Below are 70,327 nucleotides of genomic sequence, written 5' to 3' on the forward strand. Positions count from 1 at the left end.
AGTAGATCAGAATGTCATCGATGAATACTACCACGAACTTATCCAAGTAATCCATGAACACTTTGTTCATAAGATTCATGAAGTACGCTGGGGCATTGGTTAGACCAAATGACATTACTGTGAACTCATACAATCCATAACGTGTGGAAAACGCGGTCTTGGGGGTATCTTCGGTCCTAATTTTCAGTTGGTGGTATCCTGACTGAAGGTCGATCTTTGAAAACACCTTAGCTCCCTTAAGTTGATCGAAGAGATCATCAATCCTTGGTAGTGGGTACTTGTTCTTAATAGTTACTTCGTTCAGTGATCGGTAGTCTACACACATTCTCATGCTACCGTCTTTCTTCTTAACGAATAACACTGGGGCTCCCCACGGTGATGAACTGGGGCGTACAAACCCTTTCTCTTGTAACTCTCGGATTTGCTTCTTAAGCTCCTCTAACTCGTTGACTGGCATCCGATAGGGTCTCTTGGATATGGGAGCAGTGCCAGGTATCAAGTTTTTGATTGAATCTACCCGAGTATTATATTCATATCTTAGGTTAGAAATTTCTATTGCGAGCTAAACATCGGACGGAATCCTAAAATTATCTTATAATATTATACGATTTAATTTAGTCTACGACTAAATGATTAAATATAATATACGTCTAAAATTCCTAGTGATTAAATCCGAATTTCTATCGTGAATCGATTTCTTATAGAGATTACCCAAATATAATTTATAATAGCCTATAAGAATTCATCTAATTAATTATATCTAAATTACTACCGCGAAATGATCATTTGTGGAGATCATTAAAAACAATCTACAATAATCCATATAATTCACCTAATTGTTCAGTTTTTAAATACATTTATGATTATAGCATTATTTTGCAAATACTATATTTTCGTTAATCCTATACTTAAATTCTAATATTTTTAAGTGTCCTAAATTTCCCCTAACTTTTCCTTTCTTTTCTCTCTTTCTCTTTTCTTTTCTTTTCTCTTCTCTCTCTCTTTTCTTTTCTTCTCTCTCTCTTTTCTTTTCTTTTCTCCTTCTCTCTCTTTTTCTTTTCTTTTCTTCTTCTCTCTCCCGGCTCCTCCCTTCCTCCTCTCTTGGCTCTTGCTCCACCGGCGGCGACGGTAATGGACGCGAGGGGGGGGGCGGCTTACCGACGGCGGCGCTAGCGACGGCGGCGACGGCGACGATGGCGACGGCGGCGCAAAGCGCGGCGTGGCGCGGCGGTTTTGTGGCGGTGGCGCGGCGGCTCTAAGGTGGCGGCGCGGCGGTCACGACGACGGCGGCGCGTGGGGAGAGGGAAGGGGAGGAGAGATGGGGTGGCCGGGGTGAAGAAGAGGAGAGGGAAGGGGGCGGCCGGCTTTATAGGGCGCGGGGAGGGGACGAGAGAAGGGAAGAGGGGAGAGGGGGGGCGCGCGGCGCGAGGCGCGGCAGCGGCGCGACGCAGCAGCGGCGGAGGCAACGGGCGACGAGCGGCGCGAGACGGTGATGCGACGTGCGATGGCGACGGCGCGCAGCGGCGACGCAACGGCCGAGCGGCGATAGTGTGCGGCGACGAGACGGGCGCGCGGCGCGGCGACGCGACAGGCGACGGCGATGGCGATGGCGCGTCGATGTTGGCGCGGCGCGGCAGGGGCGGCACGGGGCTCGGGGGCGCGGGGCGGCAGGGGCGGCACGGGGCTCGAGGCGGCGCGAGGCGGCGACGCGACACCGGCGCGGCGCGGCAGCGGCGACACGACGGCGATGGGACGCGCGGGCGCGGGGCGCGAGGCCGACGGCGACGATGGCGACGGCAGCGCGGCGGGCGGGCGACGCGTGGGCGAGCAGCGCGAGCGGCAGGGGAGGGGTTAGGGCTAGGGACGCGATCGAACACCTTCGCCATAATGAACAGTGCATTTTCTTATTATTCCACTTTTAGTTTATTTCCCCTATAAACTTGATTCTATAATTTCTAATCTTTGCATTCATGAATTTTACTCAACATTTGTGTTATTCCAACTAATGGATTCACTTAAAATTAATATTACCCATTTTTATTTTTATATAATTTATTTGAATTTTTACTTAGGTTATTTGAATTTTTAATTAGGGTTAATCTTTGTTCCATCGTACTAAAATTTAATTATTGCTACCGTGGTCGCGACAACATTTCGTTTACTTCCAATCTCACCTCATCCTTATTTTAAGTTATATTCTAGTCATTTATTTTGCTTACTTAATTTTGGGTTTTATTCCTAATCAATTGTTCTTTATTTGCGATCTATGAACTCCGAAATCCGAATCCGATAAAATAGTCGAACAAAATCGGCATGATGCAACTTATTTAAAAAGTTTTTTTGAAAATCCGTATTTTTAGTGTTTTGATTTTATCGGTCGAATTTTAAGGGTGTTACAGATGTACACCTCTGATCAGAGTATAACCTATTCGAATAGCCGCGCCCTCGGTTATGGGCAAGCCTAGCAATGTACCCAAGTTAGTGTTTTAAATTCTTAAAACCTATCTAACAACTAAAATGTGGAATGGTTGGCCTAGGTTGGCTTGGGACGAGCTGGGACCCAGGGTCGGGTTGCCAGTTCGGTCTGAATCATCGTAGGCCTTGGGTTAAGGCAGGTTCGTGTGGGTTCACGGCCTTGTTTAAAAAAAATTGTATAGATCTAGGATCGTGTTTTCTAAAAGTAGCTTTGAGCAACTAAGTGTCTTCTAATGCTGTTTACTGCAAACCCTAACCCCCTATATTATTACTCCATTGTACTCCTTTGCATTTATTCTGCACTCGTGGGTGTGTCTTGTTGAGTACGATGGTTGTACTCAATCTTGCTTAATTTTTCTCAAACCCAGAAGAGGAGCTCCTGGATGATGAAGGTTTTGGTGTCTAGCTCGTGCCTGCCGTCAAGCGCCTGTGGTCGTCGCCCTAGTCTTCCGCTGTTTTTTGTTTGTCTTCATGTGTGCTGGGCCTTCGCCGCCCATGTAATAAATTAACTATTTACGCTTCCGCTTGTTAAACTCTGAATTGTATCAACTTTTGGTGTACCTTGCCTCCTGGGACAAGGAATAATACACGCACGTAAGGAACGCCCGTTGGGTTATTTCCGGTCGTGGCATGTGCCTCCTTGAGTCTTGTGGGCGACTTCATGTTCTCGATTACCTTGATCTTCTCGGGGTTTGCTTCTATTCCTCTGCCAGAAACAAGGAATCCGAGCAGCTTGCCCGACGGTACTCCGAACATGCACTTCTCTGGATTGAGCATGAGGCGATATCGTCGGAGGTTGTCAAACGTTTCCCGCAGATCGTCAATCAATGAGTCACCTGTCTTGGTCTTGACAACGATGTCGTCGACGTATGCCTCGACATTGTTGCCGAGCTGGTCGCTAAGTGCGCCCTGGACCGTGCGCTGGAAAGTATTCCCTGCGGTTATCAGTCCGAACGGCATCTTAACATAGCAAAATACCCCGAACGGCATGATGAATGCTGTCTTCTCTTCATCCTCTTTTGCCTTGCTGATTTGGTGGTAGCCAGAGTAAGCGTCAAGGAAGCTCAACAGCTCACAACCGGCTGTTGAATCCACCAGTTGATCTATTCGAGGGAGAGGAAAGTGATCCTTGGGGCACGCCTTATTGAGGTCGGTGAAGTCGACACACATTCTCCATTTTCCGTTGGCCTTCCGCACCATGACTGGATTGGCTAGCCACTCTGGATGAAGTACTTCTCTGATGAAGCCAGCTTTGAGAAGTTTGTCGAGCTCTTCTCGTATGGCTTGTTTTCGGTCCGGTGCAAATCTTCGCAGTCTTTGTTTTACTGGCTTGGCATCGGGTCGCACCATGAGTTTGTGCTCAATCACCTCCCTGGGGACCCTCGGCATGTCGGACGGCTGCCAAGCGAACACGTCAGCATTATCGCGGAGGAAGGTGATGAGCGCGAGTTCCTATTTCTCGTTTAGTGTCGCCCTGATCTTGACGGTCTTGTCGGGGTTGGCACTCGAGAGTGGAACGATCTTGATGGTGCCGTCCAGTTTCGGCTTCTTGTTTGTCTTGCTCACTTTCTTGGGTGGCTCAGTCGTGGCGGGTGGGCTGGGCGTTTGCTTGACCATGTCGAGGCTCCGCTTGTCGCACTGCACCGCCAGTTTTGCGTTCCCTTAAATAGTGATTGTTCCCTTCGGTCTCGGCATCTTGAGCACTTGATACGCGTAGTGAGATGCGGCCATGAACTTCGCAAGTGCAGTTCTCCCGATGATGGCGTTGTAAGCTATATCGAATTCAGCGACATCAAAGGTGATCTGCTCTGTTCGGAAGTTGTTCGCTTGGCCGAAAGTCACGGGCAGCGTAATCTTGCCCAATGGTCTGGACGATGATTGGGGAGTAATTCCGTGGAAGGGTTGATCGATTGGTGTCAACTCGCTTTGCGGACTTCCCATCGCGTCCAAAGTGCTGGCGAAAAGAAGATTGATTGAGCTGCCACCGTCGATGAGGACTCGTGCTACCTTGATGTTCCGAATAGTGGGTTCGACCACGATCGGGTATCGTCCTGGGATGACGGCGGTCTTGGGGTGGTCTTCTTCCGAGAACTCTATCTTCTTCTCAGACCACTTCATCTTGGGTGCAGCCCCCTGCCATGTCGAACAGACTACACGTTCCACTTTTTTGTATTCTCGCTTTGAGGAGTACGTTGTGGAACCGCCGAAGATGTGTGAAATGTGGAGGTCGGAGTCTGGATACGCTGAATCCGATTCGTGAGGAACTGCCTCCTCGTTCTTCTCGACCACGCATACTCGCTTGCCTTTTTCAAATGCGATGTGCTTCTCGAGCGATTTTTTGAAAACAAGGCAATCTTCCAGAGAATGTCTGTCCGTCTTGTGTATGGGGCACCATGCTTTCTTTGTGTCGCTACTTTGTGGGTCTAGGCGCTTGGGAGGGTTCGCGTATTCTGCTGCGAGAACTTCCGCTTGAGCTTTCCTTTTCCCATTTTTGCGATTTTTCTTCTTGCTTGAGTCAGATGTGTCCGTGGCTGGTTTCTTCTCTCCCCCGGTCTTCGGCTTATCGTTCTTGCGTCTTAGCGCATCATCTGCGTGGGCGCATCGCTCAACAATCTCGAACAATCTCCGAGTGGTTGTGATGCGTCTTGTCGCCAACTCCTGGGTAGTGTAGCGATCTGTGACACCAGATTTGAAGGCGCGAATTACAAAAGCGTCGGTGATTTCGGGGATTGTATTTCTGCACTCGTTGAAGCGCCGAACATATTCCCTCAATGATTCACCCGAGTTCTGTGTCAACGCGTGTAGGTCGTCTTCGATCGCGTGGCGCTTGTATGTTCCTTGGAAATTAGCGACGAACTGTTGCCACAGATCTGCCCACGAAGAGATTGAGTAGGGAGGAAGATGCATGAGCCATGAACATGCAGAACCTTTCAACGCAGTTGGTAGATAATTCGCCAACGCGTTGTCGTCTGCTCCGGCAGCGTAGAGTACTATGGAGTAGACTTGAAGGAACTCCTCTTGGTCGGTGCTCCCATCATACTTTTCTATTGCTCCAGGTCGCAATCTCTCAGGCCATCGGACATCACGTAGGAAACGACCGAAAGCCCTACACCCAGCGTTTGGGGCGGTGGGTTGTCGGCGGTCGTGTGTCCTTCGTGGATGTCTGTCTGATGATGTCACGCCCAGAAATTCACAAGTAATTTCTAAACTAATTTGTGCATTAAAACCCTCGTCCAGGAATCAGCCGAGGTACACAAACTGACAATTTAATATACAGATTCTTCAAAATAACTAAAACAATAAATACTTACATAAGAAGCACTTAGTCCTCACCATGAAAAAAACTGCAGCAGAAAATAAAATCTAGCGAAGCTTCTACTCCACTCCCACAGGCAGCTCAACTGGGATCTAAGCCAAAGGTCTTCTCCTTCTGGATCATTTTCTTCAACTAAGGTTTGATGATTATTACAAGGTGAGTACATGGAATACTCTGCAAGCCACACAGCAAATATGCAAGTGCACATGGATACCAAAGGATGGCGTAATATAGGGTTCATTTGCGAAAGCAGCATTTAGCAAAGAGTTGAGAATTTGTAAAACAGTAGAGTAATTAATCATCAATATTAATCAACACTGAACAGCACACCCGTGCTGCACAGGCCCAACCAAACCTGAACAACCAACCCCAGTCGTACAGATCAAACCTCCAAACCAGGAATTATCCATTCCAAACCAGGAGTCAAATTAATTATCACATTATTATCATTAATGAGTAGTATGGGACTAATCACGAAAAACATTGTTAGACTCACCCATAACCGCAGGCACGGTTATTCGAATAGTTTTACTCTGACCAGAGATGTACCACTGTACCCACAAGACACGATTCCACACATGTTGCCATGCCCTGAAGTACCACCATGGCACTACAAAGGGGGAAATCGTGACAATACCCTTCACACAACACAACTCACCACAGTGCACCATTCCTGGATCATAATCACCCCCTCAATAACCAGAGGCATGGACTCCCCAGCGACCCCCATAGACTTCTCGCCGCCTCACAGTCTGGCACCCCGTAATAAATCATGCTATATAAAAGGTAAAGCCGTTGCCCACGCTGGCTTGTGGTTGGCACGGTTAATGTTTCACAACAGTAGCTCGCGAACCGGTCCTTAATTGACATGAGCACGACCTTCAAAACCATGTGCTCACAACCCACCATTAATCTTATTTTAATTATCAATTAATTATCATGACACGATTGACCATCGTGAGCTACCATTAAATATAACCATAAGTAATAGTGAAACATGATTTATACCATTAATGAGCTAATGTTTCTAAGCATGACTAAGCAAATATAAATAACATCTAGCTGAACCAAACCAATATATAAGGTTCAAGCTAATCAATCTATTACCCATAGGAAAATAAAGTCATCTTCGGCCATAATCAAATAGGAAAGGCTCACCACCCGATGACATTCGAAAATAATGCATAAGTTGAAATAAAACAATAGCTTTAAATGGGTTCAACATGCTCAAAGGGTTGTTTGGGATCTGTGTGACTTGCCTTGCAAACAAGAGTCTTCAATTCGTCTTTAGGAACTTCTCCAACGAATGAACGATCCTCCGAAACAACGGAAAACTAAACCTAGAACGCAAAACGAGAAAAAAAACTAATAAAAACCAAATAAAAAGTACAATTAAAGTTCACAAATAGGTAGAGCTTGAATTTAGATGAATAATGAGACTTGAACGACCTCATTCCGAGTTCGTATGAATTAGATATGAATTTTACAAGATTTAATTCCAATTAAACCTATTAAAGAAAAGACTACTCCAAATTGATTAAACAATTTACAAATGACTTATAGCTGAGAAAAAAGATTAAAACATCCTCCGGAAATAGATTAGATCATATTTGGTAGATGACATATATTAAAAAGGAATAATATGCCATTGAAAAGAAAGAACGGATTTATATCGATTTTGGACGGCTGAGATTAATCTCGACCGAGTCGACCAAGATCGGATGGCTTGGATTGACACACGCAGCGGCACAACAGCGCTTGCGGTGGCACACATATAGCAGCAGCGCGACTAAACAGCGACTAAACAGCGACGCGGCGGCAACAAGGCAGCTAGCGCAGCGGCGACGCTAGGGCAGCAGCTAGCGACACAACAACGGCTGCGCTAGGGTTAGAGCAACAGCGGCGACCGAGGAATTGAAACCTAACCCGAGGGAACACGGATAGAGGTCTCACCGAACCAAAGCGACCGGAGAGGGAGGGTCGACGATGACGATCTGGCGACAACACACGGAAACGATGACGACGCTAGGGCCAAACAACAGATTAGATTAGATTGGATTAAATCCCTAGGGATAAACTACACCGGTAAACGACATGGGAGAGAGGAGAGCTCACCGGAGAAGACGACGGCGAGGGGTGACGGCTAGCGGCAGCGGCGAGCTAGGGCAGCGGCGGCTAGGGTGCTGGAGGAGGCGGCTAAACAGGAGGAGGAGGCTAGGGGCGGCTGAAAACAAAAACAAGAAAAAGATGGGGAGGGGTCGGCTTAAATAGGGGAAGATTGAATAGGATTAGGTGGGGCCAAGGGAGGCCCGGCAGAGGGGGAGAGGGAGGGACTCGGAGGGGAGAGGGCAGGGGAGGCGTGCGCGGCTGCGAGAGAGGAGAGGCGTACGGCTAGGAGAGGCCGAGAGGGGGAGGGGAAAAAGATACGGGAGGAGGGGTTGCCTAGAAAGGAAAGGTGGGAGAAACAGATGCGGTGCCGTTTTGGGAAAGGAAAAGGAAACGGTACCGCCAAGAGAATAAGACTCGGCTCTTCATACAAAACGAAACCGTGGCGGCAAAGAGGTCGGCGGATACAACGAACCGCAGACAGGGAGAGTGAACCGGGAATGATTCACAACCAAAGGAGCAAAAAGAAAGAATTATTAATTACTTTTCCAATTAAATTAATCACTGAATGATCTTTCATTTATTAAAAATACTTCCAATGCTCAAATAATTCTGGAAAAAATCCAGAAAATACTTGGACATTAAAAATATTTAATACAATTTTATCTATATCAACTTAATGTTCAAAATTTTCATAGATTTTATTCACACACTTGCTTTAATCATTAAATAATTTCTAAAAATTCCTTTTTCACAACGTTTTATAATTTAGTGATTTTCAGGGTGTGACAAATCCCCACCCCTTACAGAAATCTCGTCCCGAGATTTGGAACGGCTAGCAAGAAATCTGGGTCGGGTAATCCTTCACTGACCAGTCTGTCAAACTGACATACCATTATCTGACATTCTCTTATGTGCTTCTTCCAAAAGAACATAACGCCTAACCTGATCTTCTCCCATATATTGACAGGTCAATTTTACTGAAAACATTATCCTCTCGACATTTAGAATAGTGGCTGTAAGATCTCAAAGCACAAAAACTTGTGTGAATACGACAGTGTTTGCTCTTTCTCCTTCTCTGAGCACCCTTGACTCTATCAAGTCCATAGAAGCCTCACTTAACACCGGAGTTAAATTAGTTCCCATGATTTCACTTTTCTGAGAAAAATAACATTTAACATTCGACCGAATCCAACCTTTCATAGTAGAACGATTTCCTCCTGTCTTACAAAAACAAGTCTCTTATCCAATAGGTATTAACGAAGTATATGAGCTTCAAAGTACTTTAAATTAATAGCGGATCCTAAAGTATCTTCTTCCATCTGACTTTCATCTTTTGCAGTGAAAAACAATTATTGTTTATATCTCAAATATTCTTGAATTATTTCATGTAACGGTGTCTCCTTAACCTTTCTGATTCTAGTTTCCAATGCAGCTTCTTGTATAGGTTTGTCATCAATCTTGCAGACAGACTGACAAGACATTTATTCCAACATCGATGCAAACCACTTTGCAACAGTATTTTATGGCTTGTGCAGTTCCAAAATACCTTGAATTAAAGAACTCCACACTTGATCTAACTATCCTAGTGATTATTGTTCCATTTCAATTGACTCTTTATTTATCACCTTTTTATGTATCCTTCTCCTTGTTATCATCTTCATACTTCAAATTGACGTAGTAGTGACATTCATTATCATTTTCATACTTCAGATTAATATAGTAATGATATCCATGCTCATATTTATCCCATTGGTGTATGTGTAACTGGTAGAACGACCCATACGCTATCTTACAGAAACTTTGTAGTGATTCGTCAAGTCTCGTACAAATGATGTGTCGACAAGCAAACCATTTGTCGAAACAAATTGTCGGCAATATAAAAAGGGGGTAGCGCACGAGACCTAAAAGTGGATGGATGCGGAGACAAAGGATTTAGACAGGTTCAGGCCCTCTCGATGAGAGGTAATACCCTACTCCTGTTTGGGGATTTGAATCCGCCGGGTGTATATTGATCTGACGATCAGTTTGTGTCATGCCCCCTAGAAGGCCTCCTACCCACCTTATATAGGGTGGGGGGCAGGATTACAAGATAGAAACCTTAACCAATACGGTATCGGTTTCCTAAATCTACTTTACAATATTATCAAACCAGGACTTTAGGCCGTTCCGTAATATAGAAGGAAACATAATACCCGAGTCATGATCTATTACATATTCCATAGATATAAGTTATCCCCTATAGCCAGTCGGATAACCATGCCGTGTGGGTATGGGGTACCCATAATCTCCACAGTAGCCCCTGAGACCTTCACAGTCGAAAAGATAATCTTCTCTCGAACTAGATTACTCTAAAGCTGAGTGCTTCAATCATCTTCGCCATGGTCTCCGAAGTACTTTTACCAAATATGAAGACTGTGGAGGGCTGAAAAATAAAGCCAGGTGCATCGACTAGATGCACCTAATAGGTGTAGCCCCCGACTATGCGGTTAGCTGAATAAACTAAGCATATAGTCAAGGAATAAATAATCCAACCAACCGAGTGGTTTTAATAATTGTAATCAACCAAGTGACTTGATATCAATATATAGCATATGCAGTGTGAATCCCCGAAATAACATGATCCAAGTGATATACCGACTGCTTTGTAAAAATTGATGCGAGCAACCTAAAGTTGACTACATCATTGAAAATTCACATAGCAAAACAGTTACAAAGAAGCTTGTATGTTGTGAATAAAGAAATTTCCAAAGTATTGGGCATACGCCATGTGCACACTGCTTTAACAGATGTGCTTAAGTCCCTAAAAGACACATGGTTTCACCACACCCGAAAACATACGGCATATGTGGTGCAAAATCCGAGTAAATAAACTCATAAAGGATTTACCAACCGCCTGGAAAATGACCACAATATATAATCAGCCTAAGCCATAATATTGGTCAATAAAAATGCACACTTACGTGGAAAAAAGCAATGATATTGTATCCAATCAATTGCTTGATAAACCCAAACAGCACCTTGACTATATAAAAAAGTCAGCGGGACAGCTATAAAAAACTTCACTGTTGGGCACCTTTTAAAATGCATTGTACCAACTCCTAACAAGTTAAGTAACTGCTGTATAAAAGGATTTTAAGGTATTGGGCACATAATCACGCGCACTTTGGCCTAAGCAAAAAAGTGCCTAAGTCCCTAAAAGAACGTGACAGGCCACACCTGAAAATATGGGCTGCAGACATATTAGGTCTAGGCCAAAAAATATGCCTTCGACACCCTTTAAAGGATGACGCATGTAACATGCTCCCGAGTAATAAATCTTCCGGGTGATATAGACCAGGTGTAGCTCATATGAATAGCTTCTGATCTGAGTGATTATCCCTTATGAGATACTCCAAAATATATATAATAATTGAATCCCGACTGGCACAAGTATTCGGTTGATAACCCTTACGGGGAATAATAAATAGTCCAGTCTTTGAGCATAGAAAATAGACCCATGATCATGAATTCATGTTGCATGTATCCGGAACAAGTCCAAATTGAAGGTATGATACTTGTGTTTGAGCTCGTAAGCCCCTGATCATATAGCTTGTCCTTCTGTCGTAGTTACAATGGTCCATTGATGGTAGCTGACGCAGTTGGCATAGAGACAAGACAACCAATATAGATATAATATTGCCCACCAGAGGTGGCAAAAATATTGGTAGTAGTGAAGATAGTGATACCAATCAAAAGTGATGAAGTAGCATAGCCGTGGAGGCGAACAAACCAGTCGGCAATAGTCAGGTCAGCCAGCAATGAATATGAAGGCGCCCAGCGATAAAGTTGTGTAGCCATAGCAGCGAAATAATCAGTCGGTGACAGACGATGCAGCTGGTGAAGAAGATGAAGATGTCCATTAGTGGCGACATAATAAGCCATCCATGAAGGCGAGGATACCGGTCGGTGGTGACGAAAGCAAGCCGACGGTGAAGATGTAGACACGCATCAAAGGCGATGACGAAATCCACCAATCATGAAGATGAAGAAAATAGTCGGCGACGACAAACGCAACCGACAGTAATGATGATAAGCAGCAATCATAGATGATCAAATATAATGACGAAGTTGCCCATCAATAGTAGTAGAGTGGGCTATGTTGAAGAGGCTTGACAGGATGTTGATGAAGATAACGATGTCGGTGATCTAGTCGATAGCAACCGTGAAAGTGAAATAATAAGTCGGCGAAGACATAGTCATCCATTAGCAACAGAGTTGATGTCATGGCCGATGAAGCAGAGGTGCTGGTGATGATGTCAGTGACAATAATCCATCAAATTGGTGTTATAGCTGTTGCAAATGCTTCACTTGGAGGAAAGTAGATGATGTTGTCCAACTCGTCAAAACTGAGCTGATTGGTTGATAACTCTGCTCTAAAGCAAAGACAAAGATAATGACTCCTGGAATTGACTCGTTGGCTGATTAATTGATTGCTTCAGCTTGTCGAATTTTGAGAGTCTTGTATTTGTGTAGCCCCCGACTCTTTGGTTAGTTGGGAAACAACTGAACATAGAGTCGAGAACTGTAACTTCTTGTCGTCGAGTAGTCATTGCTTGAGTGAAGATAAATATTGAAGATTGGAACACCACTTGTTGTAATAAAATAACACGGCATCATATTTGGTGACGTATACCGAGGTGTCGAAACTCTTGTAGTCGTCGTGGTCGGTGAAGTAGCAAAGCTTGCGAAGTAGAGGCAATAGAGTTTGCCAATGCCGAAGATAATAAAAATGAAGTTGCTCCACCAGGTGACAAAGTTGCATAGCCGTGATGAAGTAAACACGAGTCGGCGGCAACAGAAGCAAACCGGTAGTGAAGACGCGCAGTCGTGAAGATAAAAGCACCAGTCGGCGGCGGCGGACGATGATGTCCATCAGTAGTGGTAGCTGTATAAACCAGACGTAGAGGCAAGGGCACTAGTCAGCAACAGACGAGACGACCGGCGATGAAGATGATAAGGCCAATCAACACTGGCGGAATCATGCAACCATGGAGGTGAAGAAACCAGTCGGCATCAAACGTAGGCAGCTTGTGTTGAAGATGCTGACGCCTATTAGCGGTGACGGCGATGTAGCTAGCCGTGAAGAAGATAGCATCAGTTGGCATCATAACAGGCCAGCCGTGCAGACGGTGACACCGGTCATCGGCGGATGAGGCGGCCGGTCGGTGAAGCGGCCAGTCGGTGAAGACATAGACGCCCAACAACGGCGGCATAATAGGCCAGCCGTGCAGGCGGAAACACCAGTCGGCGGCGGATGAGGCGGCCGGTCGGTCAAGACGTAGACGCCCAACAACGGCGGCATAATAGGCCAGCCGTGCAGGCGGAAACACCAGTCGGCGGCGGACGAGACGGCCGGTCGGTGAAGACGTAGACGCCCAACAACGGCGGCATAATAGGCCAGCCGTGCAGGCAGAAACACCAGTCGGCGGCGGACGAGGCGGCCGGTCGGTGATGTTCTGACTGATCCATTCCTGGAGCATAAGAGATAAGCTTAAAGCCATGAATCCCTTTTATGCATATCTGGATCTGGATCCTGCAGAACAAACATATAGGATGAGTAGTATCTGATATAAATATAATACTCGAGAAAAATTCGTATTTTAAAATATTTATAAATATGTATTTCTTCTCTTGTCAATTTTGATTTTCCCGAGCAGATGACTCATTACGTTTAAACACTCTGCCCGACTAGTCATAGCCACCAAGCACCGGGAGTTGGCCTAAGCACTTCCTAAACATGCATATGAGTAACATGAGTTCGTCATTAATAGAACAAAGTTTCACGGATCGGAGTTTACTACTCGGGTACTTTTGCAATTATTAAGAGCAGAAAATAAATTTATCTTATCTCTATGCTTTTGATTTATTCCGAATAATACTTAGCACCTTGCATTACTCAGTCCATCCAACGAGCCCCCGGGTGCTAGGCAACTATCCATCGACAAACCAAACGGAAAGCATAGGAAGATAGAACTCCATAACTCGATAGGTACTTTTGTACTCAGATTATGTTGCAAGCAATCAAGATAAATATTATGAAAATTGTTTAAAAAATATGATATAACATCTGTAGCCCCCGACTCACTAGTCAATGGCGAACCAGTTGATGTAGTGAGGCAGAAGAAAAGGAAAATATAATATAAGAAAAAATGATGACTTAGCTTTGTAATATTCCTCTTGATGATGGCAGAGGTGGCTGATGTGGGAACAAAGTCGTCCATCAAATGGCAATGAAAATGCCAGTCGGCGGCGGCGGAAGCAAACCGGTGGTGTAGATGATGAGGCCCATCAATGGCGGCGGAGTCCGCCAACCGTATAGGCGAGAACACCAGTTGGCGGCGGACGAGGTGGCTGGCGATGAAGACGTAGACGCCCAACAGCGGTGGTGGTGTAACTAACCAACCGGGTAGGCGGAGACACCAGTAGGCGACGACGAAGGCAGCCGGCGGTGAAGGAAGTTGATTGAGATCCCCAAGCGAAGTGAAATCGTGGAGATATGGCGCAGCCTGATGTTGCTGGAAAATGGAGCCCAAAAGAATATGCTTGATCAGGGTGTACATTTATCCTTGATTGCCCGGGAGCTTGTACAGTATACGAAGCCATGTATGTCGGTTGCCAATATGCACGACTCGATGTGTGCATGCACGTTGATTTCTTTCAGGCTAACAGAAACAAGACACGATATGGAGGAGAAATCACGCGCATAATGAATATATGCTCCAATTTCACATAAAACTGCTTCCTTCGTTCTGCATCTGCTGACTGTGCTAAGTCGGAATCAGGCCGAGTAAATAATAGTTGTCGGATCCGACAGCATGGCCATGTGTCTGATGAATGAGTTTGAACCGAAAACTTCGGTGGTGACTGACGCCCTGTTGTAGATCGATTTGATATTTAGCGACGATTGCTCAGATCGGTTGGCTCGTAGGGCACGCTGACTCCGACTTGGATAAATAATAATTGAATCTCGCCGGAAAATTTGATACGAACAAGAAAAGACACCGGCAGCTAGTGATGTAGATTAATACTATCAGTATCACCGAATTGATTGAGCTAGCTGAATGACGATAGCTGCAGCCTTCTTTAAGGAAGCCGATGAGCCGGCGAACACGGCGAGGAGAAATTTGACCTCACGGACAAAGTTGATTGATGATAACAATTCCTTCGATCAACAAAGAGAATGCACTGATCATATTAATCGGGGATAATCTGTTGGTAGCTCCTAACTGTTTGGCTAGATTCCCATGCACGGTCATGCGTGTGTATATCAGATGGTAAAACAGACTTGTACGATTGGTTGTGGAGGTTTCTGGTCTTCCTAATCAAGGAAATAACTCAGCGGTAGCAGAGATTAAGGCACTCTTTATTTAGGCTTAGGCTTATTGGGAGCGTATTCTATATACACAGGCCCTCGCGTGTACACACCATGTACACCAACTAAAAATTATCACAAAAAATTCTAGGAAAATTCATACATGTACTTTCAATAGTATTACATCTACGTGCAAAGTCGCATCTTCAAATTCATTCTACATAGAGAATAACAAAAAAGATAAAATTCTGACAAAATTGCAACCTTAAAACTGTCAGATTTTTTGTTTTTTTTGTTACGGCTAAAATATAATGAATTTGACGTTAAGATTTTAACCTTAGGTGTAACACAATTGAAAGTATGTGTATGATTTTTTCTAGATTTTTTGGTGACATTTTTTAGTTGGTGTGCACGTGTGTACACGTGAGGGCATGTGTGCATAGGATATGTTGCCAGGCTTATTGGCCTAGACTTTTAAGTCAGCTTATTGGCTTATATGATTTACAAGCCACTGGATTTAATGTCCTAAGTTTAGTGGTGGAGTCATACATCTATCTCATATAAGCCAAAAAAGCTTCTCCAACCTAGCTTTTGGCTTAATAGTGTTATAGTGGCTTATGGCTTTAAAAAAGCCAAATGAAAAAGCTGCTTGTTTATTTTGGCTTAGACTTTTCGACTTATAAGTTGGCTTATAAGCCTAAACAAAGAGGGCCTAAATCCATTAAAATTGCCAAGATTAATCCTCCCAGCCTGGAGCGAAGAAGAAGCCGATAACTTCAATTTCTGATGATCAGGGGGACAACTTGACGACTGACGTCCGGTTGTAGATTAGATTGATCGGTGGTTAATCTTCTGGTTGACTGGCTTGATCCAGTCGAAATTTCTGACGATGATGACTCCGGCCGATCTTATTGAGAAGAACTCGGCCAGGGACGAGAGTAGCACCGACGATGCCGGTAAATAATTCCATCACACTTCTCGACGGAAAACTCGACGCCGCCCCTACCTGACGCGCCAACTGTCGAAACAAATTTTTGGCAATATAAAAAGGGGTAGCGCACGAGACCTAAAAGTGGATGGATGCGGAGACAAAGGATTTAGACAGGTTCAGGCCCTCTCGATGAGAGGTAATACCCTACTCCTGTTTGGGGATTTGAATCCGCCGGGTGTATATTGATCTGACGATCAGTTTGTGTCATGCCCCCTAGAGGGCCTCCTGCCCACCTTATATAGGGTGGGGGGCAGGATTACAAGATAGAAACCTTAACCAATACGGTATCGGTTTCCTAAATCTACTTTACAATATTATCAAACCAGGACTTTAGGCCGTTCCGTAATATACAAGGAAACGTAATACCCAAGTTATGATCTGTTACATATTTCATATATATTAGTTATCTCCTATAGCCAGTCGGATAACCATGCCGTGTGGGTATAGGGTACCCATAATCTCCACACCATTCCTGACCTTGCACCATATTAGTAGAGTATAAACCTTCTTTAGTACTTTCAAGCAGTCTCTGGTGCAGGAAACTCCCATTACGACTTTGTATATCCTTGATTGATTATCACTTTGTCTTTATTCTCATTTTCCTGAGTTGCCATAAACATCTGTTTGTCATGAGTATTCCTTTGACCATTGATAAATATTATGGCTCATGTAGCAATTATAAGATTCCTATACAACATCGTAGAATCCATAGTCTCACTTTCTTTGATTACATACTTATTCAACACAATGATGATTCTATTTAACTGAATCCATAACCTTTGGTCCGACTGGCATTCCTTAAAACAACTTTGAATCTCGTATATCTTTGACAAACTGGAATACATGAATAAATTGATTGCTTGGTTCCACATCTTATCCTCTGTCTAATTATTATTGCACCTGTCGGAGCCATATTTTTTTTTCTCATGAAAACACGAACCATTTAACTCTCTTGAACTATTATAGATCATTTGCAATATAGACATTGGCTGGCCTTTCATTCATTTGGATAATAGTAACGTAGTTAACTCGTCCTTTTAGTTATAATCTGACCAAGATGTAATAGAGAATATTATTGTGACTGACATCTTGCATCAATTATTATTACACTTCAAACTTGCTCCAGTTCTCATGGCATTTACTGTAGACATCCAGGGTAGAATCATATGTGCAACCATCTACTGCGAATATCCATCTTACTTGATTGACTATTAATGCTAGAACTTCAACTATCGACCTTTAGAAATTGTCTCACATTGAATAGACCGTCGTGAACACATTTTCCATATATCTCTCTCTAGAACTGTTGATTCTTAACGGCAATTAGCATAGTCTCTCCAAAAATGTCTTGACTCAAAACAATTAACTCATACCAATCCCCAACATGAAAGGGGTGCATTCCTCTTCATTAACAATCTTCTTACTCAAACTAAAACATATACAAACTTGAACCTTTCTTGATGATACTTTTGCTGATCACATTTGACGGTATTATCTGGTTACTATTAACAGAAATAATGTCATGATTACTACCATTCTTCATGATCCTGACTATCACTGAATTAAGCTAGCAATCATTTTCCACTAATCCATTCCTTTAATCGAGAGGCAAATCTTTTATGAACCGAGCCTTCACTTGATATTCCATTACCATGATAACAGGAATAATTGCTCTACTTAATGTGTTCACTTTTCCATAACAATGCAAACTTTAACTTCCATTTACTTCACACTGAAGACGTGTGAATTGAATCTTCTTGCTATTTTTTTTCTTCTAAATCATCATCTCTTTACATTCCTCATCGTTTAATGTCTTAGCCTTACTGACACTATTCTCTTGACTTAAAAATAGTGCAAAAAGAATTGTCTTTTCAGACACCTCGATACAATCATTCCTTCTATAAACCACACTGTAGTGATAATAATCATCTTGATGACATAGATGTAAGCTTTTATCTTCCTTATTCCTTATTGACTCTTGCTCACATCAAACTGGGAACCTTATATCGTGAGAGACCAAATGTGAACAATTCTCTTGAATTTTTTTCCCCATGGCGTCCCTTGATCGAGCTTTTGACTTTTAACCTTGCTTGGACGACAGACTGTGTTGTCCATAACAACATCTGGATGAATTTTATTTGGAGATCTAGACACATTGTTCCTTAGCTGAAATAACCAGGTTGAGTATATTAACTGTTTACTTGTTGTTTAAACACTGGCACTGTTGAGCACAAAACTTCCTTTCCTTAAATCCATTCTCTTAGGTAGGAGGTAAGAGAGAGATAGAAAGGGTTAAGAAAGTAGCAGGGGATTTAGAATAGAATAGACTATTTTTTTCTAAACTTTAACTTTTATTGATGTGAAATATGTTGTTCTTTAACACTGAACTGAACACCGAAACTAGTATGGTTATATCACAACCCTTGATATACCCCATACACTAAAACCCCCCCACACACAAACAAAACTTAAGCAAACAAGCTAACACAACGATCTAACTAAACAAAAGACCACTACTCTTGAGGGTAAAGCTTAGGTTCTGCCATAGATGCTTAAAACTTCTCCATTCTACCTTTGAACTTCAGGCTTCTCAATTAACTCATCTTTACGGGAATCGACCTTCCATGAGAAAAATGATTCTAGTGCAGAGACGCTTAACAACATGAATAGGCTTCACTTCTTCATAATCATCCTTCATCCGATGAAGGTTCTACATTCAACTTCCACGGTTCAACTTCTAATTCGACGATCCTCTTCTTGTGAAGAACGAGCTTACGATTGGTGTCTTTGCGATACTGGGCAAAACAAGCTTCAGTATATTTCAACATCTTGGCGGTGTCACTATCTTCAGGTTGAGACATGTCTTCCATTTGTTCAACCATCTTCTATAGCTTGGCAATTTTCTCCTGTTGGGCATGCTTCTGATTTATGGCTTGAGTCTTGTAATTAGTGTGGAGGTCATCAATAGCATCCAACATTGTAGTCATATGCACAATCATTTGGTTATCTCCTCCTTGGGTACGCGTACAACCGTTCAACCAAAAATTATCACCATGTTTCGGATGATAGTGATATGTAAAATTCTCCAGACGATCCTTGAAATGATGCCGGAGACGACACAAAGCTTCGTAAACAACTCCTTCACGAGCATAGAAGAAACAATCGACCTCACTAGTAAATGATAGTTGGAGAAGATCTTCCTTGTCAGAAATGAGAGTAACGGTTGTCTTGCAATGCAATTGGTCTCCAGCATGAGTAGATACTTTAGTGTACTTTGGTGGAACCTCATATCCAGGATCATACGTCATACAACCAAGCTCACTAGTAAAACCATAGTTTTCATATTGCTCAGCTTCCTTTAGAATATTGCCTTGCTTTCCAGAGCTTCTCTTCTCTCATTAATCTAATCAATCTTTTTGGGCAGATCACCCCAAATTTCATCGAAGTGTGCCATCATCTTTTCCAACCTCTCCTTGTAGGGATTCATCTAAAGCAAGTTGAAAGACGGGGAAGGGAGGATGAGACAAGCTTTTGCAAGGAGCAATGGGATAAGGAGGAAAACAGACTTTTGCAAATAGATTTTTGTTTTAGCAAAGACACGTCCTTATGGGTTTAACCGTTTGGCTTGACCTACAGTCAAGATGGCTCTGATACCAACTTGTCACGCCCAGAAATTCACAAGTAATTTCCGAACTAATTTGTTCATTAAAACCCTTGTCCAGGAATCAGCCGAGGTACACAAACTGACAATTTAATATACAGATTCATCAAAATAACTAAAACGATAAATACTTACATAAGAGGCACTTAGTCCTCACCATGAAGAAAACTGCAGCGGAAAATAAAATCTAGCGAAGCATCTGCTCCACTCCCACGGGCAGCTCAACTGGGATCTAAGCAAAAAGTTTTCTCCTTCTGGATCCTTTTCTTCAACTGAGGTTTGATGATTATTGCAAGGTGAGTACAAGGAATACTCCGCAAGCCACACAGCAAATATGCAAGTGCACATGGATACCAAAAGATGGCGTAATATAGGGTTCATTTGCGAAAGCAGCATTTAGCAAAGAGTTGAGAATTTGTAAAACAGTAGAGTAATTAATCATCAATATTAATCAACACTGAACAGCACACCCGTGCTGCACAGGCCCAACCAAACCTGAACAACCAACCCCGGTCGTACAGATCAAACCTCCAAACCAGGAATTATCAATTCCAAACCAGGACTCAAATTAATTATCACATTATTATCATTAATGAGTAGTGTGGGACTAATCACGAAAAACATTGTTAGACTTACTCATAACCACGGGCACGACTATTCGAATAGTTTTACTCTGGCCAAAGATGTACCACTGTACCCACAAGGCACGATTCCACACATGTTGCCATGCCCTGAAGTACCACCACGGCACTGCAAAGGGGGAAATCGTGACAATACCCTTCGCACAACACAACTCACCACAGTGCACCATTCCTGTATCATAATCACCCCCTCAATAACCAGAGGCATGGACTCCCCAGCGACTCCCACGGACTTCTCGCCGCTTCACAGTCTGGCACCCCGTAATGAATCATGCTATACAAAAGGTAAAGCCGTTGCCCACGCTGGCTTGTGGTTGGCACGGTTAATGTTTCACAACAGTAGCTCGCGAACCGGTCCTTAATTGTCATGAGCACGACCTTCAGAACCATGTGCTCACAACCCACCATTAATCATATTTTAATTATCAATTAATTATCATGACACGATTGACCATCGTGAGCTACCATTAAATATAACCATAAGTAATAGTGAAACATGATTTATACCATTAATGAGCTAATGTTTCTAAGCATGACTAAGCAAATATAAATAACATCTAGCTGAACCAAACCAATATATAAGGTTGAAGCTAATCAATCTATTACCCATAGGAAAAGAAAGTCATCTTCGTCCATAATCAAATGGGAAAGGCTCACCACTCGATGACATTTGAAAATAATGCATAAGTTGAAATAAAACAATAGCTTTAAATGGGTTCAACATGCTCAAAGGGTTGTTTGGGATCTGTGTGACTTGCCTTGCAAACAAGCGTCTTCAATTCGTCTTTAGGAACTTCTCCAACGAATGAACGATCCTCCGAAACAACGGAAAACTAAACCTAGAACGCAAAACGAGAAAAAACACTAATAAAAACCAAATAAACAGTACAATTAAAGTTCACAAATAGGTAGAGCTTGAATTTAGATGAATTATGAGACTTGAACGACCTCATTCCAAGTTCGTATGAATTAGATATGAATTTTACAAGATTTAATTCCAATTAAACCTATTAAAGAAAAAACTATTCCAAATTGATTAAACAATTTACAAATAACTTATAGCTGAGAAAAAAGATTAAAACATCCTCCGGAAATAGATTAGATCATATTTGGTAGATGACATATATTAAAAAGGAATAATATGCCATTGAAAAGAAACAACGGATTTATATCGATTTTGGACGGCTGAGATTAATCTCGACCGAGTCGACCAAGATCGGATGGCTTGGATTGACACACGGCAGTAGCACAACAGCGGTTGCGGTGGCACACATACAGCAGCAGCGCGACTAAACAGCGACTACACAGCGACGCGGCGCAACAAGGCAGCTAGCGCAGCGGCGACGCTAGGGCAGCAGCTAGCGACACGGCAACGGCTGCGCTAGGGTTAGAGCAACAGCGGCGGTGACACGACCGAGGGATTGAAACCTAACCCGAGGGGACATGAATAGAAGTCTCACCGAACCAAAGCGACCGGAGAGGGAGGGTCGACGATGACGATCCGGCGACAACACACGGAAACGATGACGACGCTAGGGCCAAACAACAGATTAGATTAGATTGGATTAAATCCCTAGGGATAAACTACACCGGTAAACGACATGGGAGAGAGGAGAGCTCACCGGAGAAGACGACGGTGACGACCAAGATGACGACAGCGAGGGGTGACGGCTAGCGGCAGCGGCGAGCGAGGGCAGCGGCGGCTAGGGTGCTGGAGGAGGCGGCTAAACAGGAGGAGGAGGCTAGGGGCGGCTGAAAAAAAAACAGGAAAAAGATGGGGAGGGGTCGGCTTAAATAGGGGAAGATTGAATAGGATTAGGTGGGGCCAAGGGAGGCCTGGCAGAGGGGGAGAGGGAGGGACTCGGAGGGGAGAGGGCAGGGGAGGCCTGCGCGGCTGGGAGAGGGGAGAGGCATACGGCTAGGAGAGGCCGAGAGGGAGAGGGGAAAAAGATACGGGAGGAGGGGTTGCCTAGAAAGGAAAGGTGGGAGAAACAGATGCGGTGCCATTTTGGGAAAGGAAAAGGAAACGGTACCGCCAAGAGAATAAGACTCGGCTCTTCATACAAAACGAAACCGTGGTGGCAAAGAGGTCGGCGGATACAACGAACCGCAGACAGGGAGAGTGAACCGGGAATGATTCACAACCAAAGGAGCAAAAAGAAAGAATTATTAATTACTTTTCCAATTAAATTAATCACTGAATGATCTTTCATTTATTAAAAATACTTCCAATGCTCAAATAATTCTGGGAAAAATCCAGAAAATACTTGGACATTAAAAATATTTAATACAATTTTATCTATATCAACTTAATGTTCAAAATTTTCATAGATTTTATTCACACACTTGCTTTAATCATTAAATAATTTCTAAAAATTCCTTTTTCACAACGTTTTATAATTTAGCGATTTTCAGTGTGTGATAGATGATGAGAAGGACGAGGATGATGACGATGACGATGGGTCGCTTGTTTCCGGCTTACGATTACGAGGATGTCGGCCTGGATCTCGGGAATCTTGTCGCCGTCTCCCGCTGTTGTCTCGGCGCCGATCTCCCTCATCGTCATCGTTATGGCGACAGTCTCGACCAGTATTGTCTTGCACCCGTCGTTCGCGATCGTTGTGATCGTGGTGGTTGTCCTGGTCTCGGTCCTCGTTTGAGCGGTCTCCTCGATTTCCGTTATCATGGCACCGTGAAGAGACATGACGCCGAGAGCGATTCACATTGTCTCGTGTGCGTCGTGCCTCTCGGCGGCCGTTGATGTGATCTCGGAGATCGCCAGTGCCGCGAGGTGGAGGGGTAGCTCATTGAGGTGATTCCCTCCGTTCCGGGTCTTCACCATTGGCATCGCCAGTTGGTGGCTGCTCCGGGTGCGTTGCGGTGGCGGCTTCTTCGAACGCTCGAGGTCATCGTTTAGAACGGGAAAGTAGGGAGTTTCCCTCAGTATAGCTTGAACGGCCCTAATGTGCTGGGCTGGTGTAGTCAATTGACTCCCCGCTTCTGCGTTGGCGTGCACTGACGTGCCAACGTCATCGGTAGCCAATACCTCCCACGGCGCGCTCGTTGTCGATGACCCATAGTCTTCGAGAAGGTGTAAGACTGATGATTCGTGAGGATCAATATCGATTACCCCAACGAATCGATCTGAAGTTGAAGTCGCTCCTTGTTCCTTGTCGTTATCCCTGATGGGGACATATGACTTAGGAGACGGAGCTTTCATGGCGCCAAGAAAGACCTTGCAGCTTGAGAGGTCGTGATTCTTTGTCTTGTGAATAGGACAATAGACATCACGAGTTGGAGAAACACGCTGAATTCCACGCTCTTTGCAGGCGCGAATTTCAGCGCGGACGTTGAGGAAAACCCAGCAGGCTTGCAAAGTGTGTTTCCTGGTTTTGTGGATAGGACACTAGGACCTTGTGGCTTCGGAAGTCATCTTTGTCGGCTCGCGGTTCATGTCGGAAGAACAAGGTTTGGCTGCATCAGAATCCTTCTCGAGCTCGAATGTCATCGATGCTCCATTCTCTGTCTCAGCAGGAGGATTTTTCGACATGAAGTCGCCTTGGTTTGTAGCCACTGCGTTCTCGTTTCCGATCATTGGGGGACCGGTTGAGATCGGCGTTGTGGTGTAAACCGGGAAGACGATTTCGCCGACTTGAGTCCACACCAGCATCGTTGAAGCAGGATATACTTGGCTGAGGTTGGTGTTGACGCTGTTGTCGACGAAGCTGGATGTCATAGTAGTAGAACCTTGAGTACCAAGTCCCCCTACCTGGCGCACCACTGTCGACGGGTGGTACCCGTAGACCGGATATAGAGGGTATCGGGGTACGTTGGTACAAGGATCTACGTAGTACGACATCAAGCAAACAAAAGACGAGAATTATACTGGTTCAGGCCCCTTGATAGGTAATAGCCCTAATCCAGTTGATGTGGGATAATATGGTGGAAAAAACAGGTTACAAAGGGAACAATGGAACTTGTCAGATCCGACGAGATCGTAGTCGAGTTGGTTCGACTAGATCTCGATGGCTTGGCTCCTTGCAGGCTCCGGCTTCGTAGGCTGTGTTGGTTGTGTTGGCTCTAAGATTCGATGCCTCAGGCCCTCCCCGGGGGGTCCCTTTTATATCGCAGATCTGGAGGTCTCCAAGTAGAACTCGGAGATATCAGACCCTATACGATACATCAACGACCCAGTCTTGTCCGAGTAGGATTCTTCCCATCCGTAGATTCCGTGAAGGATTTCCTTAGAATACGCAGGAAGTATCCGTATGCGCGTGGGTATACCATACCGATATGTGACGTACATCGAAGGGTAAAGGGTATGCCTAACCCGTAACCCTGACAATGCGTGTGATGCTATATTTTTTAAATAAATTTCTTATAAAAGAAACACCAATAACTCTATTTTATCCCCTTATTCTTTTATACTAAGGCCGGTTTAGATCCATGGGTGAAAATTTTTGCCGTGTCACATCAGATATACAGACACACATTTGAAGTATTAAAGGTAGTCTAATAACAAAACAAGTTATAGAATCCGCCTGTAAACTGCGAGACAAATTTATTAAGCCTAATTAATCTGTCAATACCAAATGTTTACTTAGCACCACATTGTCAAATCATGTAGCAATTAGGCTTAAAAGATTCGTCTCGCAATTTACACGCAATCTGTGTAATTTGTTTTATTTTTTGTCCATATTTAATACTTCATGCATGTGTCTAAATATTCGATGTGACATGGTGAAAAATTTTGCCAGGGGATCTAAACAGGCCTTAATATAACACAATGGACAAACACCTGTGAAAAATCCTGAGAAGGATAACACTGGAAAAAGTAAAAGACTGAGGATTCCAAAGTGTTTTGGTGATGACACTGTAAGAACCATATAATAGGTATATTCATCTCCTGACGCTAACCATTGAAAGGAAGCTATACGTAGTGAGATGAACCCAATTATGTGTAATGGAACTTGGGTATTCGTTTATCATACTTACCGGTGCAAACCGGCGGGATGCAAATAAAATTTCAAGAAAAATCTTAGGCCATGATACAACTGAAAAGTACAAGACAAGTACTTGTGGCTAAGGGTTATACCAAAAGGAAGGCGAGCACTTTTTGAACACTTTTTCATCAGTTGCTTGCTTGTCCACGATTCGACTATTACTTGCTATGGCAGCCCCTCATGATCTTCTCATTTATCATATAGACGTTAAGACAACTTTCCTAAATGGAGAGTTGGAGGAGGAGATCTACACATATCAACCGAACAAGTTTGAACTAGAAGGTCAAGGAATGGTGTGTAAGCATCTAAGTAGTGACATGAGAAGTTCGATAGAACTCTGATATCTGTTGGCTTTGTTGCGAATGAAGCCGATAGATGCGTGTACTATCGCTATGATGGAGGAGAGGGAGTGATATTGTGTTTATATGACGATGACATATTGACTTTTTGGAACAATCTCAATGTGATTGAAGAGGCCAAGGACTTCCTGTATGAAAGCTTTGAGATGATAGATTTGGGGGTAGTTGATCTTATTTGGAACATTAAGCTACTAAGAGAAGACGGTGATGGGGTTGCACTACTGTAATTCCACGATGTGGACAAGATTTTGAGTTGCTTTGGTTATAGTGATTGCAAGCCAACTCCCACTCCTTATAATCCGAGCGTGTTATTAAGGAGAAAACCGAAGAATAAAAAGGGGTCAACTAATTAGATACTCTTAGATCATTGGTTCACTGATGTATTTGGCTAGTGCAACGAGGTCTGACATCTCATTTCCTATGAGCAAGTTGAGCCAGTTTGTTTCTAATCTAAGAAGTTATCACTAGCGTGCTCTAAAAAGAATTATGTGCCATCTAAAAGGCATTGTTAAGGGTACAAAGAATTATGCGCAAACCAAAATTCTCTGAGATCTTTATAATATTTCCTTATTTCTTTAGAATGGACATTCACTAATGTTAAGTTAAATAATGCATCACCTCATACAGAGACTGCATGGCATAAATCAATAATCATATTAAAAAATTATTTTATGGAGATATGGATTTGGTCATATTAAATAAAAAATTGTAAGGATCATAGAGAACTTTAGTTCACATCAATCGGACTTTAAATGATTTTCTATAAGTTCTTAAAAAGGATTTTCCACATCTGGAATTCTTAGTGAACACCAAAACCACGCTTGACTACGGGAGCAATATTATAATAATAGGAAACCAAATCATAACTCTTTCATAAAAAGTTGGTTGATGACCAACGTTATATATATGAACACTATTGTAGGTCTTGGTGAAACCTACAACTTTTATTTAAAAGTCTTTTCGTTTGAGATAGTTACAAGCCCTTAGGTGTAGTTTGAAAAGGTGGATGTTTGAGTTTTTAAATGACCTTATATGAAGACATGCTCTATATCAAAGTTTTACAGCTCGAAGATATTTTGAAGTTTCTAGTGGACGTATTTTCATTTTATGTCGTTGAAGGTGCCAAATTCAAAAGAATAGCATCTATCCTAGTCATGATAGTGATTGACCTAAGGTCAGATCGTAACACTACTACAGAACCCCTAATATATATATCAGCTCATGGTAAAACCGACAGTCACTGACCGTTTTCCACCTCCGCAAGATGAAAAATAAAATAAAACCAGTACTTTTGAGCAACTATAGGTGTTGGCTATATATAAAAAAACTGGCATCAGTATTTTCAAAAGAACATGCGCCAAAAATATATTATAGGTGCTAGTCTTAAAGAACCAGCATCTATACTTATATTGGGGGTACCGGTTCTTTTCAAAAATAAAAAAACGATCTGAGCCATGAGCTGAGCCGAACCCGTCCTTATCTCCTTGCCTTATCCTCAACTCTCTCTTTTGTGCGTCTCTCCCACTCCCTCTCAGGTGCATGTTGTTGATGTAAAAAACACGAGGCCTGGGAGATCTGCTTAACTCCAGTGCAGGTCCAAAAATCTTGCCTTTAGGTTCGTGAGCGTGCCAGTTGATTTGATCCTGCAATTAACAAGAAATAAAGACAAAGAAACCGCGGTTAAATCCATAAACGATAGCCAATCGGCAAGTTGCCGATGACATATCATTTATCTCTGAGCCGATGTCATATGTGAATCGATCGGCAATCATGAATAAATAAGAAAGAACTAAATCTACTCAATATATATTAACAATATATAATCTTTATGTCGATATATACTTAAATCAAGTGATTGGGATAGATCGGTCGTCATACCAAGACAGTATAAACCACTTAAATCGAAATATATATTAACAATGAGATTATAGATGTTCATAGCATAGCTGATCAGATATATCTGGCATGTATCGGCTAATACTCTGATACTACTCTATATTAAAATAGTAAAGCAAGTAGAATATACCAAACAGAAGCCTAATATACTTAGATGCAACAAGATCTTAACATAAAGGGCAGATTTAACATATCAATGAAGCATATAAGATATAAAGTAGTTAAATCAGGTAAGATCGGCTGAAACTCCGACGCTACCCTAATCAGCAACCAAAAGCAGGCTAGAGATTGAGATTCTAATCACGACTTGTAAGGTCAAACTCAACTGATGCAGCTATAAGTATGAAAAGAAGGACAATATCTAGACAATCAAGCTGTTGATTGTTTCATAGAGTGGTGGATATCCTATATAATCTAAGTCAACATTGGTATTTAACCTAATCGGCTGCCTTCTAGCGAGAGATATTAGCCGATTAGAGGTTAGATAACAATATTGCCAAGGATTATATGGAATATATGATAACTCAACGAATTACATAAACAAGATTATAGTATCATAAAGATGGAAGCACTAATCCCAAGAACGCAAGCCGTCATAACAAGTTTTACCTCTAGTTGAAGATCGAAACCGTTGCAGCTCAACCCGAAAGCAAGAACTCGTCGAAACAAAACGAAAGTAAAAGGGTGGCGATGCGCTGAGATTGTATTGAACGTCTGTTGTTGTATTACATGGGGCTCGGGGTCTATTTATACCCGAGATTACAAAATATGTCCGTGTCGAACACGACTCTTATCTCTAACAAACTTAAAGATACCATAAGTCTTTGCGACAGACTTTTGCCCAAACATATCTATAAGAAAACTACATGAAATATCCTAATTAATAGATACCATTGCCTTCTCAAGACTCAATCCGTGCACGGCAATCCTCATGAAGCACATTAACTCAACCCGACAACGTGTACCACGTCATATTGTCAGTATCGGCTGAATCGGCCAACCTAGTCCGACTCGAACTCTACCGATCCTGGTCGCAGCCGATTCGGACTTTAGCCGATCCTCACTCTGTTTCCGGAACGATTTCCATCTCGAATTCCGCTTCGATCCTATCTTCATCTCCGATACTTGGATTACCAAATTTGGTTGTTAACACATGTCCCTCACCATCTTAGACGCGCTCCTCCGGTGTATCTTCACTCCCTCCATTGGCACCTCTCACACTCTGAGCCTGGCGGTTGGCGATCGGCTTTCCCAAATGATGTGGTGGCGGAGGCGGCCGGCCCGTGTCCATGGAGAGCAGTGGCGGACAATCCCAAGCGACCAAGACCTCTTTCCCTAGCAGCCAGAAGAGGTGGCTCGGGGGACGGGCAGATATGGCCTGTAGCAGTTTGGAGGCGTCGAGATCTAGTAGCCCTCAGCGGGCACGGTAAGGGATAGCCCCTCCCCAGCAAGCGATGTCGCATCCCAACGAGTGACGGCGGCAATGTAGTTATCCACATGATTGGTGCATTTTTTATTTGGTTTTCTAGACTCCTCGATTATTGTTTTACGTTTTTTATTATGTGATGTGAACTTGTTGATGAATCTATAAGTCTATGGTTTGTAATGTGAAGTTGTTGATTCTCCAATATGAATTTGAATATTTTTTTGGATTTCTGATTTATTTTTTTAATTGAATACTCCTAGGCATTTACCCAGTAGTGTAGTTTTATAAAAGAGAAATAAAGTATTTACAACAAAATTTACAAGAGGTAAACAGCTCCAAAAGTGAACTTAAAGGTTGTGCAACCAATCAAAAACTGCTTGTTTAAGAGTTTTATTCATCCTACACATTTGTAGGAGAATCTCATTTGTGAAGGCACACCACCAATTGTGAAAAGAAGGATCAATATTCTGAAAAATCTTCCCATTGCATTGCTTCCAAATATGCCAACACGCTATGAAGAAAATTTCCAAGAAACCCTACTGCCTAAACCCCAATCTTGCTAAGGCCATCATCTGAAAGAATTGCAAATAGGTATTCCTAGATATTCCATGTTTATGCCAACATGTCTTATTGAAAGGGCATAGAAAAAAGAAATGAAGAAAGGTTACCCTTTGCTGCAAATAACAGACGATACATGTAAGATCAACATTCAAGGGGGCACATTTTTTCCTGTCCAGCATATCCCTTGTATTCAGCCTGTCATTGAAAAGCAGCCAAATAAAGACTTTGATCTTCATCACACATTTTGTTTTCCAAATCAAGCGAAAATGTCTTGGAGGTTGCATGGAAGCAAAGTTCTGCTTGTAAAAGATTTTTGAGGTGTAGGTGTTTCGGTTCCAAATGAAGCTCCAATTATCCCCGTGCTGGTTGGATAGAGTTAAATTATCAAGTTCCCCTCTGAGCTACAGGAATTCCATTTAAGCCTCATGAGTGAGTGGCAGTTTAAAAGAATTCTCCAAAGGTTTTGAAAAAGTGACAGCCACCGATCAAAAACAGATTTCTTCTTAGTATCAAGAATAGCATGCTTGCTTGACAGGAATGAATGCCTGAGGCAGTGAAGATTTTTTCGAAACCACTTTCGCAAAAGAAATCCCAGGTTGAATAACACCGTTCGAAATAGTTTTAGATTTTCTGGCAACTTTTGTCCAAGAACTTCAATAACCCATTGAGTATACTCATGATACCTATCAGGACCACCATTTCTCCACAAATGGAAGTGCAACTTGAATAACTTATTTTGAAAGGATTTCAAGGAATAGATACAAAGATCTACTTTCTTATCGGCCACCCAGAAACAATACCAAGAATTTTGAACATGTCAAACTCGATAATCATTGGGATTACCACCAAGACAACAATTAAGGGCTAGCACCACAGATCCCACAGAAAGCCAAAAAGAGAAATGTGAAAAACATACCACCAAATGGAAAGATGAGGAAGAAGGGGAATGAGATCGAGAAGAGTGCATCGGTAGACGATGCAAACCCGGGAGACAAAATCAAGCCCGGAGAGAAATCCCACTTATCTATGAAGGAGAAATCCTCCATTGCTGGGCGAGATCGCCATCAGACCGCATCACCATGCCCCTTCGTGAAAACCAGACTTTTTATTTAATTTTGGTGGCTTTGAAGCATCAGGTCAAATTCAGATGAGCCGGCTTTTTTTTTTTTTTTGCAAACCATTCACCCCAGAGGTGTCGCTTTTGTAACCGGCATCTATACCATCCGCATAGGTGCTCCTTACTGGGTACTGGTTGGGAAACTAGCACCTATAATGGAATCCCAACAGATACCCATTTGGGAGACTATAGTAGTGTAAGAAGGCTATGTTTTGAGTAAGAGATTTTGGGTTTAAATCTTATATGTCACGCATGCGTATATTTTACGCGTAAAACCATGTGATCATGTATGGATGCTTTCTAAAATTTGAAGTACTTTTTATCTTTTTTGCGGCTATAAAATTGAAAAGTAAAAAATTAAGTTTACGTGCAATAGAAAGGATAATTGATTTTTGGGTGCAATAAATAGGATTCTGACAGCCTATATAATTGTTTCGTGTTGTAGATGAAACTCCGTTGGTTGATTTTATCGATTGTTGCCAATACAGGTAGAGATAAATTTCATCATTTTCTTCCCTGACAAGAAAAGAGATAAAATAGTTATCATGATCGTGTTGGAAATTTGGTCATAAATCGACATATTTTAATCCAGAAAATTAAGATACTAAGAATGACATGTATATAGTTGAATGATCTAGTGAATGTATTAAAAATGAGCATGTTTTTGAAAATATAAGCATAAACATCAAGTATATTCACATAGGATAGAAATCCTAAGGATAGCATTGTGATATACAGGAATATACTAACAGTAACAATAGAATCTAACAAGTTTAAAACGACGATGACTATAGCAACATACCCAGAGAACGGTTCAGAACTAGTTGAGGCATTTTTGGAGTTGTTGCCTCCATTGATATTGCCGTTCTCGCCTTCCCCAGTACCAATGCGGGGGGTCGAGTCGGTGTTGACGGTAGACATGGCGTTGAAGAGGAAGGAGAGCCTGACGAAGAGGATGTAGAATAGTGAAAACAGAACAGGAGCAGTCGCGCCAAGACGCTCCCAAAAAGCTGATTGCCCGTCTACCTATGCAGGTTCTCAAGCGAACGGAGTTTCAGAGGCACCTACTCATCCCGTTTACCCGTGCGTGTAGGAGAACAGGACAGGGGAATGCTCATCCCGTTTACCCGTGCGTGTAGGAGAACAGGACAGGAGAAGGCAGTGGCTAGTACAGGAATAGAACGGAGAGGAACCAACGAGGAAGAATAGAGCAGAGCTTGAGATGCGTTCTTCTGCCTGTCCCGTAGGTGGGATTTATAGTGCGTGAGGGAGTAACGTTCTGGAGTAACCAAATCATAATCAATCTGATTAAATTCTGTAGTTAATGGTGAAATCAATCCGTTAGAATTCGTTCACTCGTTAATATAGAATTGATCAGTGGAATTAGCATTGATTCAATTACCGTCCGTTACAAAATAATGTGTGTGTGTGAGAGAGAGCGCACCAGGCTAATACGGAATTAATCGGCTGAGTTACGTTGATTCAATTCCCGTCCATTACAAAATAATGAGAAAGGGAGAGAGTAGCCGTCTGCCTCGCCCACGGCCCGGCCCAACCCAGCTCGCACGCGTGTGGCTGTCCCACTACCACCTCAACCAGTCAAGAGGGGTTCTATAATAGCTTTCTATTTAAATTGAGATCTCCCCACTTAAATTTCTAAGGTGGTATTAATCCCCGTAGCATTAATTGTGGCCAGTGGAATTAATTGTGAATAAATTGGGCCTAGCCCATTAATTCCAACAGATCGGTGGTAATAACTAGATTCTAATCGAGATAAGCTTCTAAGCCCCACCTGTGCAAATAAAAGGGAGAGAAGGCGGTAGATGGATGTGACGACTAATTCCTATTCATAACCCCAAAACTGTAATAGAGCCCGATCGATCTATCCCGCTGAAAGGGTTTCGTAGCATTATCCTCTAATTTTCCCATGTAGGAGATACACAAAGAAGAAAGCTAGTGTCCGGGCATCGGCGTTGTTAATTTTTCCTCTACCTAACGTGGACTACATTGCATAATGTAGGAAACATGAAGAACAAAAAGAAGAAACACAGAGAAGAACAAAAGTAGGTTAGCAATTATTCCCTCCGTCCCATATTAAGTTCATTTTTAATTAGCTCATCTCATTAATTTGTGTAAAAATAAGTTCATTTTTAGTATTGATTTCATCAAAATTTGTGAAAGAAGAAAAAAATTGGATTGAAGTAGATAAAGTGAGGAATGGTTGTATTGGAATTGGATAAAGTGGTATTCTATTCTTTGGGAGTTCGTATTGGTATATATGGGTTGCGTAAAAGATAAAATTATTTTGGGACGAAGGTGGTATATCTTCAACTAATCCGGTCAGGGTTTAACATATTCAAATTCCACATTAATCTTTGAATTGGTGATCCTGTGTGTTAAGCTAATTAAGCGAATCAGATCGATACCGAGTAAACGATTCCAACAATTACCCGGTATTGTTTTCTTTCTGCTTTTGCTGTTTAAAGACTGGTGCGCGTGTTTACCACTATAATTAACGCAACTGAAATTTGGGTTATTACATGATTAGCTTCTTCCTTGTACATAATTTGTCATGGAGTTTTACTCAGGTCCGCCCGCCTCAAAATCCTACCTAAGAGTGACATGCATCACTTATTCAGATCTAACCGGCGTATATATATTTATGCCACTTTATATGAAACTAAAAGAAATTAAGGTGAACTTTTATGTGGTCAGGTTTGGGTAGAGCAAGAGTAGCCATTGGCATGCATGGGAGCTCCTCTCATTTGGTCACTTCGTTTCATTCTCTCTGCATACTTGTCCATGTCAAATGGAAGTGTGTTCCTCCCCCCAAACGCAGACTCCAGCTTGTCCAAGTCAAACATATCAGCAACTATCTTGTGGCTCTCTGGATTGTTAGTATATACGAACTTCACTTTTTCTTTCAACTTTGGCTCAATGAAATAGCACACAATCTGCATGCAGTCAAATGGTAATTAAAGTTACTAGACTATAATTAAGTAGTTACTATGTTTAAGCTAAGATTGCATCCCAATTAAATAGCACACAGGAAAATGTTTGGATAACCGTACTGCTATAAGTTTCAAGTTTTGTGAGTATTATTACCTTCCAAAAGGATTCGAAAATCCTTGGTGGGTTGCTGAGGATTGCGACAGAAATCAGCCCTGGATAATGGTTTTGAATTATGTGAGTGCATTCACGAAGCAACGGCAATGGCGTATTTGTTAGCACCCAGCCTTGAAAGTCAGTTAACCAAACAGTACATTCGTCTTCCATGTTTTCTGAGTGCATGGCAAAAATCTCCAGGTTATACACTAACTGTTTTATCTGGTCCTTGGTGGATGATTTACTCTGTTGTCAGACAAGTGAAACAACATATATTGGTAGTAAATTCGAATATATAAATAATTTAGAAAATTAGTTGAAGACTCAAAGTTTCTCCCACCGTCCCATAATATAAGAGATTTTGATTGGATGTGACACATCCTAATACAATGAATCTGGACATATCTCATATCCACCGAAAATCCCTTATATTATGGGACGGATGAGTACTCTGTTATACTAATAAAAAAAATAGTTAACAGGGTACTCTGCCGGTCATTAAATGCATGATCAGTTAATGAACCTTAATTGTCGGATTCGATATGAAGACGATCCTTCCATTCTTATCAAAGTAGTCGGCTATATATGTTCTCCTAGCTTCGTGCTCCCTTCCAGGAATGTCTTCCTAGCGTTGGATCAAAATACAGATGACATTTATTCTAATCAGTTCATAACGATACACAGAATTAATAAGACAATATAAAAAAAAATCTACTGCACGTCTCGCGGTAACATACATAAAGAGACAAACATATATTGGTACTATAAAGATATTCCCTTCATGAGTTTCAAAAAAACAAAGATATTCCCTTCATGATATATGTCCTTTAATTTATAACTATTCGATGTTTAGAATAAGTTTTGATCAAACTTTTAAAAACTTTGACCATCAAATTCAAATTACATATATAGATTTATTGGAAAGTTATGCTATCATGTCGGTCTGACAAGAACACATAACCACCCTCTCACTCAGTGTCACAAAAGCTTGATCCTGGTAGTGAACATGTACTTCTCCGGCCATAAAGTAATACTATTTGACATTTGAAACAAGATCCTCCCTCCGTCCCATTTTAAGCGCAGCCATAAGTTTCCATGTCCAACTTTAATAATCCGTTTTATTTGAAAATAAATAAAAAAACATAAGTCACGCATAAAGTACTATTCATGTTTTATCATCTAATAACAATAAAAATATTAATCATAAAAATATTTAAATAAGAAGGATTATCTAAGTTGGACACGAAAAATCGTGGCTATGTTTAAAATAGGAGGGAGGGAGTAGTTGGTTATATATATAACACACTTTTTTTTGTTACTTCTCCACGAAATGATTGACTAAAAGCATTGGATATCTCTCCGAGCTGGGTATAAAATTAAGCTAATGACATCAAATGTAAACGCATTTGCTTCGAAAACTTTGACTGCTGCTTTAAGGGGGTTGCCTGCTTCGTAATCCCTAAGTCTTAAAAATCCCTAATCATATATCTTAGTACTTGTCCAAACTCATCTTTAGGATTGATGTTTTTTAGAACATAGAGAGTACGCAATGAGCGAGAACAACAAAGGACTATAGGAAGAAATGAAAATTGGAGCTAGTGGTCGTGCGCGTACCCAGCGGATTGTGTCCGGCCTGTACTGACGCCTCCACTTGACAGTCTCTTTGAGAGCCTTGGTTGCTTGCTCCGTGCTCCAGTTCCTTGCCCGGAGGAAGCGGCGGATGGTGGCGTCCGACAAGAATGACGGCATCTCTGCTGTCATCTGGCTTCCCAGGAGTTCCCGGACTTTCTTTATCTGCAGGTTTGAAATTGAACGTTTATATATTATTTTCGAAAAATTATGGTTAACTGTTCTTGTTTCAAGCCCGCTATTTGCTGTAGATATATATATATATATATATATATATATATATATATATATATATATATATATATATATATATATATATATATATATATCGAATTCCCGATGTAAGTGGCAGTTGTACCGGCCACCTTATAATTTTTACACAGTCAAACTGTATATTTGTTACATGCTGAATTCTATACGGCGCCGGTGTATCGCTAAACAGCAAGATAATGGTTTGGAGAATGGAGATATATATACGTACGGACCCTGATTATATTTGGTCAGTTTTAGTGTCGAACGTGTCTCAAAAATAGGTTGGATTTTGAACTAATTCCACTAGAGTTCGAATGGATTCCTTAGATTTTCATGACAGGTTCGATATGATCTCGGCGAACTGTTCATGAATTTCCTATAAAGATTCTGATCCAAGGGAAGGAATTGAAGAGCGTCTGTCATCTCAATCTGTCATATATAGAACGTTTTCACCACAGACGTAGCTAGTAGAACACGCAATCGTATATACTTAACCAAGTCACAGTCAGGCTAGTAGAAAACATAATTTAAGATATATAGCCGAAGGGAAGCTAGCAAAACTCGCTCGTACAATCAAAGTAGCATACCTTGTCATTCTGTTCATCAGAAGCAGTCGCTGCAGCTTTCTCCTCTGGTACCCAGCTCTTAGCCTTGAGCAGATTACTCATCTTCAGAAATTAAGCCAGTGCATGAGCAACCCAAAGTGCACGTATACTACTGGAGCTCGATCGCTAGCTCTTCCCTTAAAAACAGAGAGGTAATCCATAAAATATATAGAGAGATCAGATCGATATGGAATCGATCAACAATCAGGGGGTAGTTGTTGCTACAGATCGATACAATCGAGTTGGTTCGCTAGCTAGCTGTTGACGTAATTAATGTGCAAAAAACGACATGGACACACATGCCCTGAAATTAATCGAGGTCCTCGTCATCGCATGTACTCAGCCGGCCGGCGTCGCGACACGTTTGCATTCTTGGCGCCGTGGAGAAGGGAACAGTGCAGTCGTCGGCTATCGTCGGCCGGCGTCTCGTCGCATTCGAGTGGTGGATAGCTCCGTATAATGTGTGCTGGTGCAGTTGGCTGGTGAGCGTTTATTGAGAGAATGAGAGGGACAGATCGTGAGCAATAGGGCATATATAGAGCCCGTCATTCTCGCTGGCCGATCATCATGGGCACAACAGTACACGCCGTTCTGGAAGGATAGGTGTTTCGGAGAAATGGATTTCATCAAGGGAAGGAACGGTGCTAATTGCTAAACGACTGGATGACCATTTATCCATTGAATCTAGTCATACAAAGATTCAGTAAATGGTTTATAATAACAAGGCAGCTTTCTTCGGCTTCCAACATGTTTTAGTCGTTTGATTTTCTTTCTCCTACGTTGCTTTATGTGTAAACGATCTAGCTTGAGCTTATCTTGACGGACTTTCATAATTAGTTAGACAGTTCTTTTCCTTTTCCGATCCTATAGTTGTTTTTTAATTTATTTTCTCATACAGATATAGCTTTATGTGTACAAACAATTAATTGTGATTATCATGATTGCTAACTTTACCAGACTATAAGTTTGTTGAGCTCGTGAGTAAAACAAATAAATTTGTTTTAACACAGAACGATTATCCTGCTGATCGACAATAATAGAGGATTAGAGGTTAGCATCAAGTTAAAAAAAAGTTCTCAAAGAAACAGCGTGCCCCCACCCCCTCTCCGGGGGCCGGAGGGCAGCTCAAGGTGAAAACCCTAGCTGCCGTCCCACCTCCCTCACCACCAAGCTTCACCTCGCCGCCACTGAAGCAAGCCGGGATGGCGGCGGCGGGGAATCTTCCCTAGCAACGAGCCATGTCTCGCGTGGGAGAGGCAGGACAGCCCAGTGATTGCGCGAGCTGGAGCAGTGTGGTGGCTCGGAGCAGCACGGACAAGAGCTGATGACACGAGTCGACCGGGCAAAGACGGCCGAGCGACGACGCGAGGCAACTCGTGGTGACCGGTGTCAGCCTGATCCGGCTGATGCGGCCGACACAGAGCAGGGTAGACGAGGGGCGACGACAAGAGGTGGCTCGTGGCGACCAGGAGTCAGCCAGATTCGGTCGATGCAGCCGGATCCGACCCCTCCCAGCCTGATCTAGCACCCCGACAGCGACTACTTCGGCAACCTCATGCTCTGGGCGTTCCCACACTGCGACGCCGGCGAGATCGTCACCCGCCCAGTGCACCACGCCGCTGAGCTCATCCAACGCGCCATCGCCGGGATCGACGACACCTACTTCCGCTCATTCATCGACTTCGCCTCCTCCAGCGCCAACAAGGCAGAGGGCCCCGTCCCCATCGCCAATGCCGACGAGGTAGTGGTCTGGCCGGGATGACGCATGGGCATTTCGGTCACTTCGCGTAAAATATCGGGGCCCGTAGCACCTCGTCAGCACAGGTATGTTATTTAAGTCGCGTGGTGTCCAGTACAGGCAAATAACCACGATTATAGATTGTTTTCCCTCAAAAGTAAGTTTGCACAGTGTCGTAGGGCTAAAACCACAAAGTTGCAATGTCTAGTAGCAAAATTTGCCTTTTCAATAATACCCTAAAAATAACAAAGTTAGGAGTATAAATTGATCGAATGCACATTATAATATACTCCCTCCATCTACTTTTGATAGTCATATTTTTCCAAATCTGAAAAAAAAAATTTTGATAAGCATATTTCAATCCAACAACTTATCATCTTAATGGCTTTCTTGGATTTAATGCATGACTCTCCATTCTTCCACACAAGATTGGCTACATGGGTATCGAGAAATGTAAATATTAATGAATCGCTTGTTTACAAGGAATGACTAGTAGCATATTTAAATGGATGATAAGTAGAATCACTTATCCTTGGTCTGTGTGCCAAGATGAAATATGACTATCAAAAGTAGATGGAGCAAGTATTTAGTTATTTTTTTACTTTTTCCAAAAGCTTTTTTTCATATTTGTATATCAATACATTGGGCTATGATTTCTTTTGTCCCGGGACCACTCCCTAGATCTGCTTGTTGTTCCGGATGTAGACGCGTGGTATAGATGTTGTTTTCTTTTTCTTGCATACACCCTTCCAGAGTTATAGACTTGTATTTTTTTCTCTATTATATCAGTACGAAACTCAGCACGATCTTATGCGGGTTGTTTAAAAGAAAAGCGTCAAGTCAAGAAAACTAGCTGAGTGGCCCGTGCAATTAAGTGGCTAGCAACCCATGAAATTATCTATTTTATCACATGATTCTACATAAAATTTATTAAATAGTCTTCTCGTTGTCTTAGAACTTTCAAAACTCAAATCTTATCATCTCCAGATTTCTAGTTTTATTGCTTTATAAAAGTCACAGTTGTTGCTACTCTTACTTCTTTGTCACCCATTTATTTGTTTGTCCTATCTACACGGATTTTATTCATCCTCCTTATAACATTCAAAAACTGGATCTTTTAGTTTTTAAAGTCATTGTCTCGTTTGTTTTTGTTTTTATAATTTTTAGAAGTCCTATCAAACATCGTCACTGTACTCCTCTACTGCTCGCCTGCTGCTTCCTCTTTTACTGTGATTGTAATTTTAAAAATAAAAATAATTATCGTTTGTGTTCATTTTTTTAAAGTCTCGTCATCCGCCGTGACTATATTGCTTAACGACCTGCCTTTGTTCCCCCTCTTAATCATCATTGGGATTTCAAAATCGAATCTTATTATTTTTGAGGTTCTGTTTATAGTTTTAGATGTCTCATCAATCACCATCATCATATTCTTTACGGGCACGTTGCTTTTTCGTCATTTGTTACTGTTTTGTTCTAGACGAAATGTTGTTTCAAAATTCAATATTTTTCATAATGATTTTTTTAGTTTCGAAATTAATTAAGTTTTAAAGCTTATAAGATCCGGCCATGCAAATTTGGTGATAATGTGACTGGAGGGCAGTTGTGTTTTCTTTTCAGGTCTCAAAGGGCCTCTTCTTTTGCCGAAGTTCTTACCATTTGATTTGCTGTGGTGCCAGAACTCACCATCACATACTATAAACAATAAACAAAATATTTTATACCTACGTGAACTCTTATTTTTATTTTTCTAATTTTTGGCATTTATTTTTTTCTGAGTTTTGAATTCTATCTATACTGTTCTTCCAATAATTATTTTCTATTAAAAAATGGTTATTTCAAAATTGTATTTTACTTGAACTCTCCCTTTTATTTTCTAATTTGAGATATTATTTTATATGTTTATATAAATTATTTAAAACTATAATTAATCTCGTATTGCATTATTATATGGATACTTTTTATAATATTGTTTATTTCTAATTTCGAATTTCGAATTTATGTTATTTCTAAATTGTATTTATACATGGACTCTCTTTTTCCTTTTATCATAAACTCTCTTTTTCAGGTCCTAATTTTATAAATTATTTTATTTTATTTCAAAATTTAATTAATCTCGTGTTGGGTTGTATGTGGACTCTTCTTTTAATTTTGCTTATTTTTAATTTCTGGTTTTAATTATTTTTAAATTGTATTCCTATTGAAACTCTCTTTTTTATTTTTAATATTGGAATTTATTTTATTTTTTATTTTAAATTTTAATTAACCTTGTATTAGATTTTTATATGGACTTTTCTAATATTTCTTTTTTTTAGTTCTGTTATTTCTAAATTGTATTTCTATATGGACTCTTCTTTCTTTTTTTGTTCGATTAATGTGGAATTTTTTAGACCGTAAGAACGAATGTGGAGGTTTCTTTTTCTATTACTTTAATTATTATATAATAGATGATAGATATTACCATTAATTATCGGATGGAGCCGGACTACTAGGTGCGATTCTTTGACAACGAAGAGGAATATTGCAAGCAAATAAATTTATGACTATATGGGATGAGATAGTGACAAGAAGCATCAGTACTAAAGACCAACTGTAACCATGTAGGAGTATTAGCATTTGGCACTTAATGACTTTTAAGGCATCTGTTTCGGGAGTCGGGACCCCGGCCAATATCCATCCGAGATGCCAGCCTTTAGACGCAGAACTACACTGCTCCGTCCTACTGTAAAAATGAGAGAGAGAGAAAATTACCCAAAGCACCTCCTATTAAATAGTAGTCTCTCCGTCCCACAATATAAGGGATTTTCAGTTTTTACTTACAACGTTTGACCACTCGTCTTATTCAAATTATTTTTGCAAATATAAAAAATAAAAAGTTGTGCTTAAAGTACTGTAGGTAATAAAGTAAGTCACAAATTAAATAATTAATAATTTCAAAAAATTTTGAATAAGACGAGTGGTCAAACGTTGGAAGCAAAAAAACATAAATCCCTTATATTATAGGACGGAGGGAGTAGTAAGAGATGGTAGGAAGAAGTGGGAATGAGATCCTCTGCATTGAACAGTATAAAGGATCTACAGTATTTTACATTGGCTCATATTTTGAGCCATTGGATCCTCATCGGATGGTAGGATCAGCTGCTACACTACCGAACTACAGTAAAAAAACATTCAGCAGTAAAATGGGTTACTGTTAGAACACTGTAGCTAGCACAGGACACATATAACGGTTTAAACAGTGTTCTCCATATTTACTGCCGAGGACCTACGTCCGTATGAGGTAGGAGGATAATTAGCTAGAGGCAAGAAGAAGATAACTTTGAATAGAATGTGATCGATGTGATAAGTAGTATGGTAATATTATATTTATTTTAGAAAAGTAAATTAGATTTATAATTGTACTTATAGAGGAACGGAGGGAGAGACTCCCTTCGTCACAAGAGTGTAATTCTACCATAAGTTTTCATAACTACAAAAGCATTTGTGCATGCGGTCAAAATATATTTTCACATGCATTTGGACCAAACATCTGCGAAAATAGGAATTTTCCATCCAGGTGACACACCGACATGTGAAAATCAGTTTTCCTCATGTGGGTATTTATGTCGTCCGCATGCTGGATCCCGCACCCGCTGGTTACCCGAGCTCGCGGCCGCCTGGATCGGCCAGCCCATGCCCTCCGGGCAACGGAGAGAGGGAGGAGAGGCGACGGGATCAGCGCTGCCCAAGCTCACCGTAGCCGCTGCTCCTACCATTGCCATCGCCCGCCGGTGGTAGATCCGCCTAACCAGATAAGTGGGGTGATAATTCTGCAACCACCATTAAATCTAATTGTCATTGTCATTAAGGTGAGTCAGTGTAGGTGCTTTCAAGACTCATGTTGCTGTTGATCTGTGTCAATAGTTGGATTGTGCCACATTGAACAACAACAAAATTGAGTTTCGTGAACATAAATGGTAAAACAGCCCAAAAAATGGATAACAGCTTTATCAAATTCTATGGGAATATAATACTGACCAAGTGTAAATCTCACTCCAATGCCACAAACGGTTACATTTCTACAAAAATTTGATTGTTTTATACTCACTATGTGTATTCCGATTTCTTATTGCAAGCTATCATTGTCAGGCAATAACAAGCAGCCAAACTCATAAGAAACCATCTGGAAAATCTTCGTATACAGTAAGCAATGTCAGAACTTTTTTTCCAAATGGTAAATTTCAAAAACATGGTCCGCCCTTGAAAAAAAATCAGAAACATGGTTGTCCAAGGAAATAAAATTCAGGTAGTGCAATTCAGCTTAACTGCCATTTATAATGGCCATGATGAAAGGATAATTCATCAGCTGCAAAGATTGTATCAATTTACACACTTCATGGCCACACTGTTCTTCATCGTGAGATTATACACTGTTCATCGTTTGAGAGATGAGATACATAACTGGATGAAATTGACATAAGAGAAGGTTTTCATGACTCACCTTGGAGAGAGCGGAGAGCAGGTCAATCATGATGGAGAGTGGCAGTGATGGGGAAGGTAGAATTTTGCTTTGGAATAAATTTATCTACCTTAATGAAATGAAACCAAATCAGCGAGAGAGTTTAAAAAATAAATTGTATATATCAGCAATAACCATATTTCTCTTCAGTTGTATATATCAACGTCAGGTCCTGCAATTTAGTAGCAATTGACTATTGATCCTAGAAAGCAATGTCAGAACTTTTTTCCAGATGGTCAATTTCAGAAACATGGTCCCCCTTCAAAAAATTTCTTTGTTCAGAGATCATAGTACAAAAGTTGAGTGCCTGTAGTTAATTGGACAGAAATGGTCCATCTACAATGAAAATGCAGAACAAGGGATAAATGGTAGGCAATAGTGTTATATTGACCATATGCATTTAAGATATTTTGTCACAACCTGACCATGTAAGTGAGGTGATAATTCTGCAACCACCATATAATAAATCGAATTGTCATTTTCATTAAGGTGAGTCAGTGTAGGCAGCGCCGCATGCAGTTTTTCTCCATCACCAATGAATTGCCTGCCCATGTCAATTCTAGGTGCTGCTTGAACTCTGAAAGCAGAGATGGAAATTTTACCCCTTTTTAACTCTGAATGCAGTAGTGGTAATTTACTTCTTTTTCTAATATCAAGAATAAACAATAATTGAGGCCTACTTTAAATTTTAGTTATAAATTTGGAAAGAAGCTTGCTTGAAAGTCGATTTATTCAGGTATTTTGCAATTGTAAGCAACAGTTGTACTCATGACAAAAGACCAAGGTGAAATAGCATAAAGCATGTACATCAGAATCCGGAATAACTTAGTTTAGGTGAAGGATTTAGTGTGTACTGCATGGTCAGGTGAGAGAACCACCTCTCGATATACCAATTTCCTGAAAGTAACAGTGTCTTGATCCATACTATATTACTATGTCGATCAGTTAAGGAAGCTAACTGGAGTTCAGTGTTTGTGTCAATGTTGAATGTGACCAGCTGAACATGGACTGATATAGATTAACTACAAATAAATTAGCATCGATCAGAGCTTTTCACCAACACAAACAGGAAAGATAGCATTGCCCAAGTGAGAATTCCAGGACCCATTTAGTGGTATTTATATCTGAACCGACAGTTCTTAGCACTGTATTCGGATTGGAGCTTAGTTTTAAGAGAAATTCCATCTATACCACAAGGATTTTACCAGTACCAAATAATACCACAAGATTCTTTCATCTCCACTCAATAACACAGTGCAACAATGTTTCTTTCCAAAATACCACAGATTTCAGACGTTACCCAATCTCATATAAACTGATTTGTCTCCGTTACCTGTGTTCGAAAAGAGTACCGAGGTACCCTGTGTGAACAAGATTGTGAAAAGAGTACTGAGGTACCTGTGTGAACAAGATTAGGAGTTCTCCAATCCCATCGTGGCCTGCAGCAGCTGCATGATGCAAAAGCTGCCTTTGGTGATTAGCTGGTGGATCTCACCATCCAGGACCTTGCTCAGGCATGTGAACTGATGAAGCAGTCCGTGGGTGTCTCACAACTTGGCCTCCATGCCGCTCGGACACCACGGTGCCTGTCCTTCTCGAAGCAACGCCGCCGCTTTGTTTGCCCTGCCTGAAAGCAAGGGCACGACGATGGGTTAGAAAATCGGAGAAAACGGAAACACCAGCAACGGAGCGGAAAAGCGCCTCCGTACAGGGGATGGGGCCGAATCGCCGGAGCCGGAGTGCCTGAGCTGTGGGGTCTCCTGCCCGGAAACAACGCCAAGGCGGCAAAGGAGAAAAGTGCCTCCACGCGGGCCGGACCAGCGGCGGTCTCCTTCCTCCGATGCAATGGCGGCGGAGCAGAGATTGCCAGCCCTAAGAGAACGGGAGATGTGAGGGACAATTTTGGTCAAGGCGTCGGCGGAGGCGGCGGGAAGCGGCGGGCGTGTAGGAGGCGGCGGCCTAGAGCGGCGGCGGCGATGCGGCCCGCTTCCCTCGGCAACGACGACGACGGCTCTGGCGGGAGGCGGCGGCCACAGGCGATCCGAGGTGGCGGCGGGGTAGGGGAGTCGTGAGCGCAGCCGCGCGAGTGGAGTGGCGGCGGTGGGCCCGCACGAGAGGCGCGGTGGCGGCGGCGGGCTGAAGCATGAGGGAATTTTTTTTCTTTTTCGCTGTGAACAATCGCTATTTTTTAATCGCCGCTTTTCTCGAGGTGGGATTGAGAAGCGCTAATCGCAGAGTTGGCCCTGACTTATAAGCCAAAAAAAATCTAAGCCTAAACAAACAAGCAGCTTTTTCGTTTAGTTTTTTTAAGCCATAATCCACTCTTACGCTATTAAGTCAAAAGTTAAGTTGGAGAAGTTTTTTTTCTTATATGAGATAGATGTATGACTCCAATACTAAACTTAGGACATTAAATTTACTGGCTTATAAATCATATAAGCCAATAAACTGACTTAAAAGTCTAAGCCAATAAGTCTAAACCTAAACAAAGAGGGCTCGGCGCTAATTGCAATCGTGGTGTTAATTCCTACTAATTAGGCTCTCTTTGTTTAGGCTTATAAGCCAACTTATAAGTCGAAAAGTCTAAGCCAAAACAAACAAGCAGCTTTTTATTTGGCTTTTTTTAAGCCATAAGCCACTCTAACACTATTAAGCCAAAAGCTAGGTTGGAGAAGCTTTTTTTGGCTTATATGAGATAGATGTATGACTCCACCACTAAATTTAGAACATTAAATCCACTGGCTTATAAATCATATAAGCCAATAAGCTGACTTAAAAGTCTAGGCCAATAAACCTAAGCCTAAATAAAGAGGGCCAACAACTCGTGCTTTTTATATTAGTCTAGATGTAGCCGGAATTTCCTAATAACTTACACGATAATAATAGACAGGTGTAAATTACACACTAATTAGGTAACGGGATACTAATTCTATAGGTTTGCTACTGTCTACTGGCGTTCATATATAGCTTTAGATCGATCGGATCGGGGACGTTCGCGACAGGCGAATGCTCGTGAACTAGACTCACCCAAAAGAAAATAGCGGATCCAGTTCTCCTTCCCGATTGGCCGATTCCCGGCGCCCACGGGTCCCACACAGCACACGCGATCGAATTGAGGAAGTCACACGCGACCTCATCTGATTTCTGATTTTCTGTTTCTGATCACGCGATCACAGAGCCGCGCCGCCGCCGGCCCACGTGCGACCAGCGACCCGACTCCCCCACGCCCACGCCGCCGCGCGCGAGTCCGCCACACTGGCAGTCGCTGCTGTGCTGCAGCCTGGAGCGTGTGCCGCCGCCGCAAGGAGCCGTAGTCGAGTTGATCAGCAGCCCGCACCAACAAATTTAGGTTTTCTACCTGCGTACCTTTATCAATTTTCAGTTTTAAAATCTTCAATTTTTGTGCTTTTGCGATATTAAATTGTAGTACTATACTATATAAATTGTTGATCGTTGAAGTATGAAGAAAGATGGAGATATTGCTTCTTTTTTCGAAAACACGCAGCAAAGAAGAATGTTTCTAAATTGCCTTTTTTCCCTATATGTTTTAAGATGTTTTATTAATACATCATGCTAAATTTTTGGTGATTTAGCCTATTCTATTATCTATACTTGCATTGTATATATTAGTACCGTTAGGTTTATTGTGTTTGAAAAAAAAAAAGGTCGGACCATCTATATCCTAAATCCTAGATCCGCCAGTGCATGTATTGGGCACTATGGCCCTGTTTAGATCCCCTGATAAAATATTACACCCTATCACATCGAACATTTAAACACATGCATGGAATATTAAATATAGGTTAAAAAATAATTAATTACACACGTCTAAATTGTGAGACGAATTTAAGCCTAATTAGTTCATGATTTGACAAAGTGATGCTACAGTAAATATTTGCTAATGATGGATGGAAAAAGTACGTTTTACCCCCCCGAACTATTGTGACAGTACGAATTACCCCCCGAACCACAAAACCGGATATATTACACCTCGAACTATTGATACCGGCTGAATTACCCCCCCCCCCCGACTCAATACTGAGCGGTTTTGCTCCTACGGGGCATACACGTGGCGTCGACGTGGAAATCCAATCAGAAAAAAAAACACACACACACAAGGGCCCACCTGTCATTACCTATCTTCAGTCTTCCCCCTCCCCCTTCTCTCTCTCAGGCGTGCGTCAACGGGCAGTGCGCGACGGCAGCGGCACGCGGACGGGCGGCGAGCGCGGCGACGAGCGCGGCAGGGAGTGGTGGGGCCGGGGCAGGCGGCGGGCGGGTCAGGGGCGCGGCGGACGTGGTGGAGAGGCGGCCAGTGGCCGGCGGGCTTGACGGCGCCCGTGCCCTCTTGTCGCGGCGGTAGCGGCGCACGGAAGGGCGGCGAGCTGGGCCGCGGGTGTGGCGGGGAGTGGTAGGGCCGGGGCAGGCGGCGGGCGTGGTGGAGAGGCGGCCGGTGGCCGGCGGGCGTGACGGCGCCCGTGCCCCCCTGTCACGGCGGCAGCGTCGCGCGAACGGGCGCCGAGTGCGGCGGTGGGCGCGGCGAGGAGTGGTGGGGCCGGGGCAGGCGACGGGCGTGGTGGAGAGGCGGCCGCCCGTGCCCCCCAGTCACGGCGGCAGCGGCGCGCGGACGGGCGCCGAGCGCGGCAGCGGGCGCGGCGGGAGTGGTGGTGCCGGGGCAGGCGGCAGGCGTGGCGGGGGCGCGGCGGGCGTGGTGGAGAGGCGGCCGGTGGCCGGTGGTCCTGACGGCGCCCGTGCCCCCCTGTCGCAACGGAGGGCGGCGAAGTGGCGAGGGCGACGAAGTGTCCTCCTCTCATACCTCTCTCTCGGGCCGTCGGGAGGTCGGCGTGCACGCCCGAGCATGCCGTCGTCATCTTCAATGTCCTCGGGACCTCGGCGCCCGCGCCTGTCTCGCCCTCCCCACCGCGCCCACCAGAGCTCGACGCGGCAGGAGGAAGGGACAGTGGAGGGGAGCCTGGGCTCATCGTACTCCGGCGGGAGCGGCTCAAACGACGACGGCGGCGGCTGGGGGATGACTCCGACGACTCTTCCGGCCTCCACGCTCCCTCGCCGGTCTCCTCCCTCCTCAGCCCGCTCCCTGGCCTCCTCACCTCCTTCCTCTCTGCTCGCCCCGCTATTGCCGGCATGCTTCGGCCGCCGCTGCTCCGCCCGCGCTGCCACCGCTGCTTCGCCCCGCCGCTCTGCCGCCGGCGCGCGAGCCGCAGCCGCTGGCATCTAACGGGAGAGAGAGAGGGTGAGAGGGAAAGAGAGAGAGAGAGAGAATATTATGTCATGACAGGTGGGCCCTATCCTTTATTTAATAAAAAACTTGCTGACTGGACTGCCACGTAGACTAAAACCGCTTACAAAACTGCTCGGGGGGGTTTTTCATCCGGTATCGATAGTTGAGGGTGAAAAATGACTGGTTTTCAGGTTTAGGGGGGTAATTCATACTCACCCAATACTTCAGGGGGGTAATTCGTACTTTTTCCATGATGGATTAATTAGGCTTAATAAATTCGTCTCGCAGTTTACAGGCGGAATCTATAATTTGTTTTATTATTAGTCTACGTTTAATACTTCAAATGTGTGTCCGCATATTTGATGTGACACGCCAAAACTTTATACCCCCTATAATTCACGTAATCGCTGGGGGATAGTGTCAGGAGGGGGAAGTACAGATATCATATTCTTATCAAGATAACTGTAAGCCCTAACCGCTAAGAATCCTAATGATTTCTACTTTGTTTACGCTAGTGACTGGGGGTTTCGGGGAAAAAAAGGGGGATTTTGAGTAGGCTATGCGAAGGGAAGGGAAAGGGAGTCGTGGGCTGAGCCAGAGGTCACTTTACAGCCTATGTCCTGCTGTGGACATCCTATCGTGAAGATGGTCGGAGCAGCGTGGCTCTGCGTAATCCCGGGTACGCCCGAGGGCTCGGGCCTCGGGCGAGACAGAGAAAGGCGCCCACCTTGGGCGCTCCGGTGCCGTCGTCGGGTGAGTCGGGGCTCGGGCAAAACGGAGCGAGACCCAGCGCACCCGAGGGGCTCCCAGGGCTCGGGCGAGATGGAGATAGACCCAGTGCGCCCGAGGGGCTCCCGAGGCTCGGGCGAGGCAAAGCGAGACCTAGTGCGCACGAGGGGAAGCCGCCGCCGCCGCTCAAGGCCGCCAACACCATCGGATCTTCCCGGGGGAAGCCGACGCCGTCGCTCGCGGTGAGGGAAGGCCGCCGCCTCCGCTCGCATGTTGCCGCCGCCTTCGGTCGGAGCCGACGCCGTCGCTCGCGGTGGGGGAAGGCCACCGCCTCCGCTCGCGCGCGGCCGTCACCGCTCGCGCGCTGCCGTCACCGTCGCACATGGAATGGGAGGGTGCCGCCTGCTCGTTGCCGGAGAGAGGATCGGAAGAGAGAACTGCAGAATCTCAGGGTTAGTGTTAGGGCTTCCCCGTCTGGATTTACAACGGATCGGACGGCTCAGATCGCCTCCGTGTCGGGTCGTCTCCATTGCCAGGCTGCGCACACTTAATGGGCCGAGGGCAGGCCAGCTGGTCCAACACAACGCAATAAGAGGATGAGTTGGGGCAGTCAAATTAGACTTTTTTTGCAGGCTGAGATAGTAAGGAATAAGTTCACTTTAGGTCCCTCAATTTGTTGCCCAGTCTGATTTTCATCCTCAGTCCAGAAAACTGGATACAACACATCCCTCAACTTACAAAACCGTGCAGGATAGATCCCTCGGTGGTATTGTGCCCGGTTTTGGATGACGTGGCATCTACGTGGCTTCTTTTGACTAGGTCCTCGTCTCACGTGGCATTGATGTGGTGCTTATGTGGCAATTGGATCCCAAAAATAATTTAAAAAATATGGGACCCACATGTCAACTAAAAAAATAATAAGAAATGGTGGGGCCCAGTGGTCCCACATGTCAGCCTCCCTCCTTTCTCTGACCCCCCCTCTCTCTATCCCCTACTTATGGCGGCGGTGTAGAGGGGGTGATGGGCGAAGCGGCGGCGGGCGGTGGGGGGAGCGACGGCGGGCGGTGGGCGAAGTGATGGCGGGGCGAAGTGAAGCGGCGGCGGTTAAGAAGCGCTAGCCATGGCCGGGAAGAAGCGCAAGTCTGCAGCAGTGGCTCCCGCTCGGCGCCGACGCCGACGCCGCGAAGCGCCGCCGCTCGGGGGCGTCCAAGAAGCACTAGGCGGAGGAGGAGGCCTCCATACCTTCCTCCCTCAGCGCCAAGATCCTCCGCGAGGTGCTCACCCAGCAGCAGGAGTCCCTTGCGGACAAGCGCCCCGCCACCTCCGCAACGGCCGCTCCGTCGCCATCCTTCTCCTTCCCCGTCCCCAACAAAGACGGCGAGGAGGAGGAGGACGACGACGTCGATGAGTTCGATGGCTTAGACGCACAGAGCAAGTACGACGGAGGCGTGGTAAAAACAAAACACAACACACGTCTCCTTTGTGTGCTCCCGTGTGATTGATGTGAATTTTGCTGATAACTTTTCTGTTGGTTGGTAGCCGGAGATTGACGAGGAGAACGAGAAAGCGCTAGCTGCATTCATGTCAAAGGATACCTCATCGAAGCGCACACTTGGTGATATCATTCTGAAGAAGATCAGGCAAAAGGATGCGGAAATCTCAACAGGTGATCACCGATATGCGTCTCCGCCCCCCTCGTCGGCCGCCGCATTTTTCCCTCTCCGTGCGCGCTTGCCAGCCGGCGAGAAAGGATGGCCGCGCGATCTCGTCGGGGCGACGCTGCTTCCACCAGCAGCGGCGAGCAACAAATGGAGGCGCCAGCCAAGCCAACCAACAAGATGAGACGGGGATGCCATTTGCACGGGCGAGCGAGGCGGGGCGGCGAGCCGTCGCTCCTCTTCCGCCCTCCCGCTGCCTTCGCTCCACATCCACCCGCGGCCCCTTTGCTCCGCCCGTCGTCGCACCGCCCACCGCTAGCCGCCCCTCTGCTCCGCTTGCCACCCGCCGTCGCTCCCCCCATCGCCCGCCGCCGCTCCGCCCATCACCCCCTCTGCACCGCCGCCGTAAGCAGGGGATAGAGAGAGGGGGGGTTTAGAGAGAGGAGGGAGGCTGACATGTGGGACCACATGGGCCCCACCCTTTCTTATTATTTTTAGCTGACATGTGGGTCCCACGTTTTTTAAATTAATTTTGGGAATCCAATTGTCACATAAGCACCACGTATGATGAGAACCTTGTCAAACGAAGCCACATAGTAATCATTATTGTAATATTAGTTTTTTCCAGTTGAAACGCACAAGCACTTTTTCTAGTTATATAATAGATAGATTTTCGAGGCCCAGCCTAGAAGTCCAGCCAGCAGAAGCACAACTCACACGGGTCCAGGAGTCCACCAAGTGAGTACAACCATGCTGCACGCATGACCGCCCGTCATCTCGAATCTTGAATTGCGGAGATCGGGAGTGGCTGAGTACCGGCGACCGGAGTTCTCCGAAGACCAGCCGGCGTTCCCATTCCGTTTCGTTCAGCCGCACCCGCGCATCCGCACGTGAGAACTCCGGTCATCTCTTCTCTTCCGTTAGAGTTTTGATTGTTCGTGCAGCGCGGAGCTGGGAGGGTTAGTTTCTGTTTCTGTGGCGAAGATTTTTGCTGCCTCTTCCGTGGGCTGGTGTGTTTTTTTTCTTTCTTTAATTTGTTTCAAGTTCGATGCATTCGGGACTTCAGGTGCAAGTCTGCAAGTGTTGGATTTCGGATGGGTTCTGTTTGCTTTGGCTTTTGGCGCATCTTTGTGCAGTTTTATTTCAGGCAGTAACAGTAGAATCTGATTTGAGTTGGTGATCGAACAACACACGCATGGTAGGTCTGTACTTAATTATTGAAATATATGTAAACGGACCTTAATTTACACAATGTAAATATATTTTTTATTATATTTTTAGAGAAGGGTATTTTTTTACCCGGTCTTTATATCCAATCGGATATATGCAGCCTTTTTTAAATTAGGAACTTAGCCTATCAAACAGGGAACTTAGCCCTCAAATAACCCAATCTAAAATTCGCTCCTATGAAGATTTAAACTTAGGAACTTGAGGTGCTACTCAGGTTACTACAACTATTAGGCATATGTTCTTTCAGACGCAATATAAATATATAGTTGTCACTTTTATTTGGCAGAAACTTAGAGAAAGTACAGGGTGTGTAGACGATTGACGAAGTATAGCAAGGAATAATTATGTATGACCTGTTCCGGGAACGAAGATAGCGATCTAGATAGCAAGATACTCAAGAAATTGAAGTTTATACACTTTATTAGTCTGGAACTTTGGATTCCATGGTTTTCGAACTATTGTCTGTCTTATGATTCTGCTGCCTCTCTCTTCCTAGGGCTGGTGTGTTCTTGTTCCTGTCTTTTTATTTTTCTTTCTTTAATTTGTTTGAAGTTCGATGCATTCAGGTGCAAGTCTGCAACTGTTGAATTTCAGATGGGTTCAATTTGCTTTGGTTTTTGGTGCATCTTTGTGCGGTTTTATTTTAGGCAGTAACACAGCAGAATCTGATTTGAGTTAGGCGAAACAACACACATGGTAGTGCTACGGTCTGTACTTTATTATTGATTGAAAGATATATATGGACCTTAATTTACACAATGTAAATATGTAATCGCCACTTTTATTTGGCAGAAACTTAAAGAAAGTACAGGGTTTAGACGATTCACGAAGTTTAGCAATGAATAATTGTGACCTGTTCTGGGAAGATATATATCAATCTAGATTGCAAAACATTCTTGACAGAAATTGAAGTTTACACAATTTAGTTTGGATTCCACAGATTTCCTTCAACTATTATTTGTCCTTCTTATGATTCTGCTACACTTGAATACATACATACATACATACGTACGTACGTGCGTATGTATGTACTACCTCCGTCCCAAAATACTTGTCGCTTTGAGTTTTTGTATGTAACTTTTTGATCATTCGTCTTATTCAAAAAATTATGAAATTATTATTTATTTTGTTTATGATTTGCTTTGTTATCGATGGTACTTTAAGTATAGCTTATCTTTTTTATATTTGTATTAATTTTTCAAATAAAATGAATGGTCAAACATTGCAAAGAAAAAGTCAAAACGAGAACTAAACTGGGACGAAGGTAATATGTATGTATCAGCGAGCTAGAATTCAATAGTGTTATGAACTGAAATTTTCCATTCAGCTCAAATCATATGTTATTCAGATGCTTTATCTGTACATGTTGGTTTATTATCTTTACATGTTAGAAGGCTGATTCTTTTGATGTCCTCACCCTTCTGCGCTTCAGTTCAATTGCCACTTGCTTTGGTTCGTACTACATCCTATTGCCAACATATCTGATTGGAGTTGCTTTGCAATATTCATGCAGCGAGGATCACTAAATGAAGTCTGACCGTGGAGAGATTCAAGAGTTGCCACGTCCAACTCCACCACCTCCTCCTCAAAACACGGGCGATAAGCCTCTAACAACTGAGGAAACAAAGAAGGAGTACCACAAGGGGTGTCCCGGGTGTCAGCTGGAAAAGGCGAATGAGAGCAGAACAGGCATCCCTTACCTCAACTTCTTCTACATCTGCATCATCGGCATCACCTCTTGTAAATATCTGGCACCTGCTTTATGCTCTCTTGTTTCTTGGTGCTACTCCTCCCACAAGCAATGCACCAAAAATCTCGTCAAAATTTTGAAACTTTGATGGTTCATAGATTTCAAAACATTTAGTTTTGAAACATTAGAACCATATATGTAGATTTTTTATAAAAATAGTGGCGTGACCATGCATGGAAGAAGAGATCTTCTGACCAGATATAACATATAGCCTCTCTACCATTATTATCGATATTCGTGTATTATCTTTCCTATATATAGCTACATCAAATGCATGCATATGACATGGACATATAGGTACTTATCCAGTCCTGTCTACCACTCTTTGTGATGAAGAAGCGCTGGCATGCTATCAGGTGCATAATAAGCCAATGGGCTATGGATAGGTATAGATATGGCCTTGCTCAGTTGTTGACTTAGGCCAAAATCAGGACTTCAATGACACTCTCGCCTTGAATTATCCTAGCTCTAGTAGCCAAGCGTGGTCAGGGCCGGTCCTATGATTTTGAGGGCCCTAGGCAAACTCATCGCGATGGGCCCTCTAAGCTATATATAAAATTTTATGATATATATAGACGCTAATTTTACTTGCAAACGGAAACAAATACATCCATATATTAAATTTAATATGTATAGTAATTATCAAGAAATAAAGTCGACCAAAATAATAATATATTTGTACCTTGTAACTAATATCATTACCTTAATGAAGAATAGAATCCAATCATATCCATTGTTTCTTTCTCATGAAAAGATACTTCTTTGGGCATTTATCGATGCAAAATCATCAAGAACGAGTCGACGACGCTGTGCGCCTATGCGGTTGTGCCCTGTGCGATGCGATGCCGTCTGCCGAGTTGCCGACGATGCTGCAACTCCTCTCGTCTCTTGGGCGTTTCTGCTTCCAAGTAGGCCATAGGCAGGTACTCCCTCCGTTTCACAATGTAAGACTTTCTAGCATTGCCCACATTCATATAAATGTTAATAAATCTAGATATGTATGATTCATTAACATCTATATGAATGTGGGCAATGCAAGAAAGTCTTATATTGCGAAATGGAGGAAGTACTATACTACTAGTATTAGGTGTTGCCCCCCCCCTCCCCACACACACACCCCATCATGGGCCCCCGGTGATCGCCTTGGCTGCATAGCCCCAGGGCCGGCCCTGAGCATGGTGGCAATGGAGATAGATGATTGCAGCATGCTACATCAAAGCTGCATAAGCAGTTCAGTGGCCTAAGACTCGAAAAATAGGCCTGCCATCTATTATGTTTGTTGCACCATAGTTGCGCTTAAATTGTTTGATCAAATGCTGATGGGTGGTTTTCAAGTCCATACCATTACTTGGTCTTGTCAACAATTCTTACAGATGTTGCAATAGAAAAGTTACAAGAGAAAAATATTTGCATTAGTGCAAGCAACTTGTACAAAGTAGTAGTACAAATTGGCATGCAGCCCTTACTTTTGAATGCTTGAGATCTCTATCAACACATGTTCCAGAATAAATTAGTCGCTTGGAGTACACATATTTTTGTATGTCTCAATATCTGTGTCTTTTTTTCTTGGAAAATTTTACATCACAGTTTGCTATAGAAAAATGAATTGAATACTACAAAATTGATAGGGACTGGTTTTTTCACCTTGTTAAACATCTTTGAGATCACAACTATCTATAAAATGTAGAGGTTATATAGCACTATAGTTGTCCAAGACATATTTACAATGATGTTATTTACTTTATTCTATCTTGCGTAAATGTGAATCATTTTTCTATTTCCAAATCAATCATATCATATTTGTTTTGTCTGTTGATGTATAACATCCCATTTTGGTCCATCCCAGCTCTACCGATCCAATCATTGTTCCCTTATCAATACTTCATGGTATGTATATGGTTCAGAACAGGGACATGATTGCATTAAGAAATATATTGATTCATGACTCTATACTATTGTTGTAATGCAACAGATCAGGGACATGAATATCGCAAAGCGGGAGGAAGACATCGGGTTCTATGCTGGATTTGTTGGTGAGTAATGTCTCGAGGTTTCAGATCTTGTCTTGTATATGTTTATACTCTTAATCTCAATCTGATTGCATGTGCATTTTCCTTAAATAATGAGGCCATAGTTATTGACCTATTGTCACATTTCGATGATACTGTCATCACTAGCTACAGTCAAACTGACTATAATTCTCTTTCAGCGGCATCTTATTTCCTAGCTAGAACTTTCAGTTCTGTGCCATGGGGCATATTTGCTGACAAGTATGGAAGGAAGCCCTGCATCGTGATTAGCATCCTCTCAGTGTAGGAAATAATCAGCCACATTGTGGGGTCTTACTCTGTATTTAGCTAGTATGCCATGATCAAATGGGAGTAAACCATGTTTTGATTTTTCTCAGGATTTTTTTCAACACGTTATTTGGTCTTAGCACAAGATACTGGATGGCAATTGTAACTAGAGGAATGCTTGGGATGCTTTGTGGTATATTGGGACCAATCAAGGTTGCTTATTGTCTTTGCTTGCCCCAATTAGCAACTGAGAGTAGGCATTAGATACTCATGGATACATATGTATTTTCCAGGCATATGCTACAGAAATCTGCAGGAAAGAGCACCAAGCTCTAGGAATGTCTCTTGTAAGAACAATGCTTAATTATATCTTTTGCCTTTCAAAACTTTAGCTTATTCAATAAATCTTTAGATTGTAATGTTCATATTTACCTGTATATAACTTAAGTCTAACATGACGTCCTAGGTTACATCATCACGAGCGGTAGCCATTACAGCAGCTGCAGTTTTGCCCAACAACTAAAACGATTTACAACAATGCTCATGGCAAAAGATATGTAGATACACAAACAACCCTCTCATAGTTGATTATAGCAACAGGACTGTCACTTATAGTGTATACAAATCCAACAGCCATGTCAGTACTCTGTAGTGCAAATGTCAACTAATGTTGTCCCATCTCATGCACAAAGCTCCTCATCTCAGGTTCAAATCTCCAACAATGGTCATTCAGAACTAGCTTAATTAAGAAATTTAAGAACTGAAAAGACAACGACTAGATCTAGAGCATCAAGGAAAGATAAATGCATTACTTCACTTTAACCAACAAATGTACCCAGGTTCTTTTCCTTCTCATCAGAATATATATGAGAATTACTTGCATTCCTATCATTGTAATATTTTAGAATTAACATATTAATTCGGATGCAATTATCAACAGTACTATAGATAACCACAATATGGTGCTCCTCCACCACAACTCAACTTTGCTGCATTTTTTTTTGTACAGCTCCATCTCTAGGTTTTCATTGGGTAATAAACTCATTTAGAACTTTTTATATTATTTTCAGCGTTACTGTTGAGCGTCCTGTGGTCTGTACTTATTTTGAAGTTTTTCATCCATTTTTCAATGTAGGATGGTTCATGTAATTTTAGGAATGGAGAAATGCCCTCACAAACCGAAGATATATTTGGACAAGCAAACCAACATCACCAAACATCTCCAGAGAATGAAGATAACACTGAAAAGCATACCAACATCATCAAGCCTTTCCAGCAGAGGACGAAAGTGTCGAGGACACTTATACTATGTATGTCCGCTCGTGGTTTGGGCCGAATATTTGAAAATATTGCTAGCATTATGCAACAATTGTCCAAGTTCATGCTTGGACATTCTGAAACATTGAACTTTAATAAATGATACGTGTTTGCACTATTATTTTTTCCTACAGACTACAACTTTGATTTCAATATGTGAATTCGAAATACTATGTATTGGATCTCTGTTCACATATTAATGAATGACTCCTCTTTGCACATTATTTTGTCCTAGGTTGTCTTCATATATTTATATATTGAATGCATGGAAACTTGAAAAATATAAAATGCAATTATTAGTGTCGGGGGCGTGCATGCCATTTTGGTTTCATATATTTACATGAGCATGGTGACAAATACTAAGCTTAAACACCTACAAGATTCATGGTAATCATTTTGCAAAATAGTAACAGTGCTACCGACATTCAATGTTGGTGTTTTAGATTACAAACTTGTGACAGTGCTGTTGCTATACTCAAACATCAACGCCAACTGTCGTGTCGGAGTTTTACCAGTGTGGAACCTGTTCTACACTTGTCCGGCAAGCAAGAATGCCGACAGCAACTCACTATTGGTGAACTCAACAACAACAGTGCTGTCGGAGTTTGTTCTTCATTGCTGACAAAGCATTCCCAACAAGGGATTTCAATGTTCAAAAAAAAAAAAACAAGGGATCTCCTACAGGCGGCTATTGGCAACCATCATTTGTAACAGCTTAGGTGTGATCCCCAACAGTTCCAAGCTGTTGGAGATAGTGCGATATGGTGTAGTGAGCATTTGTTCTTGGACCAGCTATTGGAAGGTTTCTTGCACAGGTGAAAATAGTAGCTGCACTTTAATTGTATTATAAAATAATCAATGCAAAAGTATATGACTAACATTGTCTATCATGTATCATGTATTAGCCTGCAGAAAAGTACCCACATATTTTCTCCAAAGAATCCATATTTGGGAGGTGAGCTACTACTCATACTATTTTTGTTATATGATTTTTTATCGTTTTATGCATATGACAAAACTTTGAAATTTGCTTCTATCTTCAGGTTTCCATACTTCCTCCCATGCTTTACCATATCAATACTAGCAGCAGGATCATGCATCGCATGCATTTGGCTTCCCGTATGAAACATCTTGTCCTTTATGATTCTTTCCTTCAAAAATACAACTTATTAGGTCCCTTCAAAATACATTAAATGTATCAGGATTGTTACACTACCATTTAGCACAAATTTCGACTACATATCCACACACATCTAAAAAAACCTTTCTTCTAAAAATATCATACTCCCTCCGTTTTACAATGTAAGTCATTCTAGCATTTTCCACATTCATATTAATGTAAGTCATTCTAGCATTTTCCACATTCATATTGATGTCAATGAATCTAGACATATATCTATCTAGATTCATTGACATCAATATGAATATGGGAAATGCTAGAATGACTTACATTGTGAAACGGAGGAAGTAAGATTTATAGAAAGATGCATAGTATATTTATCCGATTTTCTCAGGAAACGCTACACTTACACAATGATGGAAAGGTAGGAGGTGCTGGTGAAGACGCACAAATTTCTGAGGAAGTGGAGGCACAAGTTGATCTCTCAAACATAGAATCTGGAAAAGCTAAAGTATCTAGTGACACATCTTTGAAGAACCTGTTAAAGAACTGGAAATTTGTGTCATCAGTAATCATCTACTGTACCTTTTCTCTCCATGATGTAGCTTACCTTGAGGTGATTTTTTCTTATATGTTCATGAGAGTAACTTCTGTACAGTTCAATATGCGAGGATGCCAATAATATCATTGTGGACTTTGTGATTGATGCTAAGCTGTATGTGACCAATCTAATATGTTCTCTCTTGCTATTATCTTCAGACATTTTCATTCTGGGCTGTGAGCAAAAGAAAATTTCGTGGTCTGAATTTGACATCCCAGGATTTGGCTACTGTATCAGCCATCTCAGGTATATAGTATTTTTCCTTTAAAAAAAAAGGGTATATAGTATTTTTTTCCAAACTTTCATGCAAATAATTATTGCGTATAACAAGAGAATTTCCTTGCAAAAAAAAGATAATAATGACCTGCAAAATGAATTAAAGTAACATGGAAATAACATATGCCTTTAACACTTCCGGTAGAGTTGCCATCAAATTATTTACCTTACAACAACTTCATTTGATCCTTGTAGGTATTGGTGTTCTGGTATATCAATTTACTGTTTATCCTTTCATTGCCAAATATTTTGGACCAATCAGACCATTACGTCCTACCACGGTACGTGGGAAATATAACTTTGTGAGATTCGCTTCAGTATTCTACTTGTAAAAAAAAAAAATCAAGGATCTAAAACAATGTAGTCTAATGCTAAGTGGGGAAACATATATGCATCAATCTAGTAAAATAAATTAAAGTGAAGGTATCGATTTGAATATTAGATGGGGGAATAGTATTTGATTTCCTTCTATAAAAATAATGAGGTATGCATGACGATTTGTTCCTATAAAAACAATGAGGTGGCAGTGACAATTTCTAAAAGCGGTGTATTGGTTCAAATCCTAATTTTTGTTTAAATGCTTGTTTAGTTTCTTTTATCTTTTCAAGTACCATGTTGAACCTATTGTTTGATTTGTAGATCTTATCCGTGCTTCTCCTCACAGCGTATCCCTACATGCACAACTTACACGGGCTAGAGCTCAAAGTACTAATCAACATAGCTTCAATTTTGAAAAATGTATTCTCGGTGGGTCAACTTCTTTTCTCATATTACCTCAAAAAAAAATTTAATTATTTCACATTTTTATTTAATTTTGATCTATATTTCAACAAACAGGCTACAATTACTACTGCATGCAACATTCTACAAAATACAGCAGTGGTAAGCAACGAGCTTGTCTGTTAAGCTCATTTTTCTAATACGTTCTATCGTTTTTTAGATTCTGACTTATCCTATATGGAAGAAGTGCAGACACAAAAACAAAGAGGTGCTGCAAATGGCATCTCCGTGACTATTGTCATTGTTCCAAGGATTAGCTCCAGCAGGAGCAGGAATTTTGTAAGTACTACGTTTTATTGTCCAGAAAAAAAATTATTTATTTTTTGTTTTTCTGCTCGAAGAACTTCTTTTCTTGCTATTTTATAGGTTTTCATGGTCTCAAAAGCACGTGACAGGGTTGTTCTTACCAGGTATACAAATAAACAACACATATGCAGCCTTATCAATATGGTGGCAGGTAGCTAAAACACAACAAATTACTGAGTGCACATTGTTGTTTGACTTATCAAAAATGCAGGTGGCCAGATCCTATTTCTAGTGATAAGCATGGTTGCAGTGATAGGGCTAATTCTGACATTCAAGCCATTTTTCTCCATGTCAGATGCGTTGAGCCGTTCATAAACATGCACCGTATATTTAGGGTTCATTTGTGGGTTAAATCAGGTAACAATTCGATTGCAGGCCTCAAGTTTAAAACTCCTGAGTTTCATGTACAATATAGACCCATAACTATGTAATAATAAATAGCCCATTTGTAGTAAGTAAATGTGAGATAAGTGTGAAAACTTTGTAATACATACCAGCTATGTGCAGTTCCAAAGGCCAATGATGCTCCATTCTCTAATTATATTGGCCCATAACATTCGCCTTGTGTTCAGATGTATAATCAGTGTAAAGATGATCTTCGAAGTTTTTTGTGAAAACTTTGGATCACCAGATGTTGCACCAATCTCTACCTATCCCTTCTCTGCTCTAAAAAGATGAAAGAGGGGACGTCAACAGCGATTCAACGTGCCTCTAACTCCCCTGTTTTACCACACCGCGCTCCCAGCATCCAAAAAATGTGCCTACAAGTGGACCCTCTTAGCTCTATGCCTCTGCCGTCGGTCTGATCCACCGATCGATGGGGGCACACTCTGAACCTACTCATTACTCAACGCATACCATGGAAAGGGACATTGGTGTCGGATATCAATACCAGAGGTATCTAAGGGCTTGTTTGGATGAGCTTTAGATTCTGAGAAGCAGTTGTTTAGTAGCTAGCTTCTGAGAATCTGGAAAAGCTCTAAAACCCAGCTTCTCCAGCTTCTAGCTTCTTAGTTCATTTTTCAGAATATGTAATTATAGATTCTCAGAAGTTGTGGACTGTTTGGGGCAGCTTCTAGCAGAAGCATCTTTTGGGAAAAGCTGCAGCTGGGACAAGCTCCCCCAAATAGGGACTAAACCCGACCCATAAACAAACACTAGAGGCATCCAAAGCCCACGTAAAAGCCTTACGAGGCCCAAGGCCCAGCTGCCGCCTCGCGCGTGCCGAGGCCACAGGCTCTCCGTCTCGCCCGAGCACCGGGCGCCCCTCGGGCACCTGGACCACGGGGAATAACCTCCAACTCACCCAACATCAGCACCGGAGTGCCCGAGGCCTGCGCTTTTCTCCGTCTTGCCCAAGGCCCCGGAATTACGTGGGCCCATGCTGCACCAGCCATCCCCACGGTGGGACATGCACAGTGGGACATAGTGCCTGATATGGGCACACCGTGGTACGTTTCAGTATGGCGTCGGTCATTTCCTGCCACGGCTCAATGACGCCATCATCATAGTGACGGGGTAATGGGCACTTTGCTGCCAACTCCCCTCTCTACCCAGATCTGGGATGTGACCCGACCATCCTTGAATAGCACCAAAGTATACTTCCTAGTATAGCTCGGACGAGCTGCTCCAGTGGCCGGTAAGGACAGGACTTGACGGCAATGGCGTACCTGTGTTATAGCATCAACTATTCACCCCAGATAAGGAGGAAGACGGCGGACCACTACTCCATAACAAATTGAGAAATGATGTTCAGCCAATTGTTGGTAATAGCAAAATTTGGCAAGATACTCGGAGATGGATCCGAACAGGATTCGAAATAATTAGATTGGTTTCCAAAAAGTGCAGCATATAGGTTGAGGACTATATCGGCTGATACATAGTCGGAATCGGCCAGCCGATATGGACAGGACAACCGATACAGATAGCTTCCGAGTAAGAGATGAACTCGGGTCAGGAATTTAAGATTATTGCCAAACAATGATAGAGTCCATTACAAGCAGCTATATATATATATATATATATATATATATATATATATATATATTATAGTAAATTTGTTTGGTGCTCCATGGTGCCCGAGCACCATTGTTGAAATTGAGTATATACCCAATTCAAATGAGTATGAAACTTTTTTAATTACTTAGGTATTAACATTAACTACTTTACTAACTAGTTCAAAGCAAGTTTGAACTGGATTTGAACTTGTTTTTGTTAGATTTTGATTCTAGGTATATAGCATCCATACATATAATTAGTTAGGTATGTAATCATGGATTGTGAAATAAAGTTAAATTTGAGTTGTTTTGTTGATATGTATAGGTATGAATCGAATTATTATAACTAGGTATATACTCACAATTTGAAAATTTTGAAAAATTTGAGTGATTTTGTGCATTTGATACCATGGTGCCCCATATGAGTGTCCTATATATATATATATATATATATATATATATATATATATATATATATATATATATATATATATATATATATATATATATATATATATATATATATATATATATATATATATTAGCAATATTAATGAGTCGTGTTCGTTGGAGACCTTGGTAAAAGTCCGCCATAGGGACTTGTTCGTGTGTTCTTGTAACTTAGGCAAATTTGAGTCGTGTCCAATATAGACAAGTTTGTACTACGGGTATAAATACATGCCCAGAGTCGTGTAATAAAAACAACAATCGTTCAATATACTCTCGTCGTATCGTCACCCTTTTACTTTTCTACTTGTTCGATGAGTTCATGCTTCGAGTTAGGGCATCGGCTTCAATCTTCTTACAAGAGGTATGGGCGGCTTGTCTCAGCAGCTTGCGTTGGCGGATTAGGGCATCGCTTTAGATGTTCTAATCTACTCATCTTCTAAAACTGTTGGTTATCATATATCTTAGCTAATTTAACTTGATTACTCGATTTAGCTATATTGGCCATACCTTTTCTTTGGATTTGCTGGCATAGGCTAAATTGTTTGATCGATTTAGATTAGATAAGGTATCTACCACCTTGAAAATTAGTTAAAAGCTTGATTGTTTACACTTTATGCTTATTTTCATAGTTTGTACTGCATCAACCCTAGTCATGCTTAGAATCATAGAAACTACATGTTTTTTGATTGCTAATAGGGATAGAATCGGGGTTTTGGCCGATCTTATCTGATATGACTGTTTAGCTTTATTTAAATTCTTTAATCATGCTTTTCATGTTATATCCGCCCATTATACAAGTGTATCTCACTATTTAAATATATCAAACAAGCTCTTGATATATTTACTCAGATTGATATTCTTGTATAAGGTTGTATTACTAACCGATACGGTATCTATTTTAATTCTAAGTATTGTACCACCGGCTATGATATAAACAGATATAATCTCTATCCATAGATTACATGTTTGATTACATCTACAGCCAATGAAACATGTTTTAGGTTTGTTCAATTCTATTCATCTTACGCTTCACAGCCGATTCGATCAGATCGCATCAGCAAGGCTCACATGATACGTCATCGGCTCACTGCTCGATCGGCTGTCATATTCTAATACAATTTTTCTTGTTTTTTCTTGTTGGTTGCAGGATCAAACCAACTGACACGCCCTGAACCGAAAGCGCTTTGGACCAACACTGTAGTTGAGCTAAACTCCTAGGCCGCCGTGTTTCTTGCCAACAATTGTACTGTACAAACAAAATATACATGATTTTTCATTCAGAGAACATATCAAAATATGTTTTACTTCAAATGATGTATTTGTTGTATACAATGACAAAATGGAAAATAAGGCATCCAAAATAGCTGAGGGCATTATAGACTTTCAAACCCAGGAATACATGCTTCCAATAATTCAAAGAAACAAATAGCTCACAGCTTATTCTAGTCTAGCATAGATAATCTAGCTCATAGTAATTTGTCCAAATAATCTAGATTACAATAATCTTAAGCTAAAACGAACAGGGCCTTAACCCCATTATTAGTTCTGAGAGCGCTTTTCGCTAACTTGGTAGTCTTGAGTAGACATGGGCTCACATGTAAGGTGACAACATCTTCTTTCCCTTCCTTCTCTCTCTCATCTCTCAAAGATGCGGTGGTTTTTCTTGGGTCGGCATCGGCAAGGTCATGGCGGTCATCATAGTTCTCGAAGATGTGGCCACGTCCAAGCTTGCGGTGAGGGCGACAGTGACGGCATGTGCAGCAGCGCTCCACCCCCACCAGCAGAGACTCCCCGATGTTCATCGCCACTCCATCGAGCTTGAGCTCCATGCCCACGGCCCACCACCACCCCGTCAAGTTCAAGCAACCCATCCTTTGAAGCACGGTAGAGAGGAAGACAGAAAGGCCAATGGCGCAGGTTAGCCCCGGTGAGAGTGATGACAAGATCCCCTGGCCATGCTGGTGTTGGGAGAAGGTGGTCGTAGCAGTTGGAGCTGCACCGGTGGAGCAGACTGGTGACGACATTCTCTGGGTTGGCTGGTGGGATAGATCCGTTACCTGCGGTGGCAATTGGCTGCAGAGATGGAGGTCCATGAGGTGGTAGCTGCGAGCCAGGAGCTCTAGCGCGGTCTAGAAGGGTACGCTGCTGGTGAAGGTCGTGGTAGCAACCAGAGAGAGCCACGGTCCACAAATTGGGGCAGCAGCTCATGGGGGTGTCGAACGTCGATCATCGGCTGTCACGGATCAAGGTCATCGCCACCTCCGCTTGATGTCATTAGCTACCAATCATCAAATCATCGCTGCTAAACACCCGGAGCACATCGATCGTGTGTTGCCACTAATCCACCACCATTGAACCGACGGATGCGCTCCTCCACGACTTTGCTTAACCATGGGCGAACAGCATACTGCATGGAGCTGCTACGACGCAGCCTGTCACGCCCGGAATTTCTATCCAAAATTCCAAATGCTTACATGTGTGTGAACCCTCGTCCAGGAATCAGCCGAGGCACACAATAACAAATTGATAATAGAGTACAATTATTACTCTAATTAATAAGCGAATAAAATGTCATTACAGAGGTAGATAGTTCCTCTCAATCAATAAAGATCTAAGCAGCGGAAAATAAGGTAAACGGCGCAGACGACTCCACTCCACAGGCAGCTTGACCAGGGCTACACCTAATCCTCCACACCATCGGCATCACTGTAGAACTCCTCCTCTGATGAATGATTGCAAGGTGAGTATATGACATACTCAGCAAGCCACGCAGCAAATATGCAAGTGCACAGGATAACAAAGGACGGCATAGTAGGATTTCATTTGCATAAACAGCATTTAATAAACATTTCAGAATTTAATAAAACAGTTAAGTAATAATTAAACAATATTAATCTAACGCTATACAACATACCCTGTTGCATAGGCCCAACCATTCTGAACAACCAACCCGGCTGCACAGTTCTATCTCCAAACCAGGAATATACCATTCCAAACCAAGAGCTAATCAGATTATTACCAGTTATAGCATCTTTTATTATGGTGAGAGGTGTGGGACTAATCACGAAAGACATTGTTAGACCCGCCCATAACCGCGGGCACGGCTATTCGAATAGTTTTACTCTGACCAGAGGTGTACCACTGTACCCACAAGACACAGCCCCACGACATGTCACCATGCGCCTTGATACCACCACGGTACCTCGGAAAGGAGCTGTGACAGTACCCCTCGCACAACACAATCCACCACAGCGCACCGTTCCTGGATCATAATCACCCCCTTATAAACAAGGCATGGACTCCCCAGCGACCCCCGTGGGCTTATCTCCGCCACTTCTCAGTCTGGTGCCCCGCAACGAACCATGCTATACAAAAGGTAAAGCCGTTGCCCACGCTGGCTTGTGGTTGGCACGGTTAATGTTTCACAACCGAAACTCGTGAACCGGTCCTTAATTGTCATGAGCACGACCATCAAAACCATGTGCTCACAACCCACCATTATCAGGTTTTAGTTGGCAAATCAATTAATTAACTAATCATGATTAACCATCATGAGCTATCATTAAGCCATCATTAAATATTAGTGAATTAAAAGTTATCCCAATAGTGTGCTAATGTTTCTAAGCATGGCTAAGCAATCACCTCTAATATCTAGCTGAACCAATATATAAAGCCCAACTAGTCAAGTTATAATAACCGAAGGTATCAAGGAATAAAGTAATCAAGAACAAAAGGGCTATAACAAACAATAGGTTAATTCCACCCAATGACATTCGAAATTAAATGCAATAGTTGAATAAAAATGATAGCTTTAAACGGGATCAACATGCTCAAAGGGTTGTTTTGGGATCTGGGTGACTTGCCTTGCTGGCCTTGGAACTCTTCAAATTCTTCTCCTGCGAAAACGGACTCTCCGGAAACGTCGGAATCTAAAGAGAAAAGAGCAAAATCACCCAAACAGCATATAAACAAGCATGAACAATACATGTGGATATTTTTAACAAGTAGATCTCAATTTTAGAAAAATTTAGAGACTTGAACCAACTAAATCCGAGCTAAGATGAATTAGTTATGAATTTTCAAAGATTAAATCGGATTAAATCATTTATTTAGATTTTAATTGAATTATGACACAATAATGAATTATTTTTGAAAAGGAAAAGAGGATTTATTGCGTCAGCGGCTAGGGTTTGCGGTGGACCGGGTGCACGGCGACGGTTCACGGGAACGGATGGCCGAGATCGATCCATCCAAAACGAACGGCCGAGATCGATCGGTCCACAGCCAGACCACGGTGGTCGGCACCGATGGCGTCAGCGGTGACGTCATCTCCGGCGGTGGCTCGGGCGCGCATGCTCGCCGGCGAACGACGGCGCGGCGGCGCGAACGGAGAGCACCTACGGGTAGCGGACGGCACGGCGAACTCACCGGTGACCAAAACGGCGGCGGAAGATCAACGGACGGCGACGACGACGAGGAAGAAGCGGCGGCGACCTTCGGCTTGACGACGGCGACGGTGTTCCGGCGGTCTACAGCGACGACGGAGGGGCGGACGAGGTCGGCGATGGCTTGGCGACCACGACAGCGGCCTCCCCAAGCGACAGCGACGACTGGAGCGACGGCGGCGCACGGCTGGAGCGGCGGCGACGACGGCGGCGCAAGGGCTCACGGCGCTAGGGCTCTACGGACGACGAGAGGCGAAGGCGAGGTTGGCGACGGGTAGCGAAGACACCGGGGATCCTTTTATAGGGGCAAGGACACGGCGGCGAAGGCCCACGGCGGCCGGCGACGAGAAGGAAAGTCTAGGGTTCGGAGGAGAGAGATGAATCCGATTCGAGATCGAATCCACGAATTTCCAAAGCGATTTAGATGAAGATTCCAAAAGGGAAAAGGTAGAGTGGATCACGGGGATCCTTTCCCCTCAATCAATTTCACCGGAACGGAAAGGGTCGGCCGGATTTGGAATGGCAGCGGCGGCGCGGCGCGGCTAGGGTTTCGTCGGGAGGAAGACGACGACCCTGACAGGCGGGCCCCACCTGTCAGCGGGCGGACGCGCGCGCGAGCGGCGGCTGCGGGCCGGCTTGGGCCGAGGAGGAGAGAGAGAAGGTTTTGGGCCGACTTTCGGCCCAAAGCCAAAAGAGACTTTTTAAAACCTTTTCCAATTTAAATTATTCATGAAATGCAATTCCATTTATTAAAAATACTTCCTTAGCTCAATAAATCCCAGAAAAATCTAGAAATTATAGAATTAAGCAAAGTATTTAATGAAATTTTATCTGGCCCCATTTTATATTGGAATTTATTATTTAAAAAATAGATCTTCTCTTCTAGGCTTTTAAAATAAATTCTAGTAGTTCCAATTAAACAACAATTTATATATTTGAGATTTTTAGGGTGTGACACAGCCCCACCCTAAATGGCTCTGCTGTGGCAGAGCAGGGAGTTCAAGAGGAAGAAGGGTGGGAAAGGAAGGGGAGAGAGGGAGATGACATGTGGGCCCTACTTTATTTTTTTTAGTTTTTTTACGACTTGTCTATCATGTGGACGTCACGTCAGCGAAAACCGCTCTCAAAACCACTAAGGGAGTTTAATTATACACTAGTTTTAATAGTTTCGGAGTTAGGATATCCAGTATTGTGGCTAGGGATACATATGAGATTGGATAGGGACGAACTAATTCTTATGCTGCAGGACCAAGAGAGGGTGAGGCGGTGAGCCCGTCTGCATCTAGGGGTGAGCATTCGAGTTCAGTCCGGTTAATTTGGGTTTTAAAAATTTTGGTCTTTGAGAAAGTACTAATCGACAGATCGACTAACTGATACTCCACTCCGGTTCGGTCTTCGGTCTAAACCGAGTTGACCGAACCTGCTCAAACTCTCATCTTCCTTGTGCTGAGAAGAGTGAAGACATCCCTTCTACTGCGTAGGAAGGATGGAACTCCATGTGGCACGGCAGCACCGTGGAAGGCACCTGCGTGGCAGACGGCAATCGCAACAGCGGACAACAGCAGTGGTGGACGGCGCCTTCGCTTGGCATTGGCAGTGGTAGTGGTAGGGGCGCACGATACTGCAGCAGAATGGCAGACAGACTTCTTGGTGGAAGGAAGGGAGCTGTGCCATGGCTTTGCGGCGGAAGGGGACCGTGCGACCATGCGGCGCGATGGTGCGGCTTTTTGTGGAAGAAGAGTGCGGTGCGATGTCACGGTGGAAGTTAACTGCAACCGCCACTCATTACTGCTCCCACCGTTGCCACGCTGCGTCACAGGCATCGCCTTGTCGTGCCGCAACCTAGCCGCCACTCTACTCCCTCAAACCACCACCGAAACCACCACTTCGCCACCAACCCAAGTGTTGACGGTCGTTATCGATCAGTTTCGACCATCAATATTACTAAAATAGAGGAGAACTAGTGATACTTGCAATGCATATATTTATTAGAATAATAATATTCCACTAGTATTAGGTATACTAACCTTTTGCAGAGAATGACAATAAAGTGGAGGAGAATCGACATCAACTCAAACGATAAATCAATCGGACGGTGTCGAGAATCAGACTTATGTATGAATGGACCAAGAACTCGGAAATAACACGACACATTGGGCCAAAATTCACAAGTCTACGGAGGAGGACAACAAAGGAGGCCGCCATCCGAAGATGGGCTAGGTTGGGCCAGCCCATGGTTCGGCCGAACCTCCCGTGGCGCCGATGGATGCAGGGTTTGGATGGATGGCTGGGATTGATCCCCAATGACGGTTGGAGGGTATTACTGACCATTCCAACCGTCACAACCGTCATTACCTGCCTATAAAATGAGCTCCTCTTCTCACTTCACTCACACACCTCAAGCAATAGCTCTCTCATTTCTCTCAAGTTTAGTTTAGTAGTATCTAGCTAGTGGAATAGGAATAGAGACTAGTTGGGATCCTAGTTCGGAAGAGTTTGGGTATGGCTCTAGTAGCTTTTCTCTTCTCTTTTGTAAGCTTTGTACTTTTATTAGAATACTCTTTTTTATATATTTATGGTATTGAAATACTTTCTGAGTATATGAATGCCTACTTTACATTATGTTCTTGTTATATTGAATATACGGCTAGCTTATCTGGGGATGCTTTGGTGCGGGTATAATGTTTGCATATGCAATTACTTTATGTCATGACGATGATATAAGAGTAGTATCTACTAGTTTAGGCGTGATGTCTAGATTATGGGATATCATTATTTGGGGTTATATATTGCGGATGAGAGGTGGGCCGCTGATGGTAACAGCTCAGTACGGGTATTCCTCCGCACCGGTATATAATACTAAGTTAATTTCCTGGGGAGCGTATTCCTCCATATTTAGCCCCGGTTGTATGGTCATGACGGGCTGTCGTAAGGAACTCGGCTGTCAGGGTGGCTTCTCGTAGTACCAAGAGGGCATCGGATAGAGGGTATTAGCTAGTATATCAATTAACTAGAATGTATATATACTATCTATATTAGAAGTATAGGAATAGATTATCTTTCTCTTTTCTATCCACTTAGCTTAGATAATATATTATGAGAATGAGTAGTTAATGCTTGTGTGTCACTCTACCCTTGGTTTATCTTAACCCCTGCTTAGAATATGATTATCACAAGTAATATATAAATTATTAGTCAAGTTCCATCGCGGACCCAAACTTCGACTGGCAATTCCAGCCACCTTGCACCTCCTCTCCCTCCCTAACTCCTCTTCCACCTTTCCCAAGTGATGGCCGTCCCCGTCTGCTGCTCCCTGCTCGCGGAACGCCACCATACTGGCATCGCCAACCCAAGAGGCGTCACCGCTTCAGGCACGTCGTCGGCCTCCTTTTAGTTGCTAGC

At 42.8% G+C, this 70,327-nt stretch overlaps 1 protein-coding gene, 1 long non-coding RNA gene and 2 pseudogenes across 4 annotated transcripts; 1 reads left to right on the forward strand and 3 right to left on the reverse strand.

The window, feature by feature from the left end:
• Positions 1-28,513: 28,513 nt before the first annotated feature.
• LOC127773938 (uncharacterized) lies at positions 28,514-33,249 on the reverse strand (annotated as a pseudogene).
• A 145-nt stretch (positions 33,250-33,394) lies between these two features.
• On the reverse strand, positions 33,395-36,724 carry LOC127773937 (uncharacterized). The gene is made up of 5 exons (XM_052300182.1): positions 36,480-36,724; positions 35,626-35,805; positions 34,535-34,636; positions 34,012-34,257; positions 33,395-33,860 (listed from the first exon to the last, which is right to left on the reverse strand). The coding sequence occupies exons 1-5, from the start codon at positions 36,558-36,560 to the stop codon at positions 33,618-33,620; spliced, it is 852 nt and encodes a 283-aa protein (XP_052156142.1). The 5' UTR covers positions 36,561-36,724; the 3' UTR covers positions 33,395-33,617.
• A 4,637-nt stretch (positions 36,725-41,361) lies between these two features.
• On the reverse strand, positions 41,362-44,994 carry LOC127773939 (uncharacterized). 3 transcript variants are annotated; one of them, XR_008017689.1, is made up of 4 exons: positions 44,440-44,994; positions 43,151-44,357; positions 42,713-43,066; positions 41,362-42,041 (listed from the first exon to the last, which is right to left on the reverse strand). It is a non-coding gene; the product is annotated as an uncharacterized LOC127773939 (long non-coding RNA). The 3 variants fall into 3 exon arrangements; XR_008017688.1 differs by having other exon boundaries at positions 41,363-42,041; positions 42,713-43,307; positions 44,129-44,357; positions 44,440-44,955; XR_008017687.1 differs by having other exon boundaries at positions 42,713-44,357; positions 44,440-44,992.
• Positions 44,995-50,994: 6,000 nt separating this feature from the next.
• Positions 50,995-60,542, forward strand: LOC127774118 (protein ZINC INDUCED FACILITATOR-LIKE 1-like; annotated as a pseudogene).
• The last annotated feature ends 9,785 nt before the right edge of the window (positions 60,543-70,327 follow it).

This window comes from Oryza glaberrima, chromosome 5 (genome assembly GCF_000147395.1).
Source record: "Oryza glaberrima chromosome 5, OglaRS2, whole genome shotgun sequence".
Taxonomy (NCBI): Eukaryota; Viridiplantae; Streptophyta; class Magnoliopsida; order Poales; family Poaceae; genus Oryza; species Oryza glaberrima.

Bases quoted from the DNA above. Each gene is read 5' to 3' on its own strand.
- LOC127773937 (XM_052300182.1), bottom strand. From the start codon at position 36,560: ATGAGTAATCTGCTCAAGGCTAAGAGCTGGGTACCAGAGGAGAAAGCT. The intron at 35,806-36,479 runs GTATGCTACTTT...TCAAACCTGCAG, and splicing joins CTGATGAACAGAATGACAAG to ATAAAGAAAGTCCGGGAACT. The intron at 33,861-34,011 runs GTAATAATACTC...GACTGCATGCAG, and splicing joins TTTTCGAATCCTTTTGGAAG to ATTGTGTGCTATTTCATTGA.